At 43.1% G+C, this 72089-nt stretch overlaps 1 long non-coding RNA gene across 5 annotated transcripts; it reads left to right on the top strand.

Annotated features, from left to right (window-relative positions):
- Positions 1-11999: 11999 nt before the first annotated feature.
- On the top strand, positions 12000-61680 carry LOC128348778 (uncharacterized). 5 transcript variants are annotated; one of them, XR_008318323.1, is made up of 6 exons: positions 12000-12114; positions 13444-13561; positions 14036-14160; positions 54405-54495; positions 59836-59977; positions 61554-61680. It is a non-coding gene; the product is annotated as an uncharacterized LOC128348778 (long non-coding RNA). The 5 variants fall into 5 exon arrangements; XR_008318326.1 differs by lacking the exon at positions 61554-61680 and adding an exon at positions 34559-34654 and having other exon boundaries at positions 59836-61440; XR_008318322.1 differs by lacking the exon at positions 61554-61680 and having other exon boundaries at positions 59836-61433.
- The last annotated feature ends 10409 nt before the right edge of the window (positions 61681-72089 follow it).

Here is a 72089-nt window from a genome sequence, read left to right as displayed (position 1 = left end):
GGAGGAACAATGGCTGCAGATTGGTGGGAAGAAAGCACAAAAGAATGGAAGGCAGGGTTTTTTACACAAACATTTTCATACATCTAGAAACAGCAATGTTTACACCTCACACAAATTCAGCACAGCACAAGATACTACCTCTTGCCAGTGAACAAAAAGCTAATTATTGTGTAATGCTCGTCCCAAATTTTTAAAAGGCAGATCCAGCTAATTACTGCCTGATGAGCTTACTGCGTATAATACGTAAAATGTATTCGAGACACTTCTGTTAGAAATTACAAGAGTGATTGGACAATGGCAATGTTTTAGCAGAGGAGCAAGATCTACTGTAGATCAAGTGCTGGTGTTACAGCATTTGGTGGAAAGGTATATTAGTAAACCCAAATCGTCCCTCTTTGTGGCCTTTGTGGATTTCAGATGTCCTTTTCATTCAGTCTCCAGAGCAATACTATGGGGAGAGGTAAAGGCTACTTCGATAGACAAATGGCTGCTCTAGCTAAAATATAAGTTATATGAAAATACCACTCTGCATGTTAATGTAGGAAGGCCTCCTTTCTAACCCAGTTAGAATGCAGAAAGGAGTCAGACGGGGTTATCTTGGCTCCTTTTCTATTTAAATTTTATATTAATTCATTAGAAAAGTGGTTGGGTGGACTGGACTTGCATCTCTGCCCCAAAAAATAAATGGGATGGCAAAAGCATATCAATATTGCTCTATGCCAATGATGCAGCAATTATATCACAAATCCTCATAGAGTTGGGAAAACACTCGGAATCCTTGCACAATATTGTAGAGAAGACCATTAGGGATGTGCACAAAACCGGTTTGCCCAGTTTGGTTCAAATTTGAACCAGGTTCGGACCAGGAGGGGGTGGTTCGATTTTGGTTTTGCTCAACCCTCCCCCTGGTTCGGTTGGAATTTGAACAGTTTTGAACTGGTTAGAACTGGTTTGGACCAGTTTAGACCTCCAAAAATTGGTACGGTGGTAGCTGGCACTCAGGGGTACCTGCCACCCAACCCCCCAAACAATCGGACACTCGTACGATTTTTTATGCATTTTTGAAATTTATTTATATTTTTTCTCATAGGGTTAAATGGAACTCGAACCAGCCCATTATTTCCTATTGTGGAGCAACCATGGGTGCCAACAACCACACAAACCCCAAAACAATTGGACACCCCTATGATTTTTTTATGAATATTTGAAATATTTTCAATTTTTAATAGGGTATAATGGGACCCGAACCAGCCCATATCCCCTATTATGGAGCACCTAGGGGCACAAAAGTGGGGTGGGTGGTAGACACCCAGAGGTTCCTACCACCCACAAAGCCCCAAGGCTTTGACACTCCTCTGATTATTGGTAGACACTATTGGTAGACACTCCTCTGATTATTGGTGAATTTTAAAATTATTTTGGAATTCCTCATAGGGAATAATGAGGATTGCAGCAAATGTATAGCTTCACGTTGGGGGGAAAGGGGTGCACTAGAGCGGAGTGTGGTGGGTGGTAGTTCCCAAGGTGGGCAAGGAAGCTATCAGAATAATTTGAAAGGAATTGGGCAACTGATTCGAACTGGTTAGAATTGAACCACCCTCAGTTTGGTTCAAACTCGAACCTGCAGCTTGAACCTGATGGCTGGTTTGGCTGGTTTGGTTCAAATTCGAACCATCGAACCACCCTGGTTCGAATTCAAACAGGTTCGAGTTCGAACCATTTCGCACATCCCTAAAGACCATCTTCTGATCAACTATCAAAGACTAAGATCATGGTCATCACAAAAAGACCCAAATCATATAATTGGAATATCAATGGTCATAATATCAAGCAAGTTAGATGCTTCAAATATCTGGGAGTTGTATTCCATAGACCAGGTAAGCTGAAGACTCATATGGAACATGTTGTATTGTCAGCAAACAAAGTGTAGCAGCCATTTTAGGTGTTTTTGTTCCCAAGGAGGTGAGTTCATTCCAGCAGCTCTAAGGCTATTTGGAGCTAAACCACTGCCTCAATTGTTATGTGGGGCACAATTCGGCCCATACCCTAATTATATACAGTGGGTATAGGAAAGAATCACCCCCTTTGATAGACCTTAAATTCTGGTTCCCTTACATCCTGAAATGAAAACACAAAGAAAATTCCCTTCACCAGCTGTACTTATCCAATGCAACCTATAACATCCAACTGAAAAACATCACAATTACAGTCCAGAAAAAGTGTCAGAAATAAAAAACAAGAATTACTGAAATTGAAAAAGGATCACCCCCCCAATGTCAATATTTTGTTGAACCACCTTTTGCTTTAATAACAGCCTTGAGTCTGTTGGGATACTTCTCTATCAACCTTGCATATCTAGACGGAGCAATATTTGCCCACTCCTCCATACAGAACTGTTCAAGTTCGGTCACATTGGATGGTAGGTGTTGGTGGACTGCTATCTTCAAATCTCTCCACAGATTTTCTATGGGATTTAGGTCTGGGCTCTGACTGGGCCACATGAGGACGTTCACTTTTTTCTCCTTCAGCCACTGTGTGGTCAATTTTGCTGCGTGCTTCGGATCGTTGTCATGTTGAAAGGTGGATCTTCTGCCCATCCTCAACTGTCTGGCAGAGGGTAGCAGGTTTTCTTCCAGAATCTGACGGTATTTTGCCCCATCCATTTTTCCTTCTACCCTAACGAGAGCCCCAGTCCCTGAGGCAGAGAAACACCCCCACAACAGGATGCTGCCACCTCCATGCTTCACTGTAGGTATGGTATGTTGTGGATGGTGAGCTGCGTTGGATTTACGCCAGGTGTACTGTTTGGTGTTGAGGCCAAATAGTTCAATCTTGGTCTCATCTGACCATAAGACCTTTTTCCATTTGGCATCAGAATCTTCAAGGTGCCTTCTGGCAAAGCTCAAACGAGCTTTAATGTGGCCTTTCTTGAGAAGTGGCTTTCTCCTTGCGACCCTCCCGAACAAGCCACATCTGTGGAGCGCTCGTGAAATTGTTGTCACATGCACAGAACAACCACTCTTTGCCATGAAGTCCTTTAACTCCTTCAGAGTGGCCATTGGCCTCTTGGTAATCTCTCTTACCAGTTTCCTCCTTGCTCTTCCATCCAGTTTGGAGGGCCGACCGGATCCAGGGAGGATAGCAGTCCACCAACACCTACCATCCAATGTGACCGAACTTGAACAGTTCTGTATGGAGGAGTGGGCAAATATTGCTCCGTCTAGATGTGCAAGGTTGATAGAGAAGTATCCCAACAGACTCAAGGCTGTTATTAAAGCAAATGGTGGTTCAACAAAATATTGACATTGGGGGTGGTGGTGATCCTTTTTCAATCTCAGTAATTCTTGTTTTTTATTTCTGACACTTTTTCTGGACTGTAATTGTGATGTTTTTCAGTTGGATGTTATAGGTTGCATTGGATAAGTACAGCTGGTGAAGGGAATTTTCTTTGTGTTTTCATTTCAGGATGTAAGGGAACCAGAATTTAAGGTTTATCAAAGGGGGTGATTCTTTCCTATACCCACTGTAGAACTTGAAAGGGTACAATCGAAATTTTAAAGAGTGATTTTGCAGGTTCCCAGTTGAGTGTCAAACACAGCCCTGTGGTTAGAGACAGAGCTACAGAGAGTAGAAGCAAGAGCCTGGGTAATAACCCTCAACTACTGGGTAAAGGTCCAGTTCTGCCCAGTAGGCTTAGCACCATTAACATTGGGTGATAAGTTCCAGTCAAGATGGAAGCAGGCTATGTCAAGAAAACTTTTGAATTATGGCACCCCCTTTGTTTACCCATAGAAGGAGCAAGAATATAGGTGACTACTTAGTGCACAGTAGAATGCCCAGGCAACTCTCCTTTGAATTAGGACAGACACGTGGTTTCACAGGACAAACTGCTTTTGGAAGGTGTTCTGTATGTCTGCAATGTGTTAGATTAAAGTCCTTCCAGATTCCATCGTCTACCAAGGAATGCACATTGAGAGATGGATTTACATGCCAAACTAAAGGAGTTGTATACATAATCAAATGTCCATGTAATTTGCATTATGTAGGCAAAACAATCAGGGCAGTGAAACAGAGAATAGTTGAGCATAAGAGCTGCATAAGGAGGGGAAACTTGCAGGCTCCTTTGGTGAGACACTTTAAGGAACATGGATATAGTGCTGAAGACCTAAGATTTTGGTGTATTGAGAAAAATAGAGGATATAGTGGCAACATTAACAAATGGCTTCTGAAAAGGGAACTGTTCTGGATCCATACTTTTAGAACCTGGACCCCCAGGGGATTGAATGAAGATGCAAATTGGGGTGTGATATTATGAGGTATTGGCATGAAATGATCTTTTCTTTCTACTTGATGTGCTTTGATGTAGATGAATTGTGGACCTGGCTATAATACATAGATTGCCATGAATTGTTCTTATGTTATTAAAAAAACACCCTGAAATGTTTGCAGAATTGGAATTAAACTCCTTTTAAGAGTTATATGGTGATACCAATCTACAACAGCTGTGGTTAATTTGTACATTATACTATATATTCTACATCAGAGTTGAGCATTCATGCTCCCTTTTTGCTGAAGAAGGTACAGGATACAGACCTACAATTTAAAAGTACTTCTTACTTGGAGAATGCCATGTAAGTAATGATGTTCAATCTTTATAAGTATGCATGTATAATTCAAGATGCTCAGTAAGAATGAACATATTGTGCTGCAGCTTCATGATATGATATCTCTATAGTGGTGTGGTGGAGGAAGAAGCTATATAAGGGTTGCTCCAAAAGCCACTGAGGAAGATCAGTGTTTGGCTGGCATAAAGGAACTACTTTGAATGCTTACTCTCCAGAGGAATTCCAATAAGAAGAGCATAGACTTTTGGCTAGCTCCAAAATACACAACTGCAGTGCACTTGTTTACATACATGTTGTAGGAATTGCAGTATTATTATTTTATGGAATTTTATTTTATTAGAGTTTTTCCATTGTGATTTAACACATTTGCAACTTACATAGTGAAAATAAAATTGTGGTTTCTATGTTTACAACAGATTAGGATCCATAGAATATTATATGTGGGGGATGGGTTGTTTTTCTCATTTCTTTTGGTTCTTTTACCCACTACAAAATCCTTGTTGTTTTGTTCAGAGACCTAAAAGTGAACCATCAAATTATTTTACCACCCTTGTAACTACTAAACATTGAAGATCTTTCTCTAGAGCACGATTTAATGTTCTCCCCTCTGTATTACTGCAAATGCAAAGCAGATGTCATAATATTCCTTATACAGAATGGATTTGTCCATGTGGATCAGGTGAGATTGAGACCATTGGACATATGATGCTTTATTTTTTATAGAGATCTACATAGCAGCCTTATTACACCATTTTTAATACATCGACCAGGACAGTCAGAAAAATTCTGTTTCCTTTCTTTTAGCAGACATGAAGGCAGATTTCACCTACAATGTTCTAAGTTTTGTGCGGCAGCTCTTAGAGTCTGCCAAGAGATTGTAAAGGGTGCTACGTTGGAGTGTAATTATTGAACATCAAAGCATGTGGGAGTTTATCTGGTTTGATGTCAGAAAGGTAAATGTGTTATTTTGATTTTATGTGTGTGTTTATTATAGCCTTATGTTGTTCTGACTTAGTCATGGACTGTAATAAACCTGAAACTGAAACTGTGCAATGCTCTTCTGAACAGCAAGAACAGCTTGAAAGATCTTTGTGTGACAGTTGCTATGGGTTATTTGTCTGAATCTTCATGATTTTATGTATTACAGTAGGAACATGGCAACTTCATTACATAAGGTTTCTCCATAAAGAATGATGGTAAGTTAGTTGACCCTTAGTTGCACTTGGACACTTAGTTGCACAGGTTTGTTTTCATAGGATAGAGCACTTACCTCATCATCCACAGAAAAGTACTGAGGAAGTAATTATCACCTTAAGGATTCCAGTTCAGCTGTGAAACTCAGCCAAGACTACATAGTCTCATCTGAAGCCACACTGAACCACTGAAAGGTTATGAGCGGGAAACTGATCAATGGGGCAGAATCATAGGATTAGCAACACATCTGGTGGTATTAACAAATGAACATGGTGAAAATACTTGTGCATTTCTTTACACAGAATTAATGACTGATCTTCTGGGGAAAAAAATAAGCTAAAGGAAAAGATGACTTTGTTGGAGGGAAAAAAATCAAGAAAGCATTTTTATTTCTTTTGGCATCCCAAGATAATTGTCAAAGTCCAGATCTCTCAGCTTTTCCCTTGACATCTCCGTCTCTTCTCCTTTTCCTCATAGATCATATTACAAATCCAGGGAAGTGCTGTTACTGGACCAAATTCTGATCTTAGAAAGGGACTATCCATTTCTCCACTGTGCATGAATCATAAGAAGGCTGGGATGGAAATTCTGCACATATTGTTTAACTCAGGTGCCTATGAAAACTGGAAAAGGGGAAATTGTGTGGCAGACCAAGAATCTGTTTTCACTGATTTAAAGGGACAAATCTAAAACCCAGTAATAGACTATATAAAGCAGCCAACACAAAGTCATGAAAATAATATTCTATTTAATTCTCAGATCAGCATTAGGTTGAAAGTACTGCAAATGTCAAAAAAGTTATTTGTTCCTCTGAAGACGTCAGGTACCATGAATTTGCTGTCATTTGAAAGGCACCATGGTGATTGCCCCTGATGCCACAATAATCCTGAATATTGTAATCTTCATTCCCTCTCAGGAGTGTTAACAGAACTGTTCTGGAGTGGTGGCGGAATGCCCCAAGACTATTTTTGGGCTTGCATGGGCAATTAGCGAAACCATAGTGAATGGTCTGTTACAGTAACAATTTATGCAAAGTTTTGGTCTGCAAATAATGAGGGAGATAGAGATATGGTGCAATCAGATTTATTTAGGGATTTAGGAGTACAGGAAGAGGAAAAAATGACTGAGGAGGCAAGAAGGCATTAAAATAACTAACAATGCTAATTTGGAATCCCATGAAGAGGCATTTTAGCTTAAGGTTCAAATTATTACAAAATCAGGCTGACTAGAGAAAGGGTCTGAAGTGCAGCTTTAGACTTAAAGAGAAAAGAGAAGGGGGTGATAAGGTCTAGAGAGATAGGCAATTAGTAATACCTAATCCAATATCCAGTGGTGTGTCAGTCACAATTTCAGGGCAGCATGCATTGGTGGGTCTCCTCACAGGGATAAGGCAGGAAGGCAGGAAAAAGGAGAGGCAAACATGCCACTTGTAAGCCAGGAACTCATAGAGGCGAGTCTCACAATCCATGAGACCCACTTTTTAAGAAACAGGCGAGCGGGCAGGGAGCCCTGGGCAGCCGGATCGGCCGGCCACACAATTGCCGGCTCCGAGACAGAGCCGGCAGGGGGTGGGGAGCTCAGGGGCCGCACGAGCACACAGGGCATACTGGGGAGACCCCTGAGCCGGAAGGTGGCTTTTTGCCCCCCGGCCGGGGTCTACTCGTGAATAGGCATGGTGCGAAGGCACACTGCGGCTACTCACGATTGTAAAAAGCAGGTTTGTGGAGCACTTGCTCCACAAACCTGCTTTTTACCAGGGGTTCCAGAGCAGGTTACCTGCTCTAGAACCACCGGGCTCACAGCCGAGCCCGATGGTTCTGATGATTAACAAAAATCGGGCTAGGCTCTCCTAGCCCGATTTTTGTTAATTGTGAGAATAGCCCCATAGTATCTGGTTCCAAGAAAAATCCAAGATGATTTGGTCTCTAGGGTCCATTTCTCTAGGGCAGCAAAGCGTGCTGCGCGGTTTGGGTCTGGAGACAGATCCAGAACATAAGCTGGGATCTGAGGCTGAAGCAAAAGCTGTAGCTGATGGTATGGCTATAGCGTGCGCGCGCACACACACACACCCCATTTGTTGGCGTTTGGGCTAGAAATAGGTGAAATCATGCCTTCAAGCCATGGGTCACACCTCCTTGCTGTTGGAGCTGACATCCGTGGTCAACAAAAGAATTCATATTGTTTGATTTGATCACCCATAGGTGAGACTTCAATGATCAATACAGTGAAATGGTTTGAACAACCTGCATGGGCTGGAGTGAATGGGCAAGCTCAAGGCTTATCTGGCACACCAGGAAGACCTTCCAGGTGGGGAGCTAAAGATTCTTTTGAAACTAACAACTGTTCCTGCTGGTCCATGCCAGACCATTAGTGCAGTGATAATGGGGTGGGAGTGCTCAGCCTTATCTGAATTCCTGTGAAGACAATTAGTGAAACGAATTCTTCATGCCAAGGGATTTTTTACTATTCTCTTGAGAAATAGCCTCTCCTTAACTCAGCCAGCTTCCTTCTGAGAGGGACCAGAGGGTCATACCTTGCAGTTGTTTGTTCTCATGACCTTGGGTGACAGTTGCCCCATGTTGCTTGTGCTAAGCGACCAACTTGAGAGCTTTGCCAAATATGGGCATGTGCAGAGTCCACGGTCTGTGAGCTTATAGCCAAGATGGAGCATGCAAACCTGCAGTTCCAAATCACATAGAGGGGGGTACTGTTTGTAGCCCCAAAACAGGCTGTTCTAGCTACAGGGGACATGCTAAGAAAAAGATGAAGGAACATGGGGACAGGGTATTCTTGACTTGACGCTAACCAATAGGAAAAAGTTTGCCAATGATATTATAGTATTGGGAAACTTTTGGAAATGTAATTATATAATGCTGGGATTTTTTTTATCTTATGGAAAGGACAAGGTGAGCGTAGTCAGCTGTATACCTTGGATTTCAGGAAAGCTGATTTGAATAAGTTCAGAAAATAGATAGGATTCCATGTCTAAATAAGCTAATTGGGAAAGGAGCCCAAGATGGGTGGGAGTTCCTGAAGGAGGCACAATCATGATAATTTCCAATGAGAAAGAAAAAATGAAGCTGGAGCTCTTCATGCAAAATCTGGGCAGACATCTGTTCTTATGCAAGCGTTCTAGTGCAAGCATGTGACAGAATAAATAAATAAATACTGATGGGATTTATAATAAAATATTATAAATATAAAATATGGGATTTATAATAAAATATTATAAATATAAAAATATAATAATAACATTCCCATTAGTGCTACTGACAACCTGCCTAAGGAAGGGCTATTTCCTTTCAGTGTAAAGTATATTTCTTGCAACCATAGAAATGTTCCATAAAGCTGAGCAACAATAATGGCAAACTACACATATAATCAACAGTATTGTTTTGTTTTTGTTTTTAAAAATATAAATCCATTATTATAGAAGGAATTTCTACGGAAAGAACAATCATCCATTACTTTAGTGTATTTAGGAAAGGTGTGGAGAGAAAGGTGATACAAATATTGTAGCCTTTATTGATAAATGAACTTCAGGCAGCAATCCACAACATTGTCCTCAATCTGCTTTGAAGAGCAGGGAAATAAATACTATTGTTTTTCTCGCCAGGAAATGAGGACTTGGTGACCTCTCAATTGCCCTGTCTGCTGACCTCTGAGGATATTTCGCCTGGCAGTTAACATCTGTGGTCCCCATCAGTAGCAGGGAAATAAAAGGTACTTAATGCAAGGCAGCTCTTTTGCAAGGTTAGAGAAGATCAATAGGAGATGTGTTTAATGTGGTATCACTATCAGGTCTCATCTCACTTTTAAAACTGAAATATCCACAGTGGGACATCATTGTAGTCACATTGTAGAGAGATCTTTAGCATAGCAATATTCTTCCACCAAGGGCCAGGAAATCTAAAGAATGGCTTAAAGAAACAGGGAATAAACCTGATCCAGAAAGTAACTAAAGTAATATGAAAGATCAGGGATAACAATATAATCCTAGCTTAATAATATACGTGTATACATAAAATAAAATTATAAATGGATATTTTAATAACTTTTAATATTTTATGTATATAGTTTGGAGATGTATTGTCCTCATGAAATCACTATATGAAAACAGTCATTGAGGAAGACCACAGGTTGAAACGCGTCTGACTTCACTGGAACCACAAGAATGAATGATTCAGTCAACATATGTTTGAGGAATTTTATGACACAAGAATCAATGACTCAGTCAACATATGTTTGAGGACTTTTTGTATACTATGACTTGACAAGGAATTATAATGACCTAATCAATATATGTTTGAGAAAACTTATTTGGATACTAAGAACAACTATGAGAGTAATTGTGGCTTATTAATTGTTGCAGGCTTTCATATTATCAATATTTTTAGCATATTTATTGTTGTCTCACACATTAATAACTTTTCATCTAATGTTCTTTTTTTAAAAAAAAGTCCTTGTAAATAATTTTAATTGATTATTTATGGATTAAATTCCATCAACCTTTACTATTAAAATATCCATTACACACACACACACACACACACACACACACACACACACACCCCTAGAATTATATTGTAGTTATCTCTGATCTTTCATGTTACTTTAATCTAAAGAATGATCAGGGACAAAAACCAAGGTTTAGGTAAGTCTGAGTTGGTTAATAGCATTCATGTTGCTGTAGCTGCTGCTGAATAACTGGGCAGAGTTTTCATGCAATCTCAATGCATTTCCCCAAAAAACTTGCTTAAATGTTTGGGGAGATTGGCTAGAACTGCATTTAGGCAATCTGTACTTTTTCTTTGGAGTAAACATATCCACTTTTTGAAGATAACCATCTTTTATTGAAGAAGAAGAAAAGCATCCTAGATAAGGTGGATTTACTCTCTCAAAACTATTGTAGGCTACAATTCCTAGAGAAAACTTTGCTATGAATACATTGAATTAAATGGTCTATCCCTTTGCCACTACTACTGCAGTGGTGACTCCAGGAAAAACCATGATGACCTGCACTGGAGAAAGTGCCTTGGGGCTTGGATCGACAGGAGATCCCAGAAGGCGAGATCCACAAAAAGTAGAGGAGAAGTACAGGAATTTGGGCCTCCATGAACAAGTTGGGGCTGCAATGTGTGCTGGTGGGGTGTACTAACATTTCCCTCTGCCTATCAGTTGCCATTGTATGCTGGCTGCCCATCACATACTTTGGCTAGGTCTGGCCTCTATTGATCCCATTACATGGGACTGTCTGCATATAACATCTTCTGAAAGTTGCCAAAATTGTCTGTGTGGCTGCTCACCAGTGTCCCCTATAACAGGGATTTCCAAATGCTGATTAGAGCTACCATCAACCCCAGCTGCAATGGCCTTTGGTTGGGGATAATGGGAGTTGTAGTCAACAAAATCTGAGGATCCCTGTAACAGGGAGCATGGCTGCCCACTCATTTTTGCTTGTATGAGGGCCTCTGTACAGGAGAACCCCTTTATCCACGGGGGTTCCATTCTGCAGGGGGGAACGGATAGTGAAACTGCAGATAACGAGGCATTAGGGCAATGGGAATTGGGGGATTAGGTTCCTGGGGCAGCAATAAAAGGGACAAAAAGGACTGGAAGTGAGGGAAATTGGAGGTGGTGTGCCCTACTGTGCTCTGTGTGTCTCCAGCTGTTCAGCAATGCCCCTCAAAAGTCCAAAATTGTTTTTTTCACAAAATGTCATGGTCCCCCTCACAAAAATGACTCCTGCCCTCAAAATGGAGGGTGGAAATGCACCCATCTACGACCTGTGGATATGTGAGTCTCAGCCCTTTAATTGCCAGACTTTTTCACGTATACCAAGGTCGGGTGGCAATTACCCACTGCAGATACTTGAATCTGCAGTTGCCAGGTCTGCGATTAATGAGGTTTGCCTGTACATCAGGATGACTGGACTGAGGCTTATGTTTTTTGAGATTTAAAGCCAGGTTGGTCTCTGGGTCATCTTGGAGAGACCATCTTACTTTTGTATTGAAAGAGCTACACTGGCTACCAATAAGTTTCTTGGCAAAATACAAGGTGCTGGTTATAAGCTATCTATATATATATTTCTCCTGGGTGTGCCAGGGAAAATGTGTCCCGGCAGCCCAGCTGATTGGCTGGGCTGTGGAGGCGCCTGATTGGCTGGCACACCCAGGAGGAGGAGAATTGGCCGCTGCAAGCCAGGAGGAGCCCATGGGAGACTGGGGTGGGAGGGATCCGGGCGGCAGGACTTTCCAGTTCGCCGCCCAGGAGGAGGAGCGCTAGTGGCGGCCGGGTAAGTAGAACTTTTAAAAATGCAGGAGGAGGGGGGAGGGGGAGGGCAGGGGGGAGAGCAAGAAGGAGGGGGAGGGGAGGGTAAGAGGGAGGGGGAGGGCCAGTACTTGGAAAATAAGCCAGTTCATAGTAATTCAGAATTGGGGCAGGCAAAGGATTGAGGCCCAGAACTCAGGATCAAACCCAGGAAACAGGAATCAAATTCACAATCTGTAAGTTACCGGCTATAGCGGATTAATGTAGTAGCAAATGTAGCATTTGCTACGGGGCCCACATTTTCGAGGGCCCCGCACGCCCGCTTCCAATAAATATCCCTTTCCTGCTAAATGTGCCTTTTAAGAGAAGGCCCAGCACAGCATCTGTCCAGTGGCTGTTGCTGGTGCCTACCACATTTTTTCTTTTTAGAGAGTGAGCCCTTTGCAGACAGAGAATCTTCTATCCACTCTTTATTTTTCTATGTAAACCGCTTTGAAAATTTTGATTGAAAAATGGTATATAAATGTTCACTGTTGTAGTAAGTGTGAGTTTGTGGCTTGGTCTCCCATACTCCAAAATATAGCAAATGAAAAAATTGAATTACTTTACTATGCAAGTAAATAATTTATGTTTTAATATTTATGTGCATTTTTAAAAAATTTTGGGCCCCTTTATTACATATGCTACAGGCCCCAAACTAGTTTAATCCAGCCTTGGTTACCAGTGGGAGGTCTCAAAGAGTCAAAATGTCAGAACAGGATTGTGCGTAAACTGAGAATAAGAAATGAATTAACCTAGGAGTCGGAAGCCTAATTGGAGTCTCCAGGACTGTACAATAATTTGAAACATCTGAGTCTACCTTAACATTTGAATCTAGGTGTAGCAGAGCAAAACTCAGCCACTCTCCCACAATTTCCTCCAGAGTGGCAAGCAAGACTGTGATATGAAATGCTCCTGAGGACCATTCACATTATATACTACAAATTTTGATTTTGTGGTTGATGATTGTCAGTAGGATGGTCACATTCATCTCCCCCCCCCTTTTTAAATTAACTTCTGCAATATGTGTAACATAAAAAGAAGAAAACATTTCTTCTGGTGTGCACTGGTTGGAGCCAAAGAGGTCTCTCTCTTGCTTCCAAGTACAGTACTATTTTGTCTTTAATTGGATTCTCAATCAGTCTCCCACTGTCAGAGGTGAGCACTGTATTGCCAATTTTCAGTCTGTCTGATCAGTCAAGTTTATGTCAAGAGGTCAAGGTAGTTCATGTATTAATCACTGTCTCATGGGAAGAAATGCTGCTGTTTTTTACAACTATGCTATGCCTGCATCTCAACAGATGACTTTTTTCAGGGTTTTCTCCGGGTCTGCTACTGATACGTCCCTGAAGGTTGAGTGGGGAATAGGGACAGGCTGATGAAAATTACAACCTAGATGCCATGTGGCACCAAGCAACTAGCTGCAAAACTGGGTGAGTCATACACAGGCATGTAGTATTTGTATATACCAATGTTTATATGTTCTCTTTTGGACATATAGTGATGCCCAAAGTGGCTTAAAGTTACACCCAAAAGAAACATACAATAAAGTAACAGTGACCAGGGACCTCCAAGATAACAGCAGCAGCATATCTGGTAATGTTAAAAGTTCATCTGAAAAGGACCATACTTATAGCCACACATACCATACCTACTTCTAAAGGCTATAAGAGAGAAAGGCGGATGTGCCTTCCAGGGCACAGAGTTCCAGACCTGGGCAACATCACCAAGAAGGCCCTGTCTCAAGGACCCACCAATTTAAGATCATATGGAGCTGGGACACTGAGCAGCCCTGTCTTAATGGGCAGACAGAATATGTTAGTAGGAGTTAAAAACCAAAGATCATCAAAATTTAGCCCAGAAAAAAAAATCTGCTTAAATATCAAACTTCTCTTCTTTTCTTATAGGATTGTTATGTGTTTTGCCAATACTTCAGAATAAGAAGGACTGAAGTTGTTTTGGCTTCAAAAAGAGACAAGACCCGACTCAAGTCAGAAATCCTGTGGCTTTTGCTATATAATGCTAAGTTTTGGTGAGTTTTTGAGCTGTAGTTTCAACTACATGCTGCTATTCCTGGGGTCTTGGTCAGCTGCTCTATTTTTGTGTGTAATTTTGTTGCTGCTTTTATATTTTTCTATGTGTTATTGTAATTGCACTTGTGTTTGATGTTTGTAAATTGCTCCGAGTATTTTTCTGTTTTTTAGAGAGCCAGCGTGGTGTAGTGGTTAGAGTGCTGGACTAGGACCGGGGAGACCTGAGTTCAAATCCCCATTCAGCCATAATACTAGCTGGGTGACTCTGGGCCAGTCACTTCTCTCTCAGCCTAGCCTACTTCACAGGGTTGTTGTGAAAGAGAAACTTAAGTATGTAGTACACCGCTCTGGGCTCCTTGGAGGAAGAGCGGGATATAAATGTAATAATAATAATAATAATAATAATAATAATAATAATAAACAGAAAAAAGAGATATAAATAATGATGACGGCAGCACAGTTGATCAGAAATAGTCCTAAAGGTCTGCTCAAAAGCACAACCAGATTGTGATATTTCACTGCACATTCTCATCGATCACACCAGAGCAACAAGATTCTTTTATTCATGGAAATGAAACATTATTATGACTTAAAGTTAAGAAGAAAAACTGACCCTTCTCTGCTTTACAGAATCATCTGTGCACAGGGCAGCACATGCTGACTGGCTTGCGGATCGTTCCCATTAAATGATGAAGCTCCTGTATCAGGAGCAGTGATGTCTGAAAAGGGAAGGCTGTTCCCAAGGTTCTGATCAGACCAATAAATGATCCATTTCAAAAGAATGAATAACATTCACATCACACCAGAAAGTACTCATGAACAGGCAACACATACAGGTTTAAAAAGGGCATCCAGTTAGTCCAATGTTTTTTTTAATCACAATTATTTCATTAGGTTCAGTGACATTATTTTTTGGAATCAAAGATTAAGAAATAGCAGCTGTGGTGGCTAAAATGAACGTCTAAAGTGAAACACTGGGAAAGATAGCCCTTGTGAAGGAAACAAAAGCCCTACAGTGAAGCAGAGGGGAAAGGGAGGGGAAGACGAAGAGGATCTTGCAGCATTAAACACACCACTTTCTGTGGAAACAATTAGTGATGTAAGTGTATTCTTGAAAATGAACTACTTTAGAATGAGATTACTTACAAGCATCAGCTTTGCTAAAATACCCATAAAGAGTCCCGCAATTCTGAGAAGTCCTCTTCAGAGACAATGCTTATTGGAATTCATAGACAATATTTCATGCTGTACTCTTTGAATTAGCTAATGTTTGGGTCATGTGCAGCCTTCAGATTGCCAGAATCTCTAGGGTTTTGCTGTAGGGAAACCTGACGTAGTGTATAAAGTATTCAAACCACAAAATATATTTGCGGCTGCCAACCAATTGGTGTCTTAAATGCGCTTCTAGAACTACTAGTATATGTCAAGATGAGCATTCTCTGCCAAGATTAGGGGTGTGCATGAATGGTTTGGTGCCAAACCAGTTTACCTCGAACCAGGACAATTTGGAGGTTTAATCATAGACCGAACCAGGGTCTGTATAGTCGACAACTGAACCAAGCCCAATTCGAGCAGACTGGTTCAGCACCGAACGGGCGATGGTGGGGGCAGCCAGAGAAGTAGTAAAAAGGTCTTCTTACCGCCAAGCACACTGCCTGTGCAGCCGCTCCCCACCACCGCCCATAGCGAAAGCATACGGGCTTTCGCTATGGGCTGCACTGAGGTTGAGCGGCAGCACAGGCAGTGCACTTGGTAGTAAGAAGACCTTTTTACTACCTTTCTCACCACCACCACCCCGCCATTCATTCACAGGATCCAGAGTCTCCCACCCCTATATTTGTAAAGGGGAATCCTCACTAGATTCCCCTTTTACAAGATTAGCTGCCAAACTCTTAAACTGGTTTGGCCAAACAGACCAGACCAGCTGGTTGGTTCAACCAAACCAGGGCGGCTCGAATTCAATTCAAAATTGAGCTGGACCATGATTTTTTTATTTGAGCACACCCCTGTAATTATGGAGTTGGCACATCTGCAGTTTGCCATCATGTTCATTTCCTTCCATTGATTTAAGTAACTTTCCTCCATATTCCTGATGTGCATTGGTAAAATAATGTAAAATAGCAATCTTGATATGCTCTCTGTGCATCTTTCCATGACAGCCCACAAGACAAACTCAAGAATCACATCCCCATAATTAAATAATACACACAATTAACAGCCAAACCAAATACTATACCATATTTGTGGGTGGGTGGGTAGGTGACATCAACATCACACCAAGATCAGCTTTGTGGTGTGTTTTATATGTATCCAGGCCCAGGTTCAGCAGGGTGAGGGAACCTGGTTAGGTAGCAGGCCTGCAAAGTAGGGAGGTGGTGTGGCAAGGCAAAGGCTGGAGCAAAGAGAAGTTCTGTGTGGAGCTGTTGCACCAGTGAAGGCCACGTTCTAAATGAAGGGCTTATGTGACAGCCAGCAGCCCCACCCCTTCCTGAAACTCAGAATGGCCTTGAGCTGAAGCATGTGCTTGAGCCAACTTCCTCCTCCTTCTACTCCTTCCCCCTCTTCCATTAGAAGTCAGACCTTGGACAGCCAGGTGGGCACTCTGCTTCTGATGCTGGAGTTAGCTCTGCTCCTACATCACCTGAAGTTCCATGGGTGATGGAAGGGAACCCAGAGATGGGGCCACCCACTGGAAGGTGCTGGATCCTGGGCATCTACAGGCTCTGCTAACAGAGGAGCTATTGGAGAAGCGAGCACTTGAGGTTCCTGGTTTGTGGGAGCTGCGGGTCTCTCACTGGGGCTGGCAGTCTTAGCTGGGGCTTGCTCTTCTCTCTGCCTTCCCCAAAAATGTCTCCTTCAGTCTGTGCTAAGTGGGTTCTGACACCATGCCTTCATCCTTAGGTATTTTCACATCCAAACTGAAAAGGCCAGTCTCTCAGTTCTTCCATTCTGCGTGGCTGCCAATGGTGGGTGGCGGGGGACTCTATTTCAATGGCCTTGCCAAATGCTTCCACTGCATGAGAGGTACTACCTGTGCTAGCATCACACCTGCCTGAGAGCCGGTGAGCAGTATCCAGACTAAGTTATTCAGTGAGTGTTACTACTCAGGAGTTCCTTTCTAGGACTTTTTCATTTCAATATGACTACTCAGGAGTAATTTAGTCTGGATGCTGCCCAATGGTTCCACAGTGGTTATTGACCTTGAGCTTTTATGTGTACTTGCTACAAATATTTGCTTTCAAGTATGTTCCACAAATCTAGCTTTACAACACTCCAACTTTTAGAATGCCAGAATTCACTATATGCTAGCAGAGCTGTGTCAGAACGAGAAAGCATTCACCTAATCTGTGATATCCATTCCACTGCTGGCTGCTATCCTTGAAGTCAAATCAAATCAAATCAATCTTTATTATGGTCTTTGATCAGCATAAAGTAGATTACATTAGGATACATTGGATTGCATAAGCATTACTTACATTAAAATGGCATAAAAACTGTGAATAAAATCTTAAAATCCCCAAATCCTAAATAATCAGAATCCTAAAATCTTAAGATCCTTGAAATAGTGGGTTTCAAAACTTCTGCTTTCAGGACATGCCTGAAAAAACAAAATAAAATCCAAATGCCACAAAGTCCCTGTGCATCTGAAGTAGAAATCCAGGAATGCTGCAGAGGATTCTGGGGTATTCGAGGGCACATGCTGAATTCATGTCATGCATTAGCAAGGTCTGACTGGTCTAGCTATTGCTGTATGTGAATAGACAGTGCATCCTAAAATGTTCCTGAGCCTTCTCTGTACAGTGGGATGGGGTGGCATGAAAGACATCATGCCTGCCATTGCTGATCTTCCCCTGCAATGTACAAATTGTAGAAAGCATTTCACTGCAGAACCCTTGATAAATATCTTCATAACCCCAGGACTCCATCAATTGAAATTTGCAGACCACTGGTTTAGCGATGTGATTTTGACTCTACAAACAAAACCAATGCATCCTAGGTTTACTCTGCGTTTTTCAGAACCTGAAGAAAGGCTGTGTTTGAATGCATTGGGCTACTTTTGTTGGTTTTGTTAGACCTCTTTCACTGGATAAAACACATACAAATATTTTCTAGGATCCAAAATTGTCATCTCATCTTGTGTGAATCCCCAAGAATTTGAAAGTGGGAAGGACAAACATATGCTGATGTAGTAAGTCCATTGAAATTGTACTTAGTAAAGGAATGAACAAAGGCATGGATTTTACTTTACCATTTTCTAGCAATACCTCCCAATTGCCACAATTATGACCTTAGCTCAGCTAAAATGAAATATGTGAATATTAGATAGGGCTGAAGCCCCCTTGACAAACATTCTGTGAAACCATCCCCTGCTCTTCCAAGTATTGTGCCAGTTAATGCAATTAATATTGTCTGTCAAAGGAAAAATCACAGTGGACATTTGCTGGAATTGCTTTATACATCATATAGATCAAGATGGGGAATACTGCACAAATACGGAATATCCATTAGCTATAACATTAATTGGAAGCATTAGAAGACCTAAGAAAATATTAACAAATGCCAGTCTAAAAGATTTCAACTTGATCTGTACATAGCAAAACTATTCATAAGAGCAAAACATGCATGAAGACCCCTGGATTACATGGTAGAGCAACCATTTCAAGGCCTCTTTCTGTACAATACAGGCGGCCCAATCTGCAGTTCAGCTAAGACTTGCTTTAAGTCAGATTGAACTCAATAAGAGTGTTGCTTTAAATACAAGCACATTGGCTTGACTGGGTTGTGGATCACACTGGATATCTGCAACTTAAAATTGCAAAAATGACTTCACACAGGAAAATGGTTATCTATAAATATTGCATTTGGTTCTCTTCTAGCCCAAAGAAAGAAAGAAATCCACACAACCTGCTAAACACAGTGGTGGACATCCAGAGCAGCTATCTCAGGAGGAAGCTGAGCTGCATCCTAGCACAGAGAGGCCGCTCTGAGCTCAGCCAGAGTGTTGCCAAGCACACGTGTGGGGAGGGGGGAGTGGCTTTTTGTTGCTTTCCTCTGCCCCCATAAGTGCTCTGTGCCTTTAAAAAAAAATTTCCCTGAGGATTACACATTCCTTGAACAAGTTCCATCTGATTAGGATAGATTCATCTTGCTGAAAGAAATAAATTTAAGGACTTCCTAGTCCTACATATCTCCTGTTCTGTGTGGAATATAGGACCATCTACCAGTTCCTGCATGACTTGTCCCCTTAAGCTAAGCAGGAGCCATCCTGGTTACATACGAAAGGGAGACTAGAAGTGTGAGCGCTGTAAGATATTCCCCTTAGGCGATGGAGCCGCTCTGGGAACTGCAGCTAGGCTCCAAGTTCCTTCCTTGGCATCTCCAAGATAGGGCTGAGAGAGATTCCTGCCTGCAACCTTGGAGAAGCCGCTGCCAGTCTGTAGACAATAATGAGCGAGATGGACCTATGGTCTGACTCAGTATGTGGCAGCTTCCTATGTTCCTATGTTTTGCTCCTTTGCTTGCCCATGCAATCTAGGCAGCACCTATACAACAATCCAGAACATAAACATTTATGTTGACCTAGCAGACCAGCTTCTGAATCTGCATGAATTCAGTTGTGCAAAAATCTGAGGAAAAAGCGGGGGGGGGGGCACCGTGTTGGTTCTATAATGTAGGGGAGAAAGTGCTTGTGCAACACACAAGCAATAATCCTGTTGCACTGGTGCAAGTACATTTTCAGGGTTGTGCTGTAATTCTTGTCCTCTTATTATCAGAGGTGGATCTAGGTAATTTTGGAGCCTGGGCCTAAAGGCTTTTGGAGGGGCCCCCCCCACAGCAATTTAAGCATCATTTTGTAACACATTGGTTCTTGAGGGTACAAACCACACAACCCAGGACAGACTAAAGAGGATTTTGGGGCCCCTAGGGGGTATGGAGGCCCTGGACCTTGGCCCCAAAGTCCAGGAGTAAATGCGCCTCTGCTTGTTATCTTCAGTTGTATTTTGGTGGCAATCCTGTGCAGACTTAAGTACAAGCCAGCCCCACTGAATTCAGAGGAATTCACTTTGAGACAACATGCATAGGATGGGGTCTTAGAGCCACAGTGTCCTCACTTTTATCAGCCCAAGACGTTTCCAGTAACGTTTCCCCAGTAGCACAACCCTGAAATATTTTACTCAGAAGTGGTTCCACTGCCTAACATTTTGCCAATAGGTGGCTTCAGAATTGCAGAAATGCAGTCTTGGTGCCATATGCCATAGTTACCACAGCCCTGCAATCTCCACTAAATTTGGATCTACCTTTTCTCTAGAAGTCAAGCTAAATTTACTACTAACCAAGTTTCTCTCTCCACTGACCCTCCCGCCAAACTGGAACCAGACAAGAATCACTTAAAAGCACTTTGTCAGACCTGTTGCCACAAATCTACCTACTTTGATGATGTGTTTTATCCTTAGGTGAGGAACAAAATCTATTCAGTTAATATTCAGATCTGTCAGAGCTGAAATACCATAAAACTGTCCTCATTTTAATGGCTCCAGGTACATTATAAAAACTAAATGACTGTAAATTACCTCTTTGACTCATTTATGTTCCAAACTGGGCCATGCAGACGGCAAACATCCATTTGGTTGCTTTTAGCAGAGCTTTAGAATTACAGATTACTTTTTAAACATTATCTATTGGTTAGTATATTTTGGCTAAATTCTCTTGCCCATGAGTGAATGGGATTACTGCTTATATTTTAAAAATAGAGTTTAACTGTTTGTAACTATGCCTATTATTGTTGCTAACATCAACAATAATAATAATTCAAGACAGCCTAACATTAGGCACTAGACAATATTTGCTTTCTTAAAGCAAGAGGCTCACATTTCTAAAATGGCTAGAATTATATGGGATGTGAGAGGGAAATGGAGACATATAAGAATGTCTGCAGGGCCATTGGGGGGGATAAAAAGTCCCCCATACTAATCTGCACTCTCCGGTCTGCACTACAGAGTCAATGTAAGCATATAGATATGCCTTGTCTTCAAGGTACTTAACATTTCAAAAGCAAGCTTGTAGCAATTAGTGCTTGTTGTGTGATGGAGTCTGCTGTGTTGACTGCACCAATTAAGAGATCAATTAGTGCAGTGCAGAGTGCTTAGAGAGGTAGTCTTGGGTGACATTGGTCAGGTGAGCAGTCCGTATACAATAGAGTACTGGGACGGCTAAAGTGCATTTAATGGCTGTGAATTTAAAGGGGTACTAAAACACTTATCTCACTTTATGAATCTAAAAGCAAAATCACATTTGCTGCATTATTTCTTTTAGAAGGCTTTTTACGTTGTCAAAGCACTAAATGCTGATTACAGAGCTCTGCACACAGTGTGGGCAAGCTCAGATTGTTGCAAATGTAATAGTTACTCTTCAAACAACAGCTAATAATAACTTGGTTCTTCTTTTTCTCATATGAGCAAGTGTAAGAGCAAGAGCTCTATGCAGTGAGAATCTGATGCAAGGTCCACTTTGCAGGTGCTTTAGGTCATGTTCCCACTTTCTATATGTAAGATGAATTACTTGCCCTCTCTGAGAAATTGCTCTTGGAACTCAGTTTTAGGAAAGGCAGTCCACTCCTCTGCATGCTGCTTGTCCAACTTCTGTTGGAGTCCAGGGGCTTCCTAACTGGTAAATGCTTGGCAAAACATCCAGATAGGAGCCACCCATTCTCCTTGTTTGTTATTGAGCAGCTGATTGTAGGAATCATCCCAGAAAAGGGAAGGTCATTATTAAATATAATGAATTATTATTATTATTGGGCTGGTTCAGACAGACACCGACTTCAACACAAACAAAGGATGGGGTCACACTAAAAGCGCGCCTGCCCTGATGTCACTGGAGGACACATCCCAACGTGCTGTCAGGGTGTCTCTTAATGGCATGAAGGGGACATTCATCTGAATCACCTTTCTATATGCATTCCAAACCCCTGGTTTTGGAGTTCATTTAGACCCTTCCTTGTCTCCTCCACCTCCCCCTGTTCTCCCTGTCCCTGTTTAAATTTCCTTTGGGCACCAGCTTGCCTTTTTGTCTATGTAAAGTCCCCTATGCAAAATAAACCCATTACCACATCCACATGGGGGAAGCATTTGTGTCAATGGACAGTCTAGTCCTAGAAAAGTCTCAGTTATACTCCCCATGTCTGAGGAAAAGAAATTCCATGAGCAGGTCTGCAGAACTGGGTTTATAGTTCCTACGTGTGGCTGTGTCAATGGGCAGAGTAGCCCCATTACAACAGCTGCATGGGAGAAGTAACATACGAACTGGAGCATTTGTGCCAATGGATAGTCCTGGAGAGGCCCCACTCACCCCACACACACACTTTCTGAGGAAAAGCCATTGTGTGAACAGGTCTGCAGGATCAGGCTTCATAGTTCCTGCCTGTGGCTGGGTCAAGCAAGCCTTGTCTGTGTGGAGGTTTTTTAAATTGGTGAACTGGGGAAGAGAGGGGAGAGGAATGAGAGAAGCAAGGAGAGCAAGGGATGAATATGTACAAAAGCATTTACACCTACATTGGGCCCAGTAAGTTACAAGGCAGGAGGTCTGTAAACAATTAAAAGTAGTTTGGGGGGTCAATTTAGACAGTGAATTCAGTGCTGGGAGCAAGGATGAGCCTTTCTCCCCTTTCTTCCTACCACCCCCAATGCAGCTATTTGTCCTCTGGGGGGAAGCATACAACTATTCCCCTTCCTCAGCACAGTCCTAATCTGAATCTGACCCCTTTGCAATTCCTTTTAAAATAAAAATAAAAAGTATATCCTGTTCACCCTCCACATCACATCTCGTCTGTCTCTTTGGCTTTGTTTCAGCTTGCAGTGTGGACTAAGAGGTTCATAAAAAGTTGAGTTTTGAGGAAGAGTTTGAAGGAAGTTGGAGAGGTGGCACAACATATTCTGGGAGATGAGGGAGGGGGATATTCCCACTTCCTCAGAAAAGATAAGATTTGCTCATAGCAAATAAGAACATAAGAAGAGCTTTGCCAGATCAAACTCAAGGCCAATCTGGTCCTTCATCCATTTTCCCACAGTGGCCTCTGGGAAGCCAACAAGCAGAAGATTATGATGGCATGCCCCCCCTTCTGCCATTGCTCCCCTGCAAATGGTGTTCAGAGGCACCCTCCCTCTGAACCTTGAGGTAGCCTATACCTCTATCAAAACTAGTAGCCATCAATAGAACTGTCTTCCATGAATTTGTCTAAACCCTTTTTAAAGCCATCCAAGCTGGATATATTATTATACTCATAGCAAGAAGCCAGCCATGTAGACTGCAAAGCCTGTGCTGGTCTCAGCAGAACCTTCATCAGACATGCTTGTGGGGATTGGACAGCCTGAAATTGTGCATATGATCCTCTGTGGGTATGCCCATAGAGTGCTAGAACCTAACTCAGAATTGCAACAGAATGATGATTACCCTGCAAATATTACGAAACTACCAAAACCTTGAGCTGGAATAGAAGGGTGAGGCTGCAAGTCTGATTAAAAAAGCTGGATGTATGTTCATCAAACAGTCAATGAATGCATCCTACAGAAATCAGGAAAAACATGTCCCTATCACCTTTTGGAATCTTGATATACAAAACCTGATCATGTTTTCAGGTTCATGCCAATAGGTGGCAGAGCAATCTGTTACTTTTCCAGATTTAAGGCTTTAATTTTTTTCTACTGCATTTATAGAAATAGCAAGCTAAGGCAAAATATATGCCAACGTGCTAGTAATATTCAAGCTTTTTTATCTGACCGAAAACTGTACTTCCTTCTAACTAAGCAGAAATCCACAAATCCTGCATGCATTTATTACAAATAGTGTCTGGTGGTGGTTTAAAAAGGATGAATCTGGAAAAATACTCATGGGTGAGTTATTTATCTGGTTATTATTATTATTGTTATTGTTTACACACTCAGACAGGTGTTATTGACTGGTTTGTTTTATCCAGACATCGAGTCCTTCCCAAGGACCTGGGATGGCTGAATTTTATCATCAATACTGTTGGTTATTATAGATATCGTCGCAAAATATAGGTTGTTCCCAGTAAAGTTGCTTTTTGTAATTGGCTAAAGGTGATTTCTGTGGGCCCTATGGTGTTGAGGTGCTCTTCAAGGTCTTTTGGAACTGCACCCAGGGCGCCAATTACCACTGGGATTATTTTGGTCTTTTTCTGCCACAGCCTTTCCATTTCAATTTGTAGATCTTTGTATATGGTGATTTTTTCTATTTCTTTTTCTTCTATTCTGCTATCCCCTGGTACGGCTATGTTGATTATTTTAACTTGTTTTCCTTTCTTCTCAACTACAGTTATATCTGGTGTATTGTGTGGCAGATGTTTGTCTGCTTGTAGTCGGAAGTCCCATAATATTTTTTCATCTTCGTTTTCTACAGCATTTTCAATTTTATGGTCCCACCAATTTTTGGCTACAGGTAGCTTGTATTTTTTGCAGATGTTCCAGTGTATCATCCCTGCTACCTTGTCATGCCTTTGTTTGTAGTCAGTCTGCGCGATCTTTTTACAACAGCTGATTAGGGGGTCCACGGTTTCATCTGCTTCTTTACAAAGGCGGTACTTACTGTTTGTTGTTGATTTTTCTACTTTTCCTCTTATTGCATTTATTCTTAGTGCCTGTTCTTGTGCAGCCAGTATTAGATCCTCTGTTTCTTTCTTCAAGTTGCCATTCTTAAGCCAATGTCAGGTCTTGGTGATGTCTGATTTTCCAGTTATATTGTGCAAATATTGATCATGCAGTGGTTTATTTTTCCATTATTTCTTGTTTACACAGTCAGACAGGTGTTATTGACTGGTTTGTTTTATCCAGACATCGAGTCCTTCCCAAGGACCTGGGATGCCAGAATTTTATTGTCAATGGTTATAGATATCGTCGCAGAATATAGGCTGTTCCCAGTAAAGCTGCTTTTTGTAATTGGCTGATGGTGATTTCTGTGGCCCTTATGGTGTTGAGGTGCTCTTCAAGGTCTTTTGGGACTGCACCCAGGGCGCCAATTACCACTGGGATTATTTTGGTCTTCTTCTGACACAGCCTTTCAATTTCAGTTTGTAGATCTTTGTATTTGGTGATTTTTTCTATTTCTTTTCCTTCTATTCTGCTATCCCTGGTATTGCTATGTCGATTATTTTGACTTGTTTTTCTTTCTTCTCGACTACAGTTATATCTGGTGTATTGTGTGGCAGATGTTTGTCTGCTTGTAGTCGGAAGTCCCATAATATTTTTACATCTTCATTTTCTACCACTTTTTCAATTTGATGGTCCCACCAATTCTTGGCTACGGGTAGCTTGTATTTTTTGCAGATGTTCCAGTGTATCATCCCTGCTACTTTGTCATGCCTTTGTTTGTAGTCAGTCTGTGCGATCTTCTTACAACAGCTGATCAGGTGGTCCACTGTTTCATCTGCTTCTTTACAAAGGCGGCACTTGCTGTATGTTGTGGATTTTTCGACTTTTGCTCTTATTGCATTTGTTCTTAGTGCCTGTTCTTGTGCAGCCAGTATTAAACCCTCTGTTTCTTTCTTCAAGTTGCCATTCTTAAGCCATTGCCAGGTCTTGGTGATGTCTGATTTTCCACTTATATTGTGTAAATATTCACCATGCAGGGGCTTATTTCTCCATTTTTCTGCTCGGTTCTTGACTTGTTCTTTCTTGTAGGCCTGTTTTGTTTCATTGGTGTTGAATAGTTTCGCGTTCTTGACCATTTGAAGTGCATCTTCTTCACTGTCTCTTATATATTCTTCAAGGCCTCTTTTCTCCTCCTCTACTGTTTGATGGACTTGCAGCATTCCTCTTCCACCTGAGCTGCGAGGGAGGTAGAGCCTATCTACATCACTGCGGGGGTGCAGAGCATGATTGATGGTCATGATTTTCCTGGTCTTACGATCTAGCGTCTCTAGTTCTGCCTGGGTCCAGTCTATTATTCCTGTAGTGTATCTAATAACAGGTATAGCCCAGGAGTTTATGGCTTGTATGGTGTTCCCGCCATTGAGTTTGGACTTGAGGATTTTTCTAACTCTCCTGATGTATTCACTTCCAATTTTTCTTTTAACTTCAGTGTGTGCAATGTTATCAGCCTGGAGAATGCCCAAGTATTTGTAATGTTCTTTCTCTTCCAGGTTCTTGATCTTGCTTCCATTGGGCAGTTCTATTCCTTCTGTTTTTGTTATTTTCCCTCTGTTCATTATTAATGCAGCACACTTGTCTAGTCCAAACTCCATTGCTATATCGCTACTGAATATACGGACAGCGTTTAGCAGTGATTCGATTTCTGACTGGGACTTTCCATACAACTTCAGATCGTCCATGTACAGCAGATGGTTGATTTTACTTGATGTTTTAGATGTTTGGTATCCAAGGCTTGTTTTGTTTAGTATTTGTGAAAGTGGGGTCATGGCGATTACAAACAATAGAGGGGATAGTGAGTCCCCTTGGAATATGCCTCTTCTAATGCTAACCTGTCCAAGTGCCTCGCCATTGATTGTTAACTGTGTACTCCACACGCTCATTGCTTTTTTAATAAATATCTGAATGTTTTTGCTGACACCAGTTGTTTCTAAACATTTTAGTATCCATGTGTGAGGCAATGAATCGAAGGCTTTCTTGTAGTCAATCCATGCAACACTTAGATTTGTTTTTCTTCTCTTGCAGTTTTCTAAAGTCATTTTGTCAATCAGCAGCTGGTCTTTTGTGCCTCTGGTGTTCGGGCAATTTCCTTTCTGTTTAACTGGAAGCTGTTTGTTAGTTAATAAGTGTTGCATCACTTCATCTGCTATTATTCCAGTTAATAATTTGAACATGGTTGGCAGGCAGGTTATCGGTCTATAATTACTTGGAACTGCACCTTTTGCTGGGTCTTTCATAATGAGATGAGTTTTCCTAGTTGTTAGCCATTGTTCAATATCACCGCCTTTCATAATGTGATTGAACTGTTTTGATAGTTGTTTATGAAGGCTTGTTAGGTGTTTAAGCCAGAAGCCATGCAGTTCATCGTCGCCTGGCGCAGTCCAATTCTTAATTTTCTTTGCTCTTTCACTTATTAATTCTGGTGTTATTATTAGATCTTGCATTTGTTGGTTACATTTTTTGACCTCTTTCATCCAGCCTGCTTTTTTATTATAATCTATTGGATTGTCCCATAATTTCCGCCAGAATTGCACTGTTTCTTCTTTATTTGGTGTTTCGATGTTTCTTGCAGTTTCTCCTTCTATGCTTTGGTAGAAACGTCTCTGATTCGACTGGAATTGGAGATTCTGCCTGTGTTGTGTATTTCTGGCTTCATATCTACTAATCTTCTTTGACACTGCTGTTATTTGCTGCTTTATTATTTCCAGGACTTCTCTAATTTTCCTTGAATCTAGGTGGTATTTTTGGATCAGATACTGTTTGGTGTTTTCATTCTTCAGCTTCTTGTCTTTCATATCTTTCAATTTACTAGCATCTGATCTAAGCCTGGAGATTTTATTTTCTAATCGAATCTTCCATTTAGGTGATGTACTGCTTTCTTTTTTTACAGGTCCACTGATCTTATATCCGAGCGCTTGTGTTGTTATTGTTGCTGCACTGTACATTAGTTGGTTTGTTTCTTGCAAATTATTGGCTGTTATTTCTGCAAGTGCAGCATTAACATCTTTTAATGCCTGAGCAAGTTGTTTTTTGGCAACTGTTTTTAGAGCTGGAAGTCGAACCCTGGTGGTTGTTTGGTTCATGTGCTCAGTTATTTTTTGCTTTAGTTCTTGTTGCTTTTCTGTTAAACGGCATTTGGGTTTTTGAGGTGAAGGCAAAGGGGAGGTTGCCTGGTTTTGATTTTGAAACAGTTCAGCAACAGTGGCATCCTCTATTTCCAACACCTGCTGCACCTGCTCCTGAGCAACTGCTTCAGTTGGTGGTAATTCTTCTTCCATATCTTGAGCCTGTGTTGCTCTTTGCAGTTCTTCCAGCTCAACTCCTGTGAATACTTTATTTCTTATTATGAATCTTCTCTGGTCTGCTAGCCTTTGTTCTGTTATTTCTGTATCTGGATGCTTCTCTTTCCAAATTTGGTACATTCTTTTTAAATAACCTCTTCTAGTTGGACTAGACTTGTAATAGCAGATCATTATTTCCTTGTTGGCATTTTTTGTATATTTTTTTCGGTTAAGGGATGTTTCTTCCAGTAACTTTGCTGTCTCCAGCCCTGGTTGCTCAACTGAAGATCCTGAGTCCTGTAGCCCACTTGCCACCAGATGTCCAGGGACTATAGCACCTGGCGCGGTCCTTGTTGACCCGGGCGACGACCGATCAGGTATAGATTTATTAAAGTTACGTCTCACCATATTGCTGATGGGATGATGATGATGATGATGATTTCTTGTTTACACAGTTAGACAGGTCTTATTGACTGGTTTGTTTTATCCAGACATCGAGTCTTTCCCAAGGACCTGGGATGCCAGAATTTTATTGTCAATTGTTATAGATATCATCACAGAATATAGGCTGTTCCCAGTAAAGCTGCTTTTTGTAATTGGCTAAAGGTGATTTCTGTGGCCCCTATGGTGTTGAGGTGCTCTTCAAGGTCTTTTGGAACTGCATCCAGGGCGCCAATTACCACTGGGATTATTTTGGTCTTTTTCTGCCACAGCCTTTCCATTTCAATTTGTAGATCTTTGTATCTGGTGATTTTTTTCTATTTCTTTTTCTTCTATTCTGCTATCCCCTGGTATTGCTATGTCGATTATTTACACTTGTTTTTCTTTCTTCTCGACTACAGTTATATCTGGTGTATTGTGTGGCAGATGTTTGTCTGCTTGTAGTCGGAAGTCCCATAATATTTTTACATCTTCATTTTCTTCAACTCTTTCAACTTTATGGTCCCACCAATGTTTGGCTACAGGTAGCTTGCATTTCTTTGCAGATGTTCCAGTGTATCATCCCTGCTACTTTGTCATGCCTTTGTTTGTAGTCAGTCTGTGCGATCTTCTTACAACAGCTGATCAGGTGGTCCACTGTTTCATCTGCTTCTTTACAAAGGCGGCACTTGCTGTATGTTGTGGATTTTTCGACTTTTGCTCTTATTGCATTTGTTCTTAGTGCCTGTTCTTGTGCAGCCAGTATTAAACCCTCTGTTTCTTTCTTCAAGTTGCCATTCTTAAGCCATTGCCAGGTCTTGGTGATGTCTGATTTTCCACTTATATTATGCAAATATTGACCATGCAGGGGCTTATTTCTCCATTTTTCTGCTCGGTTCTTGACTTGTTCTTTTTTGTAGGCCTGCTTTCTTTCATTGGTGTTGAATAGTTTCGCATTATTGACCATTTGAAGTGCATCTTCTTCACTGTCCTTTATATATTCTTCAAGGCCTCTTTTCTCCTCCTCTACTGTTTGATGGACTTGCAGCATTCCTCTTCCACCTGAGCTGCGAGGGAGGTAGAGCCTATCTACATCACTGCGGGGGTGCAGAGCATGATTGATGGTCATGATTTTCCTGGTCTTGCGATCTAGCGTCTCTAGTTCTGCCTGGGTCCAGTCTATTATTCCTGTAGTGTATCTGATAACAGGTATAGCCCAGGTGTTTATGGCTTGTATGGTGTTCCCGCCATTGAGTTTGGACTTGAGGATTTTTCTAACTCTCCTGATGTACTCACTTCCAATTTTTCTTTTAACTTCAGTGTGTGCGATGTTATCAGCCTGGAGAATGCCCAAGTATTTGTAATGTTCTTTCTCTTCCAGGTTCTTTATCTTGCTTCCATTGGGCAGTTCTATTCCTTCTGTTTTTGTTATTTTCCCTCTGTTCATTATTAATGCAGCACACTTGTCTAATCCAAACTCCATTGCTATATTGCTACTGAATATAAGGACAGCGTTTAGCAGTGATTCGATTTCTGACTGGGACTTTCCATACAACTTCAGATCGTCCATGTACAGCAGATGGTTGATTTTACTTGATGTTTTAGATGTTTTTTACTTGATGTTTACTTCTTCTTCTTCTTCTTCTTCTTCTTCTTCTTCTTCTTCTTATTATTATTATTATTATTATTATTATTATTATTATTATTAATTCAATTTCTATACCACCGTTCCAAAAATGGCTCAGGGCAGTTAACATAGAGGAATAATAAATAAATAAATAAGATGGAACCCTGTCCCCAAAGGTCTAACAATCTAAAAGAAACATGACACCAGCAACAGTCACTGGAGGTACTGTGCTGGGAATGGATAGGGCCAGTTACTCTCCCCCTGCTAAATAAACAGAATCACCACATTAAAAGGTGCCTCTTTGCCAAGTCAGCAGGGGTCATGGTAATGCATGCTTGACCTCTTCTTCTGACAGATCATCTATATATTTATTTCTCCTGGGTGTGCCATCGGAATGTATCCTGGCAGCCCAGCTGATTGTCTGGGCTGCGGAGGCACCTGATTGGCTGGCGCACCCAGGAGGCGAAAGGAGAATTGGCCGGCGGCAGGCCAGGGCTGCTGGCAGCCCGGCCCAGACGTGGCAAAGCGGCGGTAGGCCTGGCCATGGGCCTAGGTGATGAGTGGTGGCGGGTCCGGCCTGGCCGAGGGCCGAAGTGGTGAGGAGGCCAAGGCGTGCCCCGATACTGGGGCAGAAGGTGGGGGTGGGGGGAGAGGTGGCCAGCCTCCTTGGGTGGCCGCAAAGACTGGCAAGCGGGGCCAGCGGGCCCTGCAGGCCGCGGAGGCGGCACTTGGTGTGGCGGGCCCGGCGACAAAGGCGGCACTCGGCCAGGTGGTGGGTCCAACCATGGAGGCGCTGGGCCCTTCTGCGGAGGTGCTGGGCCTGTCCATGGAGGCAGCTCTCGGCCCGGCAGTGCCAGGACCGGCTGCCGAGGCCAGGAGCTTGTGGGAGGCTGGGGTGGGAGGGAACCGGGTGGCAGGACTTTCCTGTTCGCCACCCGGGAAGAGGAGCGGTGGCGGTGGCAGCAGCGGCCCGGTAAGTAGAGCTTTAAAAAATGGAGGGGGGTAAGAGGGGGGAGGGGAGGGGAGGGTAAGAGTGAGGGTGAGGGGAGGGGACAGGGCAAGAGGGAGTGGGGGAGGGGAGGGCAAGAGGGAGTAGGGCAAGGGGGAGGGGGACGGCAAGTGGGAGTGGGGGAGGGCAGGAGGGAGTGGGGCAGGGGGAGGGCAAGAGAGCGTGGGGGAGAGGGGGCAGGAAAGAGAAACAGGGGGAGGGAAGGGGTGGGAGGGCAGGAGAGATTGGGGCAGGAGGGTGAGAGGGAGGGGAGGGTGAGCGGGAGGGGAGGGTGAGAGAGAGGGGTGGGAGGGGGAGGGAGGGCAAGAGAGAGTGGGGCAGGAGGGAGGGGAGGGGGCAAGAGAGTGGGGTGGGAGGGAGGAGAAGAGGGGCAAGAGTGTGGGGCAGGAGGGAGAAGGGAACAGCCAGCCCCAAAGAGCACACAGATGTTCTGTGCGGGTTGGCTAGTCATATAATTCTTCTGGGTGTGCCTTGGAATGTGTGTGCCAGCGCCCAGCTGATTGGCTGGGCAGCAGATGGGCCTGCTTGGCTGAGGTGCACCCGGGAGGATTGGTTGCTGCTGCAGCGGCAGGCCTGGCCGCAGAGGCCAGAGGCAGCGGCGGGCCCAGCCCAGCCGTGGAGGCAAGGCCCGGGGTGGGGGGAGAAAGTGGGGAGGGCAGAAGTGGCGGTGGGGAGGAGAGACGGCTGGGCCTGGAAGTGGAGACTGGGGCAGAAGGTGGGGGGGAGGTAACCGCTGGCCCCAAAGAGCACACAGATGCTCTGTGTGGGGTTGGCTAGTTGTTTATAATTTATCTTTTAAAAATCGCATAAATAAAGTTATGTAATCCAAAATAAATTTACTAGAGAGAAAGCCCAATCAGACCAATGAAACTTGCTTCTCTGTAACCATGTACAGGATTGTGCATAATGATATACAGTTGCATGTATATATTTTCATTACATGTTGTTGTTAGCACCATTTTAGCACCATCATTTTACAAAGTACAAAGTAGTCTCAAAGTAACACACTGCTTTTCTATATGAAGAAAAATGGGACAGGGCTATATTGGGGTTATTATATGCTATTATTAAAGCTACTTCACAAGTTAGCTTGAGGACAAGTGAATATACCAGTGTTTTTAAAGACAAGTGCACATATCATGTGAGAAGAGTGCAATGTGTCTGCATTCCACAGATGATCGGACGATGAATATGAGACAAGCCTCTAGAAGTGAATTGTGGAGGTTGGCACACTGTGCTTAGAAAAATAGACATGGATCTTGCTATATTACATTTTCAGGTATCTGAATTCATAGGTGTTTGTTCATGTCTTCCTAAAGTAATATAGAAAGCAGTCCTTGTTCTTCCTTCCACTGAAGGTACCCTTCTACATTATGCACTGATCCAGAAACCTGTGATGACATTAGCATCTGTGTGTGAGAGAGCAGATACAGACAGTTGGTTTTTCCATTTCCAGAGACAACTTTGCCTTTACTTTTCTGCCAGGAACAATTAGGGAAGCTGAAGCCATGCGTTGTTTCTAGACCTTATGAATCTTCTGATGCCCCAGTGCTGGAATTATGTGATTATGAGTTAAAACACTGAGCAAGATCCAGCTAAAGTCAAAGATCCAGCGAAAGTTAAAGTTTAAAGTCCCATTAATCTGAAGAGGAGCACTGAGCATGTGCTTAAATCTCAGCTATTAAATATCAATGCAACAGGCTGGATTGTGCCCCTTATGTTTTATTCTCCTTAAGAAAATGTAGATATTGAAGCCTCAAATTGGAAAGTAAATAGCTATTTCTTTTCATTTGTAAAGAATCCCATAATATGTATGTGTCTGTTAAGCAGGCATTGCTATCCCTGTATTAAGGTACACTGCGCAGGGTGCTTTTTGCAGATTATTTTCCCCACAGAAATCCACACACCTGAAACCAGAGTATAATCTTCCTCAAACTGTAACAAAAGGTGGTGCCTGAACAATAGCTCAGTCCAAAGCAGCAATCCCCAAAGTTGCTCTGACAAGAATGCAGATCAAAATTTTACGGCTAATGCTTAAAAGAAATTGAAATATAACCTGCTGTTGTGTGTAGGTTTCTCACCAATGCTGTCTGGAAAAAGAGATATCACTTAATCTTATGTAATTCAAAACATGTCTCATCAAGCAGGTATATATACCAGTGAGAGTTCAACCATGGTTTACCTGCTATGGGGGAGGACAGGCTCATTCTGCCTGCCTGTCTGAATCATAGGTTCTGATGAAAGATGGGTCTCACATGGTATACTGTCTAAGCATTAATTCTCTCTAGGCATGCCAGCGCACTTGACAGCTCAGCTTAATACAGGGACAAGCCAAGGATCTGTCTTTATTCTTCAAGGCAAAGTAACAGCCAAAACACTGGAGGTGGATATACAGTTGCCGTCAGGGAGTGGGGAGCGGGGGGTGGGGAGAGAAAATATATAATGTTTCATACTTTAGGTCACTGTGACCACCAGGAAATAATGCTAGACAATTCTGACTGCCACAGCTCTACCCTGACATTCCTTCCTTTGTGGGCATGGAGCCAAGACTCAGAGAGGTTTTGAGCTGAAGCCAGACTAAATGCTTCATTAGCCTGCCCACCTTTACACAGGAAATAGCTTTTTTTAACATTAGGATTTGGCACTATGAACTCTCATAAATTATCTTAAAGTTGTACTTCCTAATTTGTTTAAATGATTGCTGATTTCATATGCTGTGGCATGTATAAGGTGGTACCATGACTTTTACAACTGCTGATGTCCTCTGAGTTTAGAGTCTGTTCCGTACTCGTTTCATTTAAAATCTCAAATCTGTTCAATAAATATTTACCAGCTTGTAGAAAAAGATTTCCCACATGATGAAATATGAACAAGAGTGGAAGGTACACAGACTGAACTTGAGCAACAGCACTGCCTCCAACGTTTGCTAAATGGAAACAGATATATTTTGTGAGCGAAGTAAACTGAACCAGACTGCAAGCTGATTCAGAGGACTTTTGTAGATGAATCACCACAAAGTGACTTTTCATTGTGAAAAAAGCCATCACCACACCGTAAGCATTAAGTGGTCAAACAGCAAATAGAGTTGGGAAATCTAAATCCTGGGAACATCAGCTTTGGGGAAATTAACATCTAAGAACCTGCAGAGTTTCTAACCTAAAATTAGACCAAATTTCAGAGATCTAATAGATAGCACAACAAAAATGATTAACATAATTATCCCCAAGACTGCATTTGTGACTTCACTATGTTTTATTTTATTTGCTATGTAAACTGCTTTGAGAACTTTTTGTTTGTTAAAAAGCAGTAGATAAATAGCAACAACAACAGCAACAATAATGATGATGATGATGAATATAATTTACTAAAATTGGGATATAAATACTATTACTGCTGCAGTCCTCCCAACCAAGCAATACATGATGATGAATACATGAACCACTGGGATGAAGAAGTCCAAGCTTTCAGAAATGGATCTGGCAAACCCGCTCACTTGTACGTATTGTAAATCACTGAAACTGTGTGATGGTTGTATTAGGTCTATTGAGAGAGATGGCTTGAGGCCCTTAACATGATTAAAACAGGATTTGTTCTGGGAGGGTTTTTACCTGATGGTATAATGTGTACCCTGTGATTTTATTACTGTGCTATTAACTGTTTTATTTTATTTTGTTGTGTTTATATTTTCTATTCTTTGTAAGTCACTTTGTTATTTACTAAATGTAGGCATGTATCATTTAAATAAATACAACAGATTGTAGATGCAGCATGAAATTTCCTATTTGCTTTAAAAAATGCAGAAAACGTGGATTATTCATAAACATGTGAAAAAGAAGCAGTTATGCAGGGAAGAGCCATAGATTATATCAAATACATGTAACAATATCCCAGCACCTCTGGTAGTCAGGGGAAAACAGTTTGGGGAAGGGGCAATTTGATACAGAGAGGTAGCATGCCCCCCCCCACCAGTCACCCTTCCCCCTGAGATAGGGTTATAGACACTTATTTACCCTCACAAACACACTAGGTCTTCAGAGGTCTTTCCTGCAGGTATCTAGGTCTATCCTGCAGGTAGAAGAGCAGTAGTAGGGAAAGAGTTGAGAACAGAAAAAGAGCAGAAAGGAGAAAGATCCGTAACTCTCCAGGCTGCTTCTTGTGTTCCAAATCATCTTTTCAAACCTGTTCTCCTTGGGTGTGGTCTTGCAAATAACATGTCGGTTGCACTCAAAAAGTTAGCAGGAAACAATGAACCCCAAGAAGGCAGCTGACCTATTATAAAGAAAGGATTTTTAAAAAAAATTCTGACTGATGAGTGATAACTGAAGTGAGCTGGAATACTAGGTAAATGGCTTGGGCCCTGGGTATTTAAGAGAACACCTTCTTCGTTATGTGCCCCACCGTCCACTGAGGTCACTTGAGGAGGTCCGTCTCCAGTTACCACCAGCTCGTCTGGTGGCCGCATGGAGACGGGCCTTCTCGATTGCTGCCCCGAGATTGTGGAATACACTCCCTGCAGAGATCCGATCCTCCCCATCCCTGACTATTTTTAAAAAACATCTGAAGACCCACCTCTTCACCCAAGCTTTTTCAGCTTTTTAAATGTGTAGTTTTAATTTTATACTGTTTTAGGGCTTTTAGCTGTTTTGTTGGTTTTACTGTGTTTTAATAGTTGGATTTTAATTGTTAATTTGTTTTAATTGTTTTTATCATGTTGTGATAAGCCATTTTTGGAAGGGCGGTATATAAATTTAATAAATAAATAAAAAATAAAAAATAAATGTGAGAATACTTTTAAGAACAATTTGGAAAGACCTATGAATAGCCAAGAAAAAGTGTGAACGAAGGGCTTATCCTTCTAATTAGAAATAAAAATCCCAAACACACCCTAACACTCATGTGAGACCTTGATAGGAACATGACAAATTACTTTTAATACAGCTCTTTGTGTAGTCTTGACACTTGGAGCCATTCTAATGTCAATTTTTTGATCATCAATATCACAGGTCTGTTACTGAATTGTGCTCACCATTAAAACAACAACAACAGGACTACGAAAATCCAATTAGAGTGGCATTCACATAATTTGCAGATTAGCATTTTTGAAATGCCCATCCTCTGAGTGGAGCCCAGGCCATAGAGTTCTCCAATTATACATAGCAATTAGAGAAGATCATCAAGACATTTCTGAGGTCTCATTAGTAAAAGTGTTGGTTGTTACAGACATCTTCGTAGATCACAATGGTGTCTAGGCCCCAGTGCCTCCCCTCCCATCCTTTGGAAGGGCTAGACAATGACTCATTTCTGGTCAAACAACCATCGCTCTTTTCGTTGTTTATTATGATAATATTTTTAATGTAAAGGAGTGAAGGTTAAAATCTCTAATGGTTCATATGATGAAACACACTTGTAGTTAAAAAAGTCTCTGTATCTATAAACTGGACTGCAGCAAATACCAATAACAAGATGACAATATCCACCGTCCTGTGTTAATATTTTCTATTAGGATAAAGTGTTGTCCAAAAATAAACCAACCCATATACCCTCACGACACTGTTCCCAAAACATAAATATTTAATCTCTATTTTAAGTAGTTAAATGGAAATTATTTTAAACATTATAGTACACCAGTTAGCTAAAGTATGCCATTTTTATACATAGGATACTGATTTATAGATGATATAGCTCTCAGTGTGTGTGTATGAATGAACTGCAGGGATGGATCTGCTCTCCTCCATGTTAAAGGGGCTATGGAAGCCCTCAGTTTTAAAGGGATTGTGGCGTGATTCAGAAGCTGAATCACATTTGGGCACATCCCCTAACAAGCTGCACTGCATCCTCTTCCTGGCTCCACTTTAGGTGAGAGACAGCACTGATGCCAGCCCACTCCCTTGTGGCCCCATGCTGCCTCCTCTGCTGGTCAGCTGCTTTCCCTCCTCACACTGGCCTGAGTTGCTGGGGCACATCATCACTTCTGGCTGTTTACACGATGGGAGGCAATGTTCAGCTAGCCTTCAGCAGCGTTGGTTGGCTTCTGCTCTGCTGTGCTAACAGCAGCCCTCTTCCCACCCCCTCTCTCTAACCTGGTTCTTCCCTTCATCACCGAACTGCCTGGAGACAAAGCAGGTAAGTTTGAAGCTTGTTGGAGAGAGACTATGGGAGCATGAGGGAGATAGGGAGAGTGAACTGGGTTCATTTTCCTCTTTCCCTCTGTAGGCACCAGGGTGTTTTTCACACAGGGCTTTTAAAGCCCTTTAGCTTGCATCTTCTCCAGAATGGGGTGTGTGCATTCATATATCGGGCCAATTTACCCCTAAGTCCCTGCGAGCTATGCGGGAGAACTTCACACACAATTCAGGTTTTTCACTGCCAATTAGAGTGTTGCCTGATTTATATCAGGGGGTAAAAAATCCACTTTTTGTGTCGGTTTTTTTGGGACAACTTTGAGTTTGCAGTCAAGCCTTGCAGTAAACCTGCATTAAAGCCTGCTGTGTGATGAACTCTGTTGCGATCCAGCTCCAGATGCCATCAACCTTTTGCACCAGTAACCCTAATGACCACTAGGGTCTTTGGGTGTAGAGATAGATAGTTAGGGTCTCCTTTTCAGGGGCGTAACGATAGGGGGGCAGGGGGGGCACGTGCTCTGGGTGCCACCCCAGGGGTCACGTGGGGGGTGCCAAAAAGTGGCTTCCCCCCTGCCCCCCCTGGATCGCCCGCCGAGTGTGGCGGCAGGCATGCAGCAGCGATTTGGCGCTGGCAGGCGGCGGCGGTGGGTCGCCCACGGCCCGCCGAGTGTGGCGGTGGCTGGTGGCTGGCGTGGCGGCGATGCTGTAGCGTGGCCCGAGCGGCGATGGCGGATCGCCCGCCGAGGACGGAGTGCAGGCCGCAGAGCGACGCCGAGCCTGCCTCCTGGCCCAGCGTCGCTTCCCAACTGTGCAGGCGCCAAATCGCTGCCGCACGCCCGCCACCACACTCAGCGGGTGACCCGCCACCACACTCGGGCGACCCGCCGCCGCACGCCACCGCTGAATCGCCACCACCGCCGGCGATCTGCCGCCTGGGGGGCGCCGCCCTGCCCTCACAGGTATGTGGGGGCCAGGGGGTGGGGGGGCATCATTTCAGGGAGCTTGCCCTGGGCGCCGTTTCCCCCTGATACGCCACTGCTCCTTTTCCTGCTTATCTCTGCCTCTATGACCCCTCTATGGAGAGAATGTACTCAGGAACTTCCTGGGAGTGACTTCCTCCTTCTTCTTCCCACAGTGCTTCTAGCTCTTTCTCTGAGTACCATGCTTCTATAGGTCTCTCTCTGACCACCATGTAGCCAGTGGTTAGCTATAGGACTTTCCTATCATCATGGACTTCTGAATAAAGTAGATTAGTTGAACCTTACATGAATCTCCATGCTTATCATTTACAAGCTGTTGCCCCTGAGACTCGGTTAACTTCTGCTGTAATGGGACTGAGTTAGCTCCTGAAATACTCTGCTATAAAAGTAATTGCCCCCAACAACTCCCCACTCTTTCTCCCTTTCTCTCTCCCTCTACTTTCTCCCAGTAATTACCCTCAACAACTCCCAGTTCTTTCTCCCTTTCTTTCTCCAGGCTTCAAAGTTGTCCATTATGTCACTGGACAAGTTTGATGCTAGCAGGAAGAGACAGGCGAGAAGGAAAGGGAGGGAGAGGGAGAGGGGAGACAAGGGTGGGGTGGGAGAGAGAGGACTGATGTTAGAGTAGCAGGGACAAGGCTAGCCGGTGCTGCCAGAGACTGCCTCATGCACTACAAAAAGCCAGCAGCAATGGCACACTCCAGAAGCTGAGTACACTCCAGCAGCAACAAGGGGGAAGAACTACAGTCAGTGTCTGGGCTGGTGAACAAAGCAGGGTGGAGCTAGCAAGGGGTGGGTGTGTCAGGGAGAAAAAGGTAGTGGCAGCTAAGTTGAGGCAGGGTGGAGGCAGTAGGTAGGTAAGCTGACACCTGTAGCAGGGGCTGAGGTGGGGTGCCAACGCTCGCTGCCCCGTGGTGCACTCACTGTCTGAGGTTTTGCCTCACTTTACCTCATGGGGGAGCTGCCCCTGTGTCTGAGAGATGCTTATATCAGATAGACATGACATTTTGCATTTACTTTCTAAAGCAATATAGTAAAACCTCTATCCCACTTATCCAAATTTTAATTTACCACATTTGCTGATTACCTGAATTCACTGTGTTCTGCTTACATTTCTAGGCCAGTATTTCTCAGATGGCACAGAGGAGCTCTTGGGAAAGTGGGAAGCAGAAAAAGAAAAAGAAAAAGAAAAAGAAAAGGCTACTTCTTCCTGGTGCTCGAGAGCAGTTAGTTGGGAAGTTCTACTAGGCTGTCCTGTTGTTGCAACAGTGCTTCCTTGCTCGGAATGACAGCCTCCATTTTTTGCTTCAGATCCCCCAAATTATTTGTCCAACACACTCATTCACACCCGCACATGTAGGAAAGGCTGCCCTAGTTCATGAACATTGGGCACCTGAAAGCTCGCTGTTTCAGGACGTGGGAAGCTCTTGCCCAAATCCGAGCTTCTCCCTGTGAAGAATCACATTTCACATGACCATGACCATGACTATGGCCATGGTCACATGACCATGACTATGGCAGTACTCAATGGATCATCCTGTGTATAGCTCTGCTGTAGATCTCCTCCTTTCAAATGGCAACCGCCATTTTAAAGGAGGCCACGTGTAGCATTATTGGTAATATGATCTCTCCCCTTCTCTTGGGAAAGCACTTGCCAAGAAGGAGGGAGAGATCAAGCTGTGCATCATGCTGTGGATCATTTTCTTTTAAAATGGCAAGTCAGAATAGAAAAGTAATGTACAACAGGTCAGGCTCTTTTGTAAGTTTAACAGACGGGGAAATGGTAGAGTGATTCCAGACTGTAAACAAGCCATCCCAGTGAAGCAAGAACTGGGATGAAAGGCATTCTTTAGGAGTTTAGTCTTGAGTGGTTCTCTGGGATCAGGTTTCTGGCATCTTACACAGCTGATGTTGCAGGAAAGCGAACTTTAGAAACACAGTATATATTCTGCACCAAGGCTGTCCTTTTATTCTTATCAGCTCACTGCAGTAGATGTTGGTAGAAAACCAAAGAAGGGCTACTTTCCTTCTGCCCAGATCTTATGACAGAAAAAGATTGGGACTATATAGTAAAGTGTGCTGTCAAGTCGGTGTCAACTCCTAGTGACCACAGAGCCCTGTGGTTGTCTTTGGTAGAATACAGGAGGGGTTTACCATTGCCATCTCCCACGCAGTATGAGAGGATGCCTTTCAGCATCTTCCTATATCGCTGCTGCCCGATATAGGTGTTTCCCATAGTCTGGGAAACATACCAGCAGGGATTTGAACCAGAAACCTCGGGCTTGCTAGTCAAGCCATTTTCCCGCTGCGCCATTAGGTGGCTCCTGGGACTATATACCTATGAAAATGGACCATATCCATATATGGACTTCCTGTTGAGTACAGTGGTGGCTCAAGACCCCTGTGCCCCTGAGGTGGACTGCCAAATGCCACCCCCATGGGTACCCTCCTCCCCCTTCTTCCCCCCTTTTAAAAGTAGGGGTAGAAGGGCATCTGGCCACCTCACTGGTGATTCAATAATCTGTTGCCTCAGGCAACTGCCTCACTTTGCCTCATGGAAGAGCCAGACCTGGTTGAGCACCTCTGTATAGGTGGTTTGCTGCACCTATGGTTTGCTGCACAGGCAATACAGGACTGGGAGCTTCATTCGTGCTTGTACAGCAGCAGCCATTGGCACTACTGTGCTAGCAAGCACCCTGTCATCATCTTCAGTAACATGAAGCCATGTAGGCCATTACACAGTATCATCATAAGAAGAGAGGGGGCAGGATGGGACAGGGTTGCTTGCATTTACTTGGGCAGCAGCTGAAAGGTCATATCAGCTTGATGGAGGAACTCTAATTTTGTGCAGCACTAGTGAATGCAGAGCAAACTGGCAGGAAGAAAAGCACCAATCTACTTAGCAGTCACAAAATGCCACCACTTCTGATGGTACATTTGAACTAGACTAGAAACTTCAGTTCAGATTGTTTACTCATATACTATTCATATAATAGTCACGAAGGGCTTCATATAATAGTCATGAAGGGCTATTCCCAGAATAAAGTCAAGGCTGTATTCTTTTTACTAAAAGTAAAGCAGAATTCCATGATAAGAAAAAACTGAATTATATGATCTGCAAAAATTATGCAAATCAATAAAGTATGCATATGTTTTTATATATTACATGATATGCAGACCGAACCTATGCATATTTACTTGGAAGGAAGTCTCTCTGTGTGCAATGGGACCACATCCCAAGTAAGTATGCATAGGGCTGCAGCCTTATTCCCTTTTGCTAGACTCAGGGAGAGCCAAGGAGCAATGCAGGACTCTGAAGCTCCAGCCTTTTACCAGCAAAAATCCTGCTCAGTCCCAACTCACTATTTCATTTCAGTAGGGCTTTCAGCACACACTTTCCGTCTTATCTTCCTACCCATAAGAGCTAGAAACTTGCTTTGCTTTCTTAAAATGGAAGCTGACCTTCTCCAGATGCTTACGTCCAAGCTTGCCGTGCACAGTGAAATCATGGGATACAGATAGGCCTGCCTAAGGCCTTCAGATCCACGAGACCCAGATGACCCCTTTGGAATGCATGGATCTCACTGCAGGGAAGACACATGACAGCATGAGTGGCTGTGTGGACACACAAGTTCTTTTTTCCAGCAAGCTTTATAATGGGACAGTTTGATTGATACAGTCCCCATTTGGATGAACAGGGCCCCCCCCACTGCAATTATGAAGTGCATGCACTGCAAGCATGCCCATCATTATATCCTCCGAGGACGTCCTGATGCCCTCCCAGCATGTCCCTTTATTGCATTCAGATGAGGGATGTGCACGAGCCAGTTCGGCACTTCCAAAAGGAAGTGCTGAACTGGCTCGAATGCTAGTGTTTGAACTGGCTCGGCAGGTGGAGTGCCTTAAAAGAACAGGTAAGGAGCTCCTTACCTGCTCGCTCCCCTCGCCACTTTCCCCCTGCTGGCACTTGGTTTTTCAAGAGATGCGCAGGGCTGCAGCGCTGCTTCCTGCAGTCCTGATCGGCATGCACAATGGTGCAGCCCTTTCTTGAAAACCCAAGGGCCAGCAGGGGGAAAGGGGTGGGGGTGAGCAAGTAAGGAGCTCCACCCCCCCTGCCACCCTGTGGAGTGCACAAACTGTTCGTGCACATCCCTAATTCAAATGGCCCCTCTACATGTGCTCCAGATACTTGTTTAACAAATAGAGCACATGTCTATGGGACATTTGGATGAACAGCGCCCCCCTCCCCGCCACCAAGTGATAAAGCAACATGCCAGGAGAGCATCAGGATGACTTTGGAGGACATTGTAGTGGGCATGCTCTTGGTGCCAGGGGCGTAGCAAGGTTGGAGTGGGCCCAGAGACAAGATTTTAAAATGGGCCCCCCACCCCACTGAAGCTCAGCTCAAAAGTTTTGTAAATTGTGGGTGATGCAAGTCATTTAATGGTACTAGAGAAAGACATGCTGTTCTGGTAGCTCCAGGTCTTAACTCTCACATCCATTTCGGAGGATGAATACAACTGAAGGAAGCCCGGGCGGGTGCGTGGCTGGGGGAGTCAGTCATGTGACTTGCCTCTGGGGGGGTCCCCCAAGGCAGTGGGCCCCCAGACAACTGTCTCCACTTGCGCTATTATAGTTACGCCCCTGCTTGGTGCATTCCTTATATAAATATGTGTTCCAGGGCCTGTCTAGTCTGAACCAGTCTGAGACTTCTGCTGTGCTGTAACTGGCATCTGTCACCCTGTTCTGTTCAGGACCGATTTTTGCACGCCATTATTTAATTCCATTTCTCTTTTCCCCGCCCACTCTGACCTCAGCCTCTACTGGGTGCTCGCAGTCTAACAAGGACCATATTTCTTATCCTGGTCTGCATACTTTGAGAACTCTAGTACATTGTGATTTGTTTGTCTATTTCCAGCCCTTCTCTGGATTGTATATTTCATGCATGTAGTGCCTCCATTATCCTCCAGCTGCTCTTTGCTGCTCTGAAATTTTCACTTTAAAATTTGCCATAAAACATTAACTAAAACCTTAGAAAGATATTTAAACAGGATGTACTTCCTCATTTTCTCTTCTCTCTCCCTTTGCAAGTCACTTCCAGTTGTGTTGCAGTGCCATTACTGAGCTTATTTGCCTCCTAGCTGTGTTTAAAATCTGCAAAAACAGTTTTAATTCAGTTGGAAGAATGATGAGCATAAGAGCAAAACGAACAAGGAAGTGGGGATGTAACTGTAGAGAGGTCCACTGTGGAGGTGAACAAAGGCGGACTATTTGGCAACATCTCTCTTAATGGTAGCATCCCCCATCAGACTAAGGGCACCATCTTATTGGTAGCAACACATTCCAATGTTTTTTACTCAGAAGTATGTCCTGCTGAATTCACTGAGACTTCCTTCAAGTTGAGTGTGCACAGGATCACATCCATGTTCTTTGAATACTCTTCCATTATTAGAAAGAATAAGAAGAAAGAAGTCTCACTTGAAGTAAGCAAGTTTCACACTCGTGTCTTCTTCAGTTACTGAATACCAGTCTCAAGATTAGAGCTGGACTTTCCTTAGTGCATCCGTAATCCTGATACTGCTATTTGTTAATCATGGTCCCGGAAGAAGACACCACTTGAACAGTATTTGGCAGCTTTTCTATCCATAACTTAATGGGATATACTGCTGAATAAACTTGAGTTCATTTCAGATATTGCTGTTGAGAAACAACAGGCTTTGGGAAGTGTGGCAAAGCTTAGCTAGTAGTGCTTGAAGGATCTTTTTCTGTCCATTCACATCTGTTTCTAGTGAGCAGGCATTATATGAGGTCAGCTGCTCAGGGAGAGTCCTCCTTAGCCAGCCAGAAACCTTTGTCTCCTTTTTGGTCTTCTTGCTGATTTTATAGAACCCACAAGAGCTCTGATCTAACTTGAGCTGCTTGCAGCTGTGACACCAGCAGGCACCACTGCTCCAGAGGGAGAGATCGTCTCTGGGTGCCAAACCTCAAATGCTAGACATTGTGCTGGCAGAGCAGATGCCATTCAAAGTATTTAAACAGCACAGGCTAGATTTTCAAAAACTGGCAGTCCAAATATTAGGACTGGGCAAGGCATGTAATCCAAGAACCTCTGTGCACAGTTTCAAACCCACTGCCTTATTTTGGAAGGCTTTCACAAATGGGAAATGACTCTCTGTCATGGGATAGGGGCAAGATTATGCATGACTAATGCAATACATGAATAGTTGTGATTTTCTTCTTAGCACAGTGCAGTCTGAGAGGCACTCCTGTTATGAATTTTCCATCCAGCCTTCCCTTCACTGAGCAGCTTGGGACAAGGCGATCAATCCATTCTGTGTATATGTGACATACAGGAGTGGAGAAGGAGCCCTTTTCCTGGTGGGCTGATGATGGATCAACAAACATTAGGGGACAAAGGTACAACACTGCCTTGTTGACCTCCAGCATTGTACAAACCAAACTGGAAATGTGATCCAGTGTTGCTACCCCTCTTATTAAAAATCACAACCACTTGTTTTTATGCTTGCAATCCTTTAAATATTTAAAAGGGCCCCACTCTCTTACCTAGATTTTCAAAAATCCCTCTTGGGTTGTTTGAAAACTGGCCAAGTGGCAACCCTAATCTCTAATTTCCTTCTCTAAAAAACAAAGAGATTGTTGTTTACCTCCTACTTTGCCTCTCACTTCCACACATGCTGCATTTGCACACTCAGCACACCTACATTATTGATTCATCAGTTTTCTTATGCTCACACCCTTCTCCCCAATTGTTCTGGTGCTAGCACTACTCCCTTGTTTCTTTTGACATTTCAGAAATAAGCAAAAGGAAACACTTAAATAAGGCAATCAGTTCAAGGGTGAGGAACTTTACTAGATATCCATGCCTACCAATAGGAAGTGACTTGGATGTCCAGAAATTCTGTGCTGCATCTGCACGTATACAATGCATTTAGGCAGTGCAAATCTGATGCGAAATAATCAAGTGCTACTATGCTATATAAGAAAAAGGAAAGAAATAATGTACCCTATTTTTACATAGGCATTTAGAATCAAAGTCACAACAGGGTAGTCAACTCTGACCATAATAATAAGTGGATTGAACTACATATTCTCCATTCATTTCTGGACATATCTCCTTTGGGGGGGGGGGTTTGACATGCACAAATAGCACCCAGATTCATAAAATGGCATACCCACAGAGTCAGTGATCGTATTTCACACAGCTAATTTTCACTCACTGGTGGAGAAGGGCAAAAAGAAAAATAGTGGCTCAAATATATTGACCATTCTGCCATATTTATTACAATATGCTTTCATCCACAAATGTAAGCAATGGGTGATAAATATGCTTCATTAAAATGTGTGACTTTTAACCAGTATGTAGCTAAAGTTTCAGCCGGGAAACCACAAACCAATAGAGTATAATAACATTGGCAGCGAGGGGGAGAAAATCTTATGCGCTGTAATTATAGTCCAAGAGGCCATCACTGACAGATAAAAAGCCACAGTTTGTGGTGACAGTGGGAAGCTGTGCAATGGAATGAAAACATGCTGTAAGCATGTTGCTTGCAAGGGGAAGGTTGATATGTACATCTCTTTTGCAACTTTGAGCAAAACAACGTTTGGATGCAGCATGGTGGGCTGCATATTTTACTGATCTGTGTTGTATTGCTTGCCGGGTAGAGGCTCATATAGAATGTGGAATATGGGAGTAACTTCATCTCCCTCCAAGCATTTATAATCTTAGAAGCATTAACTAAAAATTGATTGGACAATTGGCAGTGCCTTGACTAGAAAAAACTTAAGTACTCTACAAATAAATGTATGGCTATCTAGTTACAAAGAAAAACCATGAAAACCTACCAGACTTACAAAAACAAAACAAAAACCTTGGCAGAGGACGTATAGGAACAATTCACTAATCCCATTGGAACTTTTCAGCACATAATCACTTGTGCTGAATGATTGACAACTGTGCCAGAGCATATAATTTCAATGGCGCTTGTGGAGGTGAAACTGTGGCCTTATCCAGTGGGAGGACTATGCTAGTGTCCACCCAGGAAAGACTTTTCACAACCAAAGTCATTGTTCAAGCATTATACGAAATATGTTCATGTTCAAAACATACCCAGAAAGCTGGTTTTACATTACTGGGCAGCCTTCTACAAGGCATAAAAATGATTCTTTATTAGACAATGTTGTTTTTCCCTTTGAAACTTACCAATTTCTCATGAAGGAAGAATATTCTCCTACAAGTCACATGGCATAATAGTGTCCTAGAGGCACTTGTAAAGAGGTTGTAAAATCTAACATTGAGGTAAGAAAATAAGCATGGCTGTAGTGATTGTTATGACAGTTCATAAGCAATCAAGAGCACCAACCATGGTTTATACATGCATAAAATAAGGTTGCAGAAGGTTGAAGTGATAGAATGGATTGCACTACCCAGACTGCAGGTGGTGATCACATTTTTTTAATGCTCCCCTATGTCATAAACTCCTTGCAAATTAAAAAAAACTAGCATGGCAGCAAAAGAGCTGGATAGGTTCTTATTTCCCATGGTTAGTTTTCTATTTGCAGGGATTTTCTTTTTAAATAGAGGAGTATTCAAAACTCAGACCCACCACTTCCAGTCTGAAGTGATACTGTCCATTCTGTCATCACCTCAGCATTTTACCACCTAATTTCTGTCTTCTTCTCCTGCATGTGCCATCAGGCCTATCTTTCCAAGGAGCTTCTTTCTTTGGCTGGGATCCAAAGACTCACACACTGAGTTCTGTATAGCTTCCCTCAACAGCGGCCTCCCATGCCATGCCACAAGGCAAGCTACTGCTTCCAAATCAGTCTGTGACACGGCACCATTTATGTTCTAGAGCAGTGTTTCTCAACCACCTGTCTGTGAGGAGTTGAATGTTGGTCCGTGCTGGTCCATGAGGAATTAATCCCCCCACCAAACAATTTCAAGCCGGTGGGGGCCACCGCTGCTGGGAGCTCTCCAGAGCTCATTTCTAGGCAGGCAGCCCTCACTGCTGGGATAACATTCATTTTGAGGAAGCTAGATTAGTGTTATCCCAGCAGTGAGGGCTGCCTGCCTAGAAATGAGCTCTGGAGAGCTCCCGGGGCAGTGCCCGCATAGCTTGAAATTGTTTGGAGGAGTGCCTGGGGTGGGAGCAAGAGGGGGGGTGACCCACTTTCCTAACTGCTGGTCCTGAAAACTGTGCACAAAGGATGTACCAGTCCATGACTCCAAAAACATTGAGAAACACTGTTCTAGAGCAGGCCTGCACAACATAAGGCCCGAGGGCTGGATTTTTTTTTTGCTAGCTTGCAGGTAAGAATATCCTGCAGCAACAGCATCCTAGAAAGGCAGAGGGTCACTCTTTGGGTCAGCTCCCCCTTCTCCATGAAAAGGGCATCCTTTATTTTCTCTGAAACTGCCTTATAACGCCACCCTATGCATGTTACTCAGAAATATTATAATACGCTTTATTTGTTAGCCGCCCCATAACCGCCCTGAACCATTTTTTGGAAGGGCGTTATACAAATCGATCAAACAAACAAATAACCAATTGTTCTCTGGATGGCTCACAACACAGCATTAAAACATAAGATAAAAACACATTAAATCATAACAGACTAAATGGGAGTGGGGTACAAAAGACAACATAAAGCAATTTTAAAACTCTTTTAAAACCAGTTAAAAATCAAATTTGAAAATCAAATTTTTAAAGGCCTGGGTGAACAAAAAGGTCTGGCATCTAAAAGAACAAAGTGATGAAGCCAGGTGAACCTCACTGGGGAGACTATTCCATAAACAGGGTGCAACCACCAAAAAGGCCCTCTCCCTAGTAGCCACCCGCCTCACCTCATTTAGTGGGGGCACTCGGGCAAGGGAGTCCAAAGAAGAACCTAAGGTATGGGTTGGGACAAATGGGACAAGGCACTCTCTCAGGTAGCCCAGGACCAAGCTATGTAGCGCTTTAAAGATTAAAACCATGACTTTGAATTGGGCCCAGAAACGGGCCGGGAGCCAGTGCAGCTGAAGAAGCTGTGGCGTAATATGCTCAAAATGTCCAGTCCCCGTTAATAATCTGGTAGCCTCATTTTGTACCAGCTGCAGTTTCTGGGCCGTTTTCAAAGCAGCCCCACATACAATGGATTGCAGTAATCTAAGCAAGAGCTTACCAGAGCATGAGTAACTGTGGCCAAGCTATCTCTGTCCAGGTGAGGTTGAATTGGCGTATCAGCCAAAGCTTATAAAAGGTGGTCTGAGCCACAGAGGCCACTTGAGCCTCTAGAGACAGTGATGGATCAATGAGCATTCTCAAACTGTGGACCTGGATCTTCAGTTTCCCCACAGTTTCCCCAGTGAGGCTAAGTAAACATGCCTAGGATTGCAACTGGAAAGCAGCAGTGATCTAGGGAAAGGAAAGGGCCTGACATTTGTTCAGAGCTGGCATGCACTCTAGATTGACTGAACAGGGACAGGGCCTATTTTCTGGCCACTATCCTTATTAAAATTGTGGGTTCCTTGTCATAAGTAACTAATAATTGCTTTCATTAATATTTTTTATAATTAATGTTAATGTAATCGTGCATTGAAAACTGCCCTTGGTCCCCAAACACCATGCTGTGGTTGGTTATAGCCCAGCACGGCATTTGATTTGTGAATGACTGCTCAAAAGTAAGTCTAAAATAGATCTGGTCTTTATATTTATTCTGTCTATGGCCCAATTTATTCTAAAGGCTTGGCTCAGGTAACAATGTAACACAAACCTAAAAAGCTTCAGTAATATTAATCTGTAATCCTCCACATGCAGTTACATATGGGTAGTCCTATCAAATTCAGTAACTGACATCAATTGAAGTCAACAACATCTTTCATACTAGGGCCAGTCTGCACTTCTACAACATATTTACATGCCGCTTTTTAACAAAAGTTCCCAAAGTACATAGAAGGAGAGAGAGAGAGAGAGAGAGGTTATCTGTCCCAAGGGGCTCACAATTTTAAAAGAAACATAAGATAGATACCAGCAACAGCCACAGGCCAGTGGTAGATAGGGCCAGTTACTCCTCCCCGCTAAAAAAAAGAAGCAAATACAGTTTTTTACAAACTTGATTTGATATCTCATTGGATTATTACTCAACATGACTTGAGGTCAAATGTTTGAATGATCTTCACAGGAAAACATTGCATATTTAGTTGGTGATATGAAACCTCTGTGATGTTTGATCTGTGATTGCTCTTTTGTATGCATATCATCTGTTGATGTTGCAATGCAGTCATCAAGTGATAGACATGGATGTGTGAACTTGGCCTTGCAGCTAACAGGGCAGGATGTTAATATTCTACAGGCCTAGTCACATTCCTGAACTTAAGCAGAAATTCTTCAAAATTAGAATGATGTATGTGTAATTTTTGCTTTCCAAATTATGGAGAAAGTATTTCTTCCAACATAACTGGCACCTCAAACTGAAACGTTGGAACATACGTTCCAATGAAATAAATAGGATTTATTCCCAAATAAATGTTTTGGATCATGATTTCAGATCCTTTGGAAAAACAAGAAAATTTAGCAATAATGTCTTCAGTCTCCTATCAAACTTTTAAAAAATCATAATATTATAAATAATGTTGGTTTTGCTCCCCCCCACCCTGACAACTCTTAATCTTTAACCATTGCTTTGTGGAACTTATTAACATGATAAAAAGTAATATCTATACAACGTGGCATGTAAACTGATGTTACGAAAGCAGTTCCAACTTCTAGCATTCTCTGGTTTTGCAGTACTTGGATTTCCTGAGCTTAAAAGCAGCATTTGTGTTAGTTTCTTATTGTTATATTTAATCTTTAACACATCATCCTTCGTGCGTTACTGATTTTGAACTCTCATACTTCATCCTGCAGAAGTTTTCCAGTTTTTTAAAAAGAAAGGCCAATGAAAGGTCAAATGTACCAAATTGTCCTGCCCTCTTTGAAGCGGAGTAAGCTCAACCACAAAATAAACCACTGTAAAAAAGGAATTATGGTGAATGAATACCTTTTCATACATGGTTATCTAGAGGGTACCGCCTTGTCACACAAGAGCCAATTGATTTCAACCACAATATTTAAATACTAACCTAAAGGAGCTCTTGCTATTTTTCATAAACCAAAATGTTTGGAGGGCTTTTTTTTTTTTTTAATTCAACTAATCTTCCCCAACAACAAATACACAAGAAAGATTAAGAGTGAATAGTTTCGGTATACACTACATGATTAACATTAGTTCATGGTTAAAATGCATGACCTCCCTGCACTAGTCCACATTGTCTTTGAATTCTTCCTCATATCGCTTTGCTTTATGATCTCAACACCACAGCATGCAGAAATGTACTAATGTGCCCTTTTTTGATGGTTCTGCAATCTGATGTTTGGCTTGACCTCCATGTTATGTACATAGCTTAAAATGGAAGGACCTGGGTGGAGGGTTTGCCTCTCCCTCCTGGCATCTGTACTAAATATTCTAGCTTGCTGAGATGTTAGGAACAGCAAAGACACATGCCTGCAGATAACAAACAAGTAATCCATACATGCGTGCCACAGAGAAAGAAACAAGAAGGGGAAATGAAAGTAAGAAAACTGTCCAGTGTGGCTGTATAGGGACTGTAAGTAAAGCAGAGTGAACAACAGCACAAAATCCTGAGTTCTGAACAGGATGTGACTTCATACTCCTAACTAGTTACAGAAACAGAAAAATGCAGACAATTTTTGTTTTGCCACTGCAAAGAAAAATACCAATCTCTGTTTTTCTGCAAAAAGAAATACAGCTAACCCTTTTCTGTATGTTAAAAAACCACAAAGCTGGGGTATTGGTAATGAATAACCCTGGCTTTGTTACTTTTGGATTTATTAAACAATTGACTTAAAAACTATTGAAGAGGCACGTGGGCGGGAGGCGGGGAATATAGTTTGTTCACATTTACCTATTGGTCCCCAAAATATCTCCAACTCATATGAATGCACATCTCTTCATCCGAACTATTTTAGGTGTTTTTTCAAGGGATATCCCTCATTTAGAACAGATGAAGCTGAGTCAGACCACTGGTCCATTTAATGAAGTATTGACTGGGAAGTGACTCTCCAAGGTTTCATCTTTCCCAGTCCTTCCTGGAGATGTCATGTCAGCGATCAATGGGGTTTCCAATTCTGACTGAAGCTATTCATGGATATTCCCCACCCTCTCTGATATTTTTCATTATATCAGGCCATGTAAATCACCAGGTGATGGATTTCATCCCGAGAGACTCCAGACCAATCCTGGAGGGCATGCAACCCTAGGGATGGAATCTGGGACCTTCTGTATGCAAAGCACAGGGCTTTCCCCAAATGGTTTCACAGGCAGTATGGAGGCCCAATTTAATGCACACTGGATGGACAATGTACAGGCTGGAATCATGTGTGAACTGGCTCTAAGAGGTAGTCTGCATATGGAGGAAGGTTGATAGAGCTTAGGTATGGCAATTTTTCTAATGCAAGCACAATTGATTTTTTAAAGTATTTAAAACATTTCTATCCTGTTCCTCCAGTGCAATACTGGTGGGGTGGCTCACAACAATTAAACAAATGAAATAATAATATTCAATTAACTAAACCCAATTAAAACCAAATTTACAAACCAAAAATCCACTAGAGCAGAAAAAGAATATTTTTAAAAGCCTCTTGTTGTATTCTATCCAGTAATATTTTACGTTTTATTGTTTAGAAGTTTGTCCCAGTGGGGATCCTATAGAGACTGTGGCCTGGTTCGGCCTGGTGGAGTCAGTTCGGCCTAGTGAAGTCCGAAAGGCAAAGGGAGCGAAGGGAGAAAGAGAAAATTGAGTTGTTTCTGAATAAACTTTTAGTTAAATCTACATATGATTACTTTGTGTTTGTGAGAGGGAAGCAACTATAAAACACATCTCCAAAATAGAAGTATTTTTTTCTTTTCTTTTCTTAAGTTAATGCTGACGGAGGGAGCTTTGCAAAGTTCATTCAGGAGGCATTCTAGAATTGAGAGGCCACAACCAAAAAGGCCCTGTCTCTGGTCCTTACCAACCAGATCTCAGTCAATGGCGGGGCTGCAAGCAGGACCTGGAATACAGAGCAGAGGGACCTGGCAAGTTCATATGAATGAACAAGTTCTGAAAGTTACCCTGACCCCAAGCCATACAAGACTCTAAAGGTCAGAACCAGCAGTTCGGCCTGGAAGTAAATTGTTAACCAATGAAGCTGCTGCAGGATTCATAGTACAGTTTATCACATAGAGCCCCTGCACGGAGAGTCCTCATGTCTCTATCAGCAGCTGTCAAGAATCTCCAGCAGTTCCGGCATGACAACCCTCTATGCCAGGGCCAGCTCAAAGCCTTTTGTTGTTTGAAGCAAAGGCAAAGTGCCACTTGCTGGCTCTTGCCTGGAGCCAGTACTGATGCAACTCCACCCCTTTCCAGCCCTGCTTCCTGCCTCACTAGCCTTGACTCCATCTCTCCTCCTCCTGCACCAGCCTCATCTACTGGGTGTGCCTGAACAGCTATTCGGAGATCCAGCTGGCAGCGACAGAAGCCTGCTCTAGCCACTCCTATTGCTGCTGGTTCTCCAGCACCAGCACTCATTCACTCTTCTGCTGCTGTCCCTTCAGCACCAGATGAACCCCAGCTCATCTCTTGAAGGAGGAACCTGGGAAGTGGAGGGGCCTAGGGCAGCAAATGGCATGAACTACCTGTAGGCACTTGTGATCATCCACCTGGAAAATTGGCCCCTGGAAGTAAGCAAATATATAGGCAACATATCTCTCCCCCAATATGGCATGTGGGACTCAGACCCTGTCAGTACATTGGTACTGGTCCTTGCCTACTACCCAAGTGCCATTACCAGTTATGACAAATTTACAGTGTAAGGAGAACAGAAACAAATGGACTATGACCACAGGACTAAAACAACAGAATTTGATGGGTGTGTGTGTGCATGTGTTTCCTATGAGGAAAACAAGAATCTCAGGTGCCAGAGACCAGTTAGGGATATGAACAAAATTCCTTCTGGGTTCAGTTAACTGGCAATCAACTGAAATCTACAGCAAAGTACAAAAGTGCCATGAACAAACGTAGCATCACCAGGCAGAATGTGGTCTACAGTTTTGTAATCAACCCTTTAGATTTTCTACTCTTCACAGATGACCAACAACGACTTCTTAGATACAGAACAGTTGTATTTTTACAACTAAAGAAATCCGGGCTTAAGACATTAGGGGCTTCAGAAACCCAACAGCCTTCTTGAGGTTTCTCCCAGATGAAAATACTAGAAATGTCTTCTTCCAAGAGGGTTCCTGGTGGTAGAAGCCCCTCCTACAACTATTGGCCATTTCAGTTCCCACATACAGAAGGAAAGGAAAGATGAACATTGAGTTTTGTCCTACCTCCAGCTTCTTTAAATGGCCCAAGAGCACAAGATAAAGCATAGGAACATAGGGAGCTGCTATATACCGAGTCACATTGGTCCATCTAGATCAGTATTATCTACACAGACTGGTAGCGGCTTCTCCAAGGGTGCAGGCAGGAATCTCCCAGCCCTATCTTGGAGATGCCAGGGAGGGAACTTGGAATCTAGATGCTCTTCTCAGAGTGGCTCCATCCCCTAAGGGGAATATTTGATGGTGCTCACACATGCAGTCTCCCATTCCTATTCAACCAGGGTGGCCCCTGCTTAGCAAAGGGGACTAGTCATGCTTGATACCACAAGACCAGCTCTCATACTTATGGCGCCTAGACTTGAGGGACCAGAGAGGAGATATTCTCTCTAGTCCATCTAGTCTAGGCTGTGGCTGGGGCGTAGCCCACCCTCTGGCCAGCCCACACCTATTCAAGAGATATGAGGGTTGGGCAAGCAAGCAGTTGCATGGCCAGAAAAGGGTGGAGCGGCCAGCTAAGGCCAAATAGCAGATCCGCTTTCCTTTCCGATGTCATACCCCATCCCAGTTGCGGGCAGAAGTGTCTCCTTTAGAGGGCAGGAATCTGGCTTCTTCTTTGCTGTTGTTTCTGTTATATTGTTTCCTGCATTTAAATCCACACAACATTTTAAAGATATGTATAATAGATTTTTTAAAAAAATCTACATTATTTCTTCTTAGATGAGAAAAATAAATATCCAGGGAGCTTTTGCACATGTCAACAGAACCGAATGAAGCAATCCATGTAGGCAGCATTGGAAACAGTGACAAAGTGAGTATCTGTACATAACTTGGCAATAATATCATCACTGTCTAGACATCTAAACAATTAGTATCCAGACATACCAAAGCCTTATTTAAGTCTCCAACAATTTTCTTTTAAAAAAAAAATCCATGGGGAAGAAAGCCACAATTCACCTTTCACAAGCATTACTAAGATTAATTTTGCTTCAAATTTACTTTTCTATAAACGGCTTTAGGGAGCTGCTGCTGTGTGCGTGTCTGCAGTATAGCAACCAATGGAGAGCTTCCTGTTGAGGCATCTGTTTTCTTGCCTGTGTGTACAAAGGTTGCTAGGCAAAAGTGTTGAATATGGCAGTTTTTATGCACTTCCCCTTCCTTAATTAGCTATGAACAACTTAGAGAAAGCTGTACTCAAATTAAGGGATGCGCCCTTGTGTGAAAAGCCTCAGAGCTGTAGAAAAGGAGCTTCCACTGTCCTGCCCATTCCCAGGTCTAGATAAGCCTTCTTCAGACAATATAGGGAGCAGATGTGCTCATGTTTACAAGGGGGAAAGCAGGGAGGAAATCCTGGCCCATTGCTGTCATTCACCCCCTCACACCCAACCAACATGCTTATGGCGCCATTTGTCTGAACGGGTGCCACCATACACATGTCATAATAAGAACATAAGAAGAGCCCTGCTGGATCAGACCCAAGGGCCCATCTAGTCCAGCATCCTGTTTCGCACAGTGTCCGGCCAGATGCCGCTGGAAGCCTACAGACAGGAGTTGAGGGCATGCCCTCTCTCCTGCTGTTACTCCCCTGAAACTTGTACTCAGAGGCATCCTGCCTTTGAGGCTGGAGGTGGCCTATAGCCCTCCAACTAGTAGCCGTTGATAGACCTCTCCTCCATGAAGTTACCCAAACCCCTCTTAAAGCCATCCAGGTTATTGGCTGTCACCACATCTTGTGGCAGAGAATTCCACAAGTTGATTATGCGTTGTGTGAAAAAGTACATCCGTTGGTTGGTCCTAAATTTCCTGGCAATCAATTACATGGGATGACCCCTGGTTCTAGTGTTATGTGAGAGGGAGAAGAATTTCTCTCTATCTACTTTCTCCACACCATGCATGATTTTATAGACCTCTATAATGTCTCCCCGCAGTCATCTTTTTTCTAAACTAAATAGTCCCAGGTGTAGTCTTTCCTCATAGTGAAGGTGCTCTAGGCCCCTGATCATCTTGGTTGCCCTCTTCTGCACCTTTTCCAGTTCTACCATGTCCTTTTTTAGATGTGGTGACCAGAATTGTATGCACCATCATTTTGTATAAAGGCATTATAATATTAGCAGTTTTATTTTCAATCCCATTCCTAATGATCCCTAGCATGGAATTGGCCTTTTTCACAGCTGCCGCACATTGAGTCGACACTTTCAACGAGCTGTCCACCTTGACCCCAAGATCCTTCTGGTCAGTCACCAACAGCTCAGATCCCATCAATGTATACTTGAAGTTGGGGTTTTTCATCCCAATGTGCATCACTTTACACTTGCCAACACTAAACCACATTTGCTGTTTGTCACCCACTCACCCAGTTTGAAGAGATCCTTTTGAAGCTCCTCACAATCTGTTTTGGATTTCACTACCCAAAAGAGTTTGGTATCATCTGCAAATTTAGCCACCTCGCTGCTTAACCCTACTTCTAGATCATTTATGAATAAATTAAAAAGCACTAATCCCAGTCCAGATCCTTGGGGGACCTCACTTCTTACTTCCTTCCATTGTGAAAACTCTCCATTTATACCTACCCTCTGTTTCCTGTCTTTCAACCAGTTAGCAATCCACACATGTACTTGTCCCCTTATCCCACGACTGCTAAGTTTCCTCAAGAGTCTTTGATGAGGAACTTTGTTGAAAGCTTTTTGGAAGTCCAGGTATACTAGGTCAACTGGATCACCTTGATCCACTTGTTGACACTCTCAAAGAACTCCAAAAGGTTGGTGAGGCAAGATTTACCTTTGCAGAAGCCATGCTGGTTCTCTCCCAGCAGGGCCTGTTCTTCTACATGCTTTACAATTTTATCCTTGAGGATGCTTTCCATCCATTTGCCTGTAACGGACATTAAGCTAACCAGCCTGTAATTTCTCAGATCGCCCCTGGATCTCTTTGTTAAAATCACTGTTACATTTGCTACTTTCCAGTCCTCCAGTACAGAGCCCAATTGCAGGGATAAGTTATATATTTTAGCAAGGAGGATGGCAATTTCACATTTGAGTTCTTTGAGGACTCTTGGATGGATGCCATCCAGCCCTGGTGATTTGTTGGTTTTCAGTATTTCCAGACAGTTTAGATCATCTATCTGACTCAGTTCTTTAGCCTCCATCCCCGAAAAGCCTTGTTCAGGAACAGGTATATGCTCAGTATCCTCTGCCGTGAAGATGGACGAAAACAACTCATTTAGCTTCTCTGCAATTTCCATATCCTCCTTAATAATACCTAGCACTCCCTCATTGTCTAATGGTCCAACCGCCTCCCTGGCAGGTTTCCTGCTTCTGATATATTTAAAGAAGTTTTTGTTATTCCCCTTGATGCTTTTAGCTAAATGTTCATCAAACTCTCTCTTTGCCTCCCTTATTGTCACTTTGCATTTCTTTTGCCATAGTTTGTGTTCCTTTCTGTTCTCTTCATTTGGACAGGCCTTCCAATTTTGGAAGGAAGTCTACTTCCCTTTTATGGCTTCCTTGACGGTACCTGTTTCCATGCTGGCATCCTCCTGGACTTAGTGGTACCTTTCCTCCTTTGGGGTATACAATCTAAATGGGCTTCTAGTATTGTGGTTTTGAGTACACTCCATGCATTCTGGAGCGAAGTGATTCTCCTGATTTTTCCTTTCAGCTTTCTTTTCACCATTCTCCTCATTTTGGAGAAGTTTCCTCTTCTGAAATTCAAAGTGTCTGTGTTAGATTTCCTTGGTGATTCTCTCCCCACATGTATGCTGAATTTGATTGCACTATGGTCACTGTTCCCTAAAGGGTTGATGACACTGACATCATGCACCAGCTCCTGGGTTAAGTCCAAGGTCACCTTCTCTCTGGTTGGTTCTAAGACCAACTAGAAATTTGACCTCTCTGTCATTACTGGACTGTGAATTTACCCAGTCTATGTGTGGGTAATTGAAGTCACCCATTATTACTGCCCTGCATCTCCTTGACCCTTCCCTGATTTCCTCCTGCAACTCCCAGTCACTGTCAGCGTTTTGATCTGGCGGGTAGTAGCACGTCCCCAGTAGCACATTTCCTTTCAGGCCTTGCATTGTCACCCACAGGGTTTCTGTGGAGGGCTCGGGTCCACCTAGGTTCTCTACTTTGTTAGATTCTATCCCTTCTTTAACATACAGTGCTACTGCACCTCCAAGGTGCCCCACTCTGTCCTTTCTATAGAATTTATATCCATGGATAACAGTGTCCCACTGGTTCTCACTGTTCCACCATGTTTCTGTTATGCCCACTATATCTATTTCTGTGTTAGCAACCAAGCACTCCAGCTCGCCCATCTTGGCTTGGAAGCTTCTGGCATTGGCATATAAGCACCTATATGCTGAATCTCTTCCCTGGTGTCTGCTATCTTTCTTTTGACTCTTTGACCAGCTGGCACAGCCTTCAGTCTGCTCTTTATGCCGTTCTGCTCTGTCTTGTTCTGTTTTATCTGAATCTTTTACACCCTTGCACCTTAGGGAATGGCATTTGCCAAACCAGATACTGCCAAGCTCCTGTCAGCTATTCCCCAGGCATTATTTTAAAAGCTGCTCTGCAACCTTTTTGATTTTAAGTGCCAGCAGTCTGGTTCCATCTTGGCTCAAGTGCAGCCCATCCCTTTGGTAGAGGCCTTGTTTGCCTCAAAATGTATCCCAGGGCCTAACAAATCTAAACCCCTCCTCCCGGCACCAGCGTCTCAGCCACGCAGTGATTCCATGATCCAACAGTGATTCCATGACCTATACAGGTTGCCACTCACGGAATTACCATTGAACACACAGTGGCATCCCTTCAGACTAATGGTGCCATAAGCATGTTCGTTGGGCATAAAGGGGTGTAGTGGTGGGGTGGGGCAGGGCAGTGGTGTGGCTGCCCTCTATAATGTCTGAAGTGGTCTATAGCCTTCCTCAAATCCTGTGTCACCACTTCTCATCCAGTAACAAAGGCTGCACAAAGGTTCTTCCCTGATCTCCTGACCATCTATTGCTCTTTTTGCCCTAACCAATTTGCTGGAAACCCTTTTGTCAAGCAAATGCAGGATTCCTGTCCCTCTCCCCGCCACATACACTCCAAGGCATGTGTAACAGTGGAATCATATGCATGTTTACTCAGAAGCAAGACCCACTGACTGACATCCAGATGAACATAGCACTAGTGCAAAAATGTTACACTAGCTAATTCCACTAAGTTGGGAGCTTGAATTCCAGACTAGTGTTGCATGGGTGCAATGGGGAGTGCTTGTACAACCTGTGGTGTGCTTCTTGCTGAGATACCTCTGTCTCAGTTGATATATGTTGCAGGGAATGAGGCAAAGCTATCCACTCTCCTTGTTGTGTAAGTGCAACACTTGCACACATGGACCTAGATCACAAGAGATTGCACAGCTTTGAGCATCTACTCAGCTACACCACCTTCTTGTGCATGTGCACCTTTGTTCATTGCACTAGTGCAGGATTAGTCTGGATGTCAGTCTGTGTGTTCAATGGGGCTTAGTCCCAGCAAGTGTCCATATAGGGTTGCCATATGAAAAAGATGTCAGGTCTTCTGAACTTTTTAGAAATGCATAGAAGAGGGGATTTCAACAGCTGCAGCTTGTCAAGCAGCAGAAAGAAAACCTGCACCTGCTGAAATTCTCTCTTCTGTGCATCTATTAATGGTACAGGAGATCTGTCTTCTTTTCCATATGGTAACCCTAGACCCATTAGATCACATCATTATTGAACTGTGCATCCCAAAATAGTCTTAACTCTTCAAAGGTTCAAAGACTATTTTTGCTCTTACATCCACCTGGCCAGGTCTAATAAGAGCATCATTCTTGTTTATATAGGAACAGATTCAGACGCTTGTTTTTCCCATTTTAGATAGTCAGGTCAGCTAATCTTCTACTTGAATAAGATCTGTGATGTGGATCTTGCCACATTTGTCATAAAAAGACATCTGCATTTGCATTTACTATAGAATCGCTTTAGCAAATAATCTAAGTTTTGCTGTTTACATTTTAATGTAATTATTGAGCTCATTCTTGGGTCCCTGAAATGATCCTTTGAAGTCTCAAATTAGTATTTCATGCACAAATGGTATGTCATATTTAACCCTAAAATATGTAATATTTGAAAATTTTCATCTTTTTGCAGGAAGGAGGAGGAGGAGGAAAGAAAGAAAGAAACAGAAAAACAAAAGCAGTTCCTTGCCAATGGGTTGCAGTCTAACAATCTGGACCATGGGTTTGGCCACCATTGCTGTCACTGTGGTTCCCCTTCTGGCTCCTTTAATGGGGTATAGCTATTATAGAACACTGAGCTGCTCTATACACAAGTGATCATTGTCTGAGATGTAAATTACACCCTTTTCAAAATAAACTACAGTGGTGAGAGACAGCATGTATGATGATAACAGACTTCGTCCACAAGATCTTCCTTTCAGGGACTGACAGAGATGAAGTTTAAAATGTGTTTTCATTGCCTAAATGTGGGGAAGCCAAAACAAATACAAGGAATTTACTACTACTGTATCACCTGTAGGCTCAACTATACTGAAAGACAGAAACATTTTAATTTCTGGAGTTGGCAGAAAGAGAATGACTAGTCTCAGTTGTATTCGTTGTTCAGGTAGCATCAGTGCCCTATGTGAATATAATGGACCTTCAGATTTCCTTGCTTTTTGCAGTTCAGTTGAAGTTGTCACATTCACAACTATCCCTGTAAAGTATATTCAGTATAAGAAAAGTGAAAATACTGCTTTAGCATTGCCAGGTGTAATAAAGAGGCAGACACGAGTGCTTGGGTTTAAAACAAGCCACAACTTTGACAAAGTCAAATAATTGTGGCTTATTTTAATTGGGATAAAAGAATAAATTAACTATTGTTCTGTGCTTCATTACATAACAAGAGTGGCCTATGCTTATACTTTGGAGAATGTCCACTTACTTCATTGTATGACAGCTGCATTGTGGTTGTCTTAAAAAAATATTTTAATCATATAACCATGATAACAATCGTGATTAGGATCATAGGCAAATAGTGGGTTACACATGCAATAACAGGGCATGCAACTACTTGCATGGACTCGGGATATAAAAACCTCTACGACTTATGTCCAAGAACAGCACTGTGGGGTAGCTTAGCCCAAGATAATAATGCACTGCTCATGTGATTCCCTTCCACTCCTTGATTATCCCCAACAGCAATCCTGTGAAGTAGCTTTACACTGCTCAGCCAAAAGGTTTGTCAACCATTCTCCACCAACCAGGTGTAATTGTCTCCATCTCCTCCATGGCTGCAGTTCTTCAGTTGGCCCTAGTTCTGTTGGCCCTAGTGAGCATGTTTCTCCCCCTCTCTTCATCTATCTAAAGGTCAGAATTGTTTATCTCAGTGTGTATGTACACGCATGCGTGCACACACGCACACACTGAGAAAGGAATAAAAGTACATGACTCCGCCTCAATCCACTCCAGTTGGCTAAGCTGTGAGATTTCTCTTCCCCCGTCTCTTGCCTCACTATCATTCAATAGAATGTTTTTGCCTGGTTGTAACTGGGTACATGTGAATCTGACATTACTATAGAACCTAATGAGAGTGATTTTCTGAATATGCAGAAATTCAAAACATTTATTTTGACATGCCCATGAAAGGTCATCAAGGCTGGTTGGCTGGTGCAAAATAAAGTCTTACTTCCTAGTGACCTAACAGACACCAAATTTTGCATACACTAACTATCCTGTCACTGAAGTTAGCTGAATGCACTTCTTTTTTACACCCAAATGTGCTGGGGGGGGGGGATTTTGTGTGTGTGTGTTTTTAAAAATAAATTCTAAATATAATCATCAGATCGAAACTGTTATTGTTCCCAACAGAATTTTAACATTCAGTAACCAGATCAACAATTCCAAAACTGACATCATGCCCAAGAGAATCAGAAGATCTTTCTCAGATTCAAATTTACTATATATGGTAATTAGTCAATAAAAGAAATAGTGTTTGAAGTTGAAATCCTACACATTTCTTTTCTTTTACTTCCCTTTTGCAGACACACTAATAAAACATTCTGTGATGTATATTGGTATCCCTCATAGCTGTTTTGCCCATTCATGGACCACCTCCTTGTTTATCAATTTAGTTATAACAGGGGACAGTTTCGGTTATTTATGGTTTTCTGCTCCTCCAACTAAATTGGTATACAGTTTAAATAGCTGCTCTCCCCACTTCTCAGCTGGTGCATGGACAGATTTAAAGAAATGGTGCAAGAGGCACTGGCTCTATTCACGTTCACCTCTTGCAATGCTTCTTTAAACTTCTCTGCTGCATGTTAGTAGAGAAGCCAGGGGAGTGGCTATTTACACTTTACACTTCCCCACATTTCTCAGCTGATCCATGGGAAGGTTTACAGTTTAAATAGTTACTCTCTCTGCACAGGCTGCGCCATCTACTCTCACCGTGAGAATGGATTGTTTAACTAAGGAACCTAAGCCCCTTTTTGGTTAGGTCAAGCATTCCAATATTGCAATTTTTCTGCGAACATTATCCCCACTATATTAGAGGGCCTTCTGGATTTCATTTATTGGACTTTTGAAGCAGTGTAAGCAAAATGACTTCACCCAATCAACGGCAGGCCTCACCGATTAGTTGTAAGTATGGAGTGGGGGAGAGCAAACATGGTATTTGGGTTTCATGTGTGCTTTTCAAATTCTGCTCCCCATAACTTCCCCATGGATTCATTAAAAAACTGATACACTTGTTCAGTAGGCACTTCTGAGCCTTAAAATGCCTGTTGTAGCACAAATAGTACAAAGGAAAGTATTGAGAAAACTTGGAAGATCGGAGGAAGGCCAGGGGAAACAATATGACAGAATGCTGTTCTACCTCTCCACCCATACACAAAGGCACTCCTGTGCCAGTGTAATGACTCAGCAAGAAAAGCAATGATATAGAACTGCTTCCGCTATCTTGCTACATATCATATTTCACCACATTATATATTTATATGTTTCTAGAGACTGGTATTAAACCATAAAATAAGAAACAACCCAGAAATGTGTGAACCATGCAATTATACTACAAGTACAAATGTGGTCGATATGTAATTTCACTGGTTTTTGTCAGTGTAGTTCCTGAATACTAAGTTACAAATGATTTATTTCCCCACAAAGTATACTTTTGGTTACTAATCCAGTGCTTTTCAAGGAACATATCACAGACTGGGAAACAATTGTGTGGGATATTATTTTATTTTTGTGTACCTTCAGACTTTCCCTATGGGGCATTAGGAAAATATTTTGAAGAGTTTCATAGGAATCAAATGTTTCTGCCAGGATATCTCTCTCTCTCTCTCTCTCTCTCTCTCTCTCTCTCACACACACACACACACACACACACACACACACACACACACACACACACACTTACACTTTAGTCAGAAAGAATGCCAGATTTGACATTCCATTTCCAGTTGGGCTACAGGATTGAGGGGGGAAAAGGTGGGGTTAGCAAATTGGGTTACTTTTGTATTCCACTTTTATCATTACTGTACTTATGGTCACCATATAGAAAAGAGGACAGGAATCCTGTACCTTTAATAAATGCACAGCAGAGGAAATTACAGCAGGTGCAACTTTTCTTTCCTGCTGCATGACAAGCTGCATCCACTGAAATTCCCAATTCTGTGCATTTCTTAAAAGTGGAAAAGGCCTGTCCTTTTTTCCATATGGCAACTCTAAATGTACTACATGACCAAAATTATTATTTACATTTACATTTTATATCCTGCTCTTCCTCCAAGGAGCCCAGAGCGGTGTACTACATACTTAAGTTTCTCCTCACAACAACTCTGTGAAGTAGGTTAGACTGAGAGAGAAGTGACTGGCCCAGAGTCACCCAGCTAGAATCATGGCTACATGGGGATTTGAACTCAGGTCTAGCAAAAACTAAGAAAACCAACAATGTGATTTACAAATTATATATTCCCATCCCACTATAACTTTCCCCAAAAGTTCTTTTCTAAAACATATTCTTTTATTTTACTTGGGAAAAGAATGCCTTCTGAAGGTTTCATACAATTAAAAGACAACTTTCTAATGGGAAAAAATTGAAATTCAAAGGAAGAACAGGGTTTGTATATGATCCCTTGTGAGTCTGTTTGCGAAAGCAAGCATATTTCTGTGCAGCGTCTTTCATTAGTAGATATGATTTATTCTATCAAAACAATAATAATAAGCCCTAGTGGTCTTGGCTGTGTAGCTGGGTGAGAAAAAGTTAACAGCTGCATCTGAGAAGCTGAAGAGCAAGGAACAAGAGGCCAGTGTACCATGAACAACTGTTCAAAATGCGGTTACCTGATTTATTTTACATGATAGCTAGAATCTCCATTTGCTGTACTACAAGTGTATTTTAAACCAAGACAAACCCTTTTCTACCAAACACGGAGTGGGTAAAATGAGTGGCTGTCAGATACTTACACCGCACTCCTTACTTCCATATTAATTAACCATGTGGGACATAACTGACTGAAATTAGAGGAAAACACCCCATTTATGTTAGGAGTGGCTCTCCAGTCAAGACCATTGGACAAAACCTCAAATACTCTTCTTTATGTTCCAGGATCTTTGTGTTCCAAGATCTTTGTTTCTTCTTTGCAGGAGTGCACATGAGGGCAGTCTCAAGGTCCTTTGAGGGACAGCACCCTAGACCACTCTCTTGATTTTTATAAGAAAATGTTTTTTATGTAGGAAAACCTTTAGCCCAAAAGAGGAAGAATGAAAACTGGTTCTTCTGTAATTGTTAGTGTATAAACTAACTCACTTTGATCATAGTGGCAGTCATTAGGAGTGTGCACAAATCAAAATCTGCAATTTGAGTCAAGGTCAAATAGAATCACAGACATCCCAAAATGATTAATCTAAAGCGGGCTTGGCCTGCTGCCTTGATAAATCAGCCCTAAATCACCCAAATCGATTTGGGTGATTTGTGTGCCATTTTGAGGCCTGTTTTGCTGGAAAAACAAGTGCTTCAAAATGACACTTTTTTTCCTGGGGAGAGCTGGTCTACCAATTGGAATTGGTGGGTAAACCAGCCCTCTGCTTTGGTCTTAGTACATAAGCCTGCCTCAAAAGACAGGACTACCCCAGTAGACAAGCCCTCCTCTCCAGACTTCGCAAGGACTGATCTACCTGGGTAGACTTGTCCTTTGAGATGGGGTGATGCTAGAGTGGAGGGTTGGTCTACCCACTGATCCCAATCTGTAGACCAGCTCTCCCCGGGGTAAAGCAGAGGCGTAACTATAGGGGGGGGCAGGGGGGCACGTGCCCCGGGCGCCATCTTTTATGGTCACGTGGGGGGGCGCCGCCATGACCAAATTTTTTAATTTTTTTTTTTAAAAATTGTTAATACAAATGTTTCCTGCTCAGTGCAGCAGCGCTGCAGCAGTCAAGGGAGTGCATTGGTGCCCCCTTCCCCACGAGCGGTCCCTTCCATGCCGCCTGCGCCCCCCCCATTGCTTTGCTGGCGCCTGGCGGCCAGTCAGTGGCCTGGCTTGGCGGCGGCGGGCGCTTGTGAGGAAAAACCTAAGTATAATGTAGTATATTGGGGGGGGCAGTGGGGGGGCGCCATTTCAGTGCTTGCCCCGGGCGCCGTTTTCCCTAGTTACGCCTCTTGGGTAAAGTGTAAGTGTAAATTTATCCAGCAAAATGGGCCTCAAAATGGCATTCAAATAGCCTGAATAGATTCGGATCAGATCGGGGGCGATTCTCCTTGACCCTGAATTGGGACCTCTTTTTTGAGGGTGATTCAATTTGGGGTCAAATTTGCTAATCACCCCCAATTCGACCCGAATCAATTTCATGGTGAATCAAATTGCACACCCCTAGCTGACATACTGCATACGTGTACATCAGCCCAATAACATTGTGTTTGTGCAATTTGTGTAAGCTTTTGTTACATCAGAGACATTGTATTTTCTATTGTGTAATTTCACATTTGTAAGCCACTGTAAGTCACGTCACTGCTGGATTACAGCAATGTGCTTTAATTGGAACTACTTTTAAAGAATATTCAGAAACATTATTTAACATATTTTAATAGCACCCAAAATGCTCTGGATCGTTTACAATTAAAATAATTTAAACATTAAAATAATTTAAAACCAAAGTCCAGGGGCAGTAACAGAGAAGGCCCATTCCCAAGTAGCTGCCAAATGTGTTGGTGGCAACTGCAGACAAACTTCTCCAGATGATCTTAACAGGTAGTATGGCTCATGGTGAACAAGACATTAGTGGTCTGGTTTGGTCCCAGCTTCTCCCAGTGGGTTACTCCATGGTGGAGCAGGTGAGAGGATGTGGGTGGGGCGGTGGGGTGGCTGTGGTCTATAAGAAAACCATCTCCCTTACCAGGATCCCTGTCAGGGAATTGGCCTATATTGAAAGTGTGTTCCAAAGGCATCATATATAGCAGGGGTGTCAAACTGAGGCCCTCCAGATGTTGCTGGCCTACAGCTCCCATCATCCCTGGCTACTGGCCATGGTGACTGGGGATGATGGGAGTTGTAGGCCAATAACAGCTGGAGGGCCACAGTTTGACACCCCTGATATATAGAATGGGACTTCTGTTAGTGTACTGATCACCCCACTGCCCAATGGAGTCCTTAACAGAGCTGATGGACCTGGTTGTGGATTTAGCATTGGTGTGGCCCAGGTTGTTGTTGGTAAGGGACTTCAATGTTCATTTTGGGACCAGGTTGTCAGGAGCAGCTTAGTAGTTCATAGTGGCCATGATGACTATGGGCCTATTCCAATTGGGTTTTGGACCAACACGATGCTGGTCAAACACTCAGTTTGGTCTTTTGCTCTGATAAGGGTGGTGTTTCATGGGTGGGGACTTCTGTCATCTCCCCATTGCTGTGGACAGATCACCATCTGATTAAGGTAGGACTTGCAAACATAACCCACCACTGCTGGGGTGAAGGACCTATTAGGTTGGTCCAGTAAAGGTTATTGGATCCAATAGGATTCCAAGAAGTCTTGGAAGGGTTTAATGTTGGTTCTGCTAGTGATTCTGTCAATGCTCTGGTGCAAACTTGGAATGATGAGTAGTAGACACAATCACTCCTAAGCATCCTCTCCAACCTGCTTCAAAGTCAGCATTTGGAGGAATGGAAGCTGAAGCAGCAAGGTACACTAGAGCACAAGTGGAGGAAGACTCGGTGCGAATCTGACAGGTTGCAACATAGAGCACATTTGAAGATCTGTGCTCTGGCATAGTAGATAGCAAAGAAGCGGTTCTTTTCTGCCCGCATTGCTTCTGCAAATTCATGTCCAGCGAAGTTGTCTAGGGTCACGAGGGGGCTAGTCTGTGCCTCTCCCCTTTGAATTTGAGCTTGGAACCATCAGTTACTCGCTGTAATGTCTTCAATGTCTTTTTAACAGATAAAAAACTGGATTCCACAATTACTGCAGAGTCCATAGTGGAGGTGTCCAGCAACTATACGATTAGATTGGATCACTTTCAGTTTGTGACTCCTGAAGATGTGGACAAACTACTTTGGACTGTGCATCCTACAACCTGTTCTCTTGTCCCCTGTCAAACTCAGCTTATCTCAACTGCTTATATTATCAGAGAGGGTCTGGTATATTATCAAAGAGGGTTTGGCAAATATTATAAATGCTTCTCTGAGGGAGGACAGGAAGCCTTCTTGTCTTAAGGAGACTATTATTAGACCATATTTGAAAAAATCTGCATTGGATCCCTCAGAGTTAGCTAATTACAGACCCGTTTCTAATCTTCAATGGTTGGGCAAGGTGATTGAGTGGGTGGTGGCCTCTCAGCTCCAGGCAGTTTTGGATGATACACATTATTTAGGCCAGTGTTTCTCAGCCTTTTTGGAGTCAAGGATTGCTAAATTTTTCATGCAGAGTTTCAAAGACCGCTATATTCTTTGTGCGCAGTTTCCCAGACCAGCAGTTAGTAAAGGGGTTTCAAGTTTTAGTTTATCTATTAATTTAACAGACTTCTATACCTGCCCAAAACTTGCATCTCTGGGCAGTTTACAATTAAAATAATATCATAAGCATTAAAATTAGAATCATTTAAAAGCAAATATTAAATATTAAAACTATACATCTCATAATTTTGGATAAGAAGTTTATGCTTTGATCAGAAGGGAGACGGGGAAAGGATGAGGCATCATGGCTCCCTGGCACCTGAGAATTGTCAAGTCCAGATTTAACTCTACTGTATTTTAAAAATATGTTGCATCTTTATACTTCATTCTTCCAATTCTGTCTTTTTTTACTCCTCATGTATCTATTTTGTCTATAAACATGCAGGCAAGAACTTGTGTCAAGTTTCTGTATACATAATATCTTGCTTCTTAAATGCATAAAAATAGTAATTTAATATTGCTTTCAAAATGTTAATATTTCTTTTAAAATAGTACTCTCTCTCACACACAGGGAGAGAGAGAGTACCTTCTCTCCTTTAGGGCAGGGAGAGTTGCTTCGGCCCATGCTGCCTAACGCAGCGCAGGCCCTTACAAACTGGAGATTTATGGTCGCATCAGTCCCAAGCTCTGCCATTACTTCACTGAGTCTTCAGCACTTGAAGGCGTCTCTTTTAAAAACTCAAAGGAACGACTTCTAGTGGTGGGAGTGTGGGGAGCATCGCCTTGCAAGCACGTTAACTGCTAAAAGGGCTACATAGTTTTATCCTACCTTTTCTTCTGTGTAGTTTTCTCACACATTTCTTGAAATCTATTTTTAATAAGTAGATGGTGCGCGTGCAGCAGGCATACACACACTCCACATGCAGCCTCCAACTGATTTTGCACTGGCATTGTAGAGGTTAACTGCTTAGCCTTGAGTTTCTTCTCTATCTCCCCCCTTTCCTTCCACCCACCCTTTCCCACTTCCAAGAGGCGCCTTGATCGGTTGGCAGCTCTCCAGCCTGCTGTCCATCACCCAGTGTAAGCAAGGCGCTGATAGGCTGCTCGCCAGTCTGCACTGGGCTGCCTGAAAAAATGGAATTACTGACTCTAGGGTTTGCAGAGGGCCCGGGGATGGTTTGATGAAAGGACTAGGCTGGGGATTGTTTCCAGCACACCTCCACCCCCGAGGCAGACCCTACTGTCCCTTGAGCCAAAAGAAGGTCAAAGAGTGGAGAGGATCTAAAGGAGCAAAGAAAGGGGGGAGTGGACTGAGTCACTATTAGCAATTCTGAGAGCAAAGCCACTCACTCAAGGCAGGTTTGGTGCATCGGGCAACAGGGAGCGGAGGCTGATGTTCAGTCTCTCCTCCCTATGCAGAACTGGGGAGCATGATCTCCTTTCCAAACGGGGCCTCTTTCCAAGGTTAACATTGCTTTTAAAATAGTACTCTCTCACACACACACAGTACTCCCCTTCCAGATTCCGCCCCACCCCCACCGCTTCATTTGGTAATCCCTGCCTGCGCTCTCCTCCCTATTGCTATGCTTCATTTAGCCCCGGTGCTTCAGCCACGGCACCACTTTCTCTCCCTGCCGCTTTCCCTGTTGCCTCTTGCCTGCTTTGTTCAGCGTACCTCCTCACCCACCCGTCCTCGGTAAGGTCTTCTCCCGTGGCGGCAGGACTGTGAGAGAAGCCAACCGCCGGGCCTCACCACAATGGCCAAAGTACACCGCACAAGGCAACCCCACACTGTTATCTTGCCTAAACTGTGGGAGTTTGCTGAAGCTGGAGAGAGTGTGGCTTCAGCACACTCATCCACTCATGGGCTAGCAGCACACCAAATCAAAAGAGGAGAAGGCAGAGGGGCGTTAGGAGAGCTCTGGAAAATCCCCTGCAACATTGCAGGGCTGCTTGGAAAATAAGAAAGGTCCCTTAAGAGCCCGCTTCTCCTCCAATGAGGTTGCAGGCGGGAAACTCTGCTCTAGTAAAACCTGAGTGACAATTGGAGGGTGGGCGAAGAGGCCAGGCATGCCAGTGAGAAGGTCAGGAAGGAAGTGGGGCGGGCGGGTTTCCTTTCCAGGCATGGACCGGCACTCAACCCTCTGCGTACTGGCACCAGTCCGGAGACCGGTGGTTGAGAAACCATGATCTAGGCTTTTGAGTGAGCTATGGTCACTACCTGGGCATGCAAATAGCCAGTGTGCATGCACAGCGGCTTTCAAAATAGCCACCACAAGCTGAGAGAGGGCTGACAAGGCCTAGAAATGGTCAAAACTGGCCCAAAGATGACTAAGGACTCCAGAGCTGACCTGGACTCCAGAGTTTTGGCAGTTCTGGCAGACGTGCCTCTGGTACCATCTGGTCCCATTGTGTTTTATTTATTTATTTATTTATTATTAAAACTTTTATACCACCTTCCAAAAGGCTCAGGGCAGTTTACATTAAAACACCATTAAAATCAATTAATAATTAAAACAAAAATTATAAAACATAAAAACAATAATTAACAATTAAAAACATCATAAAAAACAATTAAATAATGTTGGATTCTTTTCAGTTGGTGCGGCCTGAGGATGTGGACAAGATCCTGTGCAGTGTGCAGGCGACATCATGCGCTCTTGACCCTTGCCCTTCATGCCAGGGAGGGTACAGGTAGATGGTTGGAGGTGATCATAAATGCTTCATTAAGGGAGAGCAGGATGCCATCGTGCCTCAAGGAGGCGGTGGTAAGACCACTATTTAAAAAGCCCTCCCTTGATCCCTCCAACCTTGACAACTATAGACCTGTTCTAACCTTCCCTTTTTGGGCAAGGTGATAGAGCGTGTGGTGGCGTCCCAGCTGCAGAGGGTCTTGGAGGATACGGATTATCTGGACCCTTTTCAATCTGGCTTCCGCCCCAGATATGGGACTGAAACTGCCTTGGTCACTCTAGTGGATGACCTTCGCCAGGAGCTAGACGGGTGAGTGCATCCCTGTTGGTTTTGCAAGACCTCTCGGCGGCATTCGATACCATCAACCATGGTATCCTTCTGGACCGCCTCTTGAGTATGGGAATTGGAGGTACTGTGTTGGAGTGGCTCTGTTCCTTTCTTGGGGGGAGGGTCCAGAAGGTGGTGCTAGGGGATTACTGCTCAGCCCCGTGGCCATTGGCCTGTGGGGTCCCACAGGGTTCAATTTTGTCCCCCATGCTGTTTAACATCTACATAAAGCCGCTGGGATAGGTCATCCGGAGACTTGGACTGAGTTGTCAGCAATATGCAGATGACACTCAGCTCTATCTCTCCTTGTCATCAGATCCTAGAGAGGCAGTGGATGTCCTGAATTGGGGATTGGAGGCCGTGATGGGCTGGATGTGAGCTAATAAACTGAGACTGAATCCAGACAAGACGGAGGTAATGTTGGTCAGTAGAAGAGCCAATAGGGATGAGGAGATTTTACCGGTTCTGGATGGGGTTGCACTCCCCTTGAAGGAGCAAGTACGCAGCTTGGGGGTACTACTGGACCCGGCTCTGCTTTTGGAAGCTCAGGTGGAGGCAGTGGCCAGGGGTGCCTTTGCACGGCTTCGGCTAGTGCGCCAGCTGCGTCCCTTTCTCAAGAAGGCAGATCTGGCCACAGTTACCCATGGCTTGGTCACGTCACAGCTGGATTACTGCAATGCGCTCTACGTGGGGCTGCCCTTGAAGAATATCTAGAAACTGCAGCTTGTACAAAATGTGGCAGCTAGGGTTCTATCTGGAGCTGCTCGGTGTGATCACATCACACCTATTTTGAAAGAGCTGCACTGGTTACCAGTGTGTTTCCGGGTCCAATTCAAGGTGCTGTTTTTGACCTTTGACCTTAATGTTTTGGGCCCAGGATACCTGAGGGACCGCCTGCTCCCAAGGGTTTCTGCCCGCTTGACGAGATCATCTGAGGGGGCTCTGCTCTGGGTGCCAGCAATGAGGGAGGCTAGGTTGTCATGCACTCGGGACAGGGCCTTCTCTGTTGCTGCCCCCAGGCTTTGGAATGCTCTCCCAGTGGCCATTCGCTCCTCAGACTCCGTCACAGTTTTTAGAAAGCTGGTTAAATCTTGGCTTTTTATCCAGGCCTTTACATGATTGTTTTATATCTGCTTTTGTGTGTTTTTATCCACGTATAGTTTTTTGTATTTGTATATTATATATTTTAATATCAGATTGTTTTTATATTTTTAGTTAAATACTTTTAATTCATTTTTATTTTGTGTTTTAACTTCTGTAAACCGCCTTGTGATTGTTTTAATGAAAGGCGGTATATAAATCTAACAATAAATAAATAAAATAAGGGGAGGCCAGCAGGGGAGGAAAAACCTTCAGAGACCAACCTGGAGCCCACCGGACCCAGCCATAAGTTAAATTTTTGTTAACAAAAAACCTTCTAGAACCTCCTCCCCCTACTTGGAGCTGGGCCCGAACCAATTTGGCCTCGAGCAAACTGAGGCCTGGTTCAAGATGCACAGAA

Source organism: Hemicordylus capensis, chromosome 3 (genome assembly GCF_027244095.1).
Source record: "Hemicordylus capensis ecotype Gifberg chromosome 3, rHemCap1.1.pri, whole genome shotgun sequence".
Lineage (NCBI taxonomy): Eukaryota > Metazoa > Chordata > Lepidosauria > Squamata > Cordylidae > Hemicordylus > Hemicordylus capensis.
The sequence above is the reverse complement of the archived record's forward strand: the minus strand, read 5'-3'. Positions and strand labels throughout refer to the sequence as shown.